At 38.7% G+C, this 72089-nt stretch overlaps 3 protein-coding genes and 1 pseudogene across 4 annotated transcripts; all 4 read right to left on the bottom strand.

Moving 5' to 3' along the window:
* Window positions 1-11547: 11547 nt before the first annotated feature.
* On the bottom strand, window positions 11548-12306 carry LOC136208076 (uncharacterized; annotated as a pseudogene).
* A 23298-nt stretch (window positions 12307-35604) lies between these two features.
* On the bottom strand, window positions 35605-39177 carry LOC136209754 (transcription termination factor MTEF18, mitochondrial-like). Of its 2 annotated transcripts, XM_066001337.1 has the most exons (3): window positions 37398-39177; window positions 37208-37276; window positions 35605-36097 (listed from the first exon to the last, which is right to left on the bottom strand). In XM_066001337.1, the coding sequence occupies exons 1-2, from the start codon at window positions 39038-39040 to the stop codon at window positions 37249-37251; spliced, it is 1671 nt and encodes a 556-aa protein (XP_065857409.1). In that variant the 5' UTR covers window positions 39041-39177; the 3' UTR covers window positions 35605-36097; window positions 37208-37248. The 2 variants fall into 2 exon arrangements, with proteins under 2 accessions (XP_065857409.1, XP_065857408.1); XM_066001336.1 differs by having other exon boundaries at window positions 37208-39176.
* A 3478-nt stretch (window positions 39178-42655) lies between these two features.
* Window positions 42656-51484, bottom strand: LOC136208234 (transcription termination factor MTEF18, mitochondrial-like). The gene is made up of 2 exons (XM_065999029.1): window positions 48208-51484; window positions 42656-42784 (listed from the first exon to the last, which is right to left on the bottom strand). The coding sequence occupies exon 1, from the start codon at window positions 51362-51364 to the stop codon at window positions 48329-48331; it is 3036 nt and encodes a 1011-aa protein (XP_065855101.1). The 5' UTR covers window positions 51365-51484; the 3' UTR covers window positions 42656-42784; window positions 48208-48328.
* An 11906-nt stretch (window positions 51485-63390) lies between these two features.
* Window positions 63391-66966, bottom strand: LOC136209795 (transcription termination factor MTEF18, mitochondrial-like). Its single transcript, XM_066001377.1, has one exon. It carries the CDS (start codon window positions 66904-66906, stop codon window positions 65233-65235), a length of 1674 nt encoding a protein of 557 aa, XP_065857449.1. The 5' UTR covers window positions 66907-66966; the 3' UTR covers window positions 63391-65232.
* Window positions 66967-72089: the final 5123 nt, after the last annotated feature.

Genomic DNA, 72089 nt, shown 5'->3' with positions numbered 1-72089 from the left:
AAAAGGGAAATACATATATATATATTTATACTTATATTACAAAATAGAATAAAAAGAGATATACAAATATTCTAAAATAGATATATATACTAAAGTTCTAAAACAAGTTGAAAAACATGTATTACATAATCATATATATATATACTAAGGATTAAAAGTCTAAAAGTTAAGAAAAAATGACTGAAATGGCATTTTTTACATTTTGGTAGATTTACCGACGGAAAATTCGTCGGTAAACAGCCTTTACTGACAGAATTGGCAAATTACAGCAGCACTCCAATATTTTCCAGATTTATTCAAAAGCCTTAAATTAAATCTAATTCAATCATTTTGGACTTCCGAACTACCAAAAATGGATCATAGTCGAAAACGGAAGTTCCTAAAACGATGTTTTTATTTTAAAACATTATTTGGAAATTTCTTTTAAATTAAAAAACTTATAATTACAACGTTTTCGACACCCGAACTACCTTTTTATCGGATCACGGTTCGTATTGGGATGTCAAAACGAGGTTTTTATTTTAAAACAAAACCGAATTTTATTTAACACGAAACGAAAATTAAATAAATATGCTAACTAAATAAAACGTGACAAAATAAATAAATGACTAAAGGAATAAAAAACTATAACATAAAAAAATAAATAGAAGGAGAGAAATAAATTAAATAAAATAAAGAGTCTAGTCCTCGGATAATACCTTTAATTCGGTATCTGACAGTCGAAGCCGATTGATTCCACGAACCGCGAGCTTCCGTTTTTTAATGAAAATTTAGTAAAAATTGAACTTAGGAAATTTGGAATTTTTGAGAAAAAAAAAATATTTTTCTCAAAAAAATCCACTCTCTCTCTAAAAATGTTTAGAGTGAGAAAGTTTTCCTCCTCCAAAAAATCCTCCTAAAAGGCCCCCCTCTTCACCTTGGGATCCGTGCCCTTATATAGGGAAACGGATCCCGGAACAATGGGCGACGCCCAAAAAAAAGTGGGCGTCGCCCATTTTGGTTGGGCGGTGTTGGGCTATCGCCCAACCTTGTTGGGCGGACGCCCAACATGAGTTGGGCGAGCGCCCAACGCGAGGTTGGGCGCCCGCGCCCAAACCTCGTCGGGCGTCCGCCCGACGCGTTGGGTGTTCGTCCGACGTGGTTGGGTGCCCGCCCGGCGACCCTCGGGGCGTGCCCCGCGCCATCGGACGCGTGCACTCCGTGGCCGCCGAGCGCGCGTTCCGCGCAGCCAGACGCTCGCACGTCGCGGCCGCCGAACGCGCGCCTCACGCTGCCAGACACGTGCGCTCAACGGCCCACGAGGGCGCGCACCGCCAGCGGTCCCAGGCATTGCTCGGACGTCGAGAGCGTGCCACTCGCGGTGCGTCCGATGGACGCCGCGCGCACGTCTCGAGCCGTCAAGCGGGCGTTCGACCATCGTCGTCCGCGTGCGGGATGCCGTTGCGTGCCCGCGCCGTGCCGTTAATTTTCTTCCGCTTATTATTCTTTATATATTTTTCAAAACTTCCGGAATCAATCGCTTCGACCGTCTCGTTTCAGGTTTTCGTCACAGGTCCTCCGACTCGGTGTCTACAATAGGCTTCCAAAGTATTTTTGGGGAGAAGCTGTTAACACAACATGCTATATTCTGAATAGGGCTCTAGTTAGACCTATACTTAAGAAAACCCCCTATGAACTTTGGAAAGGACGAAAGCCCAACATTGGATACTTTCGTGCCTTTGGCTGTAGATGTTTTATTTTAAATACCAAAGATAGCTTAGCCAAATTTGATTCAAAAGCTGATGAGGCTATCTTTCTAGGCTACTCAACAAACAGCAAAGCATACAGAGTTTTTAATAAGAGAACTCAAGTATTAGAAGAATCTATACATGTGCAATTCGATGAAACTGACCCTGTAGGAAGATACCATCCACTGATAGAAGATGAACCAAACTCAGCAACTGCTGATCAAGAACCAGCTACTGAGTCCTTCACAAAATGGCTGACCAAGAGTAAGAGTGGACCTAAAATTACTTTCACTGACCAATCTACTTCTGCAGAGAATGTTGAAACACGAGTAGAACAAGACATGAATCTACCCAAGGAGATAAGAGTCCCAAGAGGGCATTCAGAAAATGCAATTCTTGACTCAGCTGGAAATACGCTCATGATAAGGAATCAACTAAGGAAGTATCTCGGCAATGTAGCTTTCGTCTCAGTTCAGGAGCCGAAAAACTTTGCCGAAGCTGAGCATGACGAATTCTGGATGAATGCCATGCAAGAGGAACTCGACCAATTCAGGAGGAATAATGTATGGGAGCTAGTGCCACATCCAAGAAGCCAAAAGACCATTGGAACAAGATGGGTCTTCAGGAACAAGCTGGATGAACAAGGAAATGTAGTCAGAAATAAGGCAAGACTTGTAGCTCAGGGCTACAGTCAGCAAGAAGGTATTGACTATAGTGAGACCTTTGCCCCAGTGGCAAGGCTAGAAGCAATTAGGATTTTATGTGCATATGCATCTTATATGAATTTTAAACTGTTTCAAATGGATGTTAAAAGTGCATTTCTTAATGGAGTAATAAACGAGGAGGTCTATGTCAATCAGCCTCCAGGGTTTGAGGATTCTAAGTTCCCAAACCACGTTTACAAACTCAAAAAGGCTCTGTATGGTCTCAAGCAAGCACCACGTGCTTGGTATGAGAGGCTGACCAACTTCTTACTGACTAGAAATTATGTCAGAGGTCAAGCTGATACAACCTTATTCATTAAGAGAAAGGGTAAAGATACCCTGCTGGCACAAATATATGTAGATGACATCATATTTGGTGCTACTAATGAATCTATGTGCAAGGAATTTAGCAAGCAAATGCAGACTGAATTCGAAATGTCAATGATGGGAGAACTCAACTTCTTCCTTGGACTTCAAATTAAACAAGGAAAGAATGGCATATTCATCAGTCAAGCTAAATATGCCAAGGAGATATTGAAGAAATATGAACTAGAACATTGTAAGCCAATATCCACTCCTATGGGCACTGACACTGTCCTCTGTGCTGATGAGAATGGTAAGTCAGTAGACAGCAAGTTGTACCGAGGTATGATTGGCTCTTTACTTTACTTAACAGCAAGTAGGCCGGACATTCAGTTCTCAGTATGTTATTGTGCTAGATATCAGGCTAACCCTAAGGAATCCCATTACATAGCTGTAAAAAGGATCCTTAGATATTTGCAAAGCTCAGTAAATGCAGGTTTGTGGTATCCAAATACTCATGACTTTACACTCATTGGATACACTGACGCTGACTATGGACGGGACAAGCTCGAAAGAAAAAGCACCTCTGGAGGATGCCATTTCCTAGGAAGCTGTCTTGTATCTTGGTTCAGCAAGAAGCAGGCGTCAGTAGCCCTGTCCACAACTGAAGCTGAGTACATTGCTGCTGGAAGCTGTGTTGCTCAAGTCCTATGGATTAAGCAACAGCTTGAAGATTATGGTGTTCAAACAAAGACAATTGAAGTTAAATGCGACAACAAAAGTGCAATTGACCTCTCAAAGAACCCAATCCAGCACAGCAGGATGAAGCATGTCAGCATAAGACATCACTTCATCAGAGATCATGTACTCAAGGAAGAAATCAAGCTGACTTATGTACCAACCGATGAGCAGCTCGCTGATATCTTTACAAAGCCTCTAGCACGAGAGCAATTCAACATACTGAGAGAAGCCATTGGTATGTTTAATCCACTGTCTTAAATTCCTAAGTAAAAATGTGATATGATGCATGCTGAATGAATGTTAACATGCTGAGTGTTTTAAAGAGTATCTGTCAAAATCACATGCCCAGAAATAAATGCACACTGTGTGAGTTATCTCATGCCGAGTAACTAACCTCTATAACTATCCGTTGAACAAAACTGACTACTCAGAATATGAAACGTTTATATCAACAAACGCTGAGTGAAAGTAATTATTAGCATTTAATGCCACCACATGCGTAATGACACCTGTACTGCGCATGCGCCGAATACGTCTTAAAGTGTCATAAATGTCAGATTTTCTGCCGATTGGACAACCCAAGGGCAAAACCGACCAAAATTCAAATGGAAATCCAAGTTAAAAATCTATAAATAGTGGATATTAACCCACTACCTTCTCTTCATGCGCACTGAACCTTAGAAAGCTTCAGAATTTTCCTTAAGCACTTAAGAGCTTCAGAACTTCAAAAATGTCCTTAAACAAAAGTTCCTTCTGCACCAACTCCTCAGCCTTCCCAGGCCTTAGAAAAACAAGCCTCTGTTTCTACACAGGAACATGCCGAACAACCTAACCCTGTAAATCCAACAATCCACACCGAGCAAACTCAAGAAGAAAACATAGCACCCGTCAGCTCTGAACCTATCCAACCTGACCATTCCACTGAAGCTGACCCTGCTCACCAAACATCTGGACAACAAACACTTGAGCAGAACCCAACACTAACTCCAGTCCCTGACCCAGCAACCTCTTCTTTACCTGGTCAAACTGATATCTCTCTGGCCACAACAAATGTCACTGAGTCCAGTCAAAGAATCATTGACTCAGTGCAGGCCCTGATTCGCGACATTCAACACTCAACTCCTCCTGCTGCTGCCATTTCTCCAATTGAGTCTACTCAGCCTTCTCAAGTAACTCAACTTCTCAATGAAGTTAAGGAACTTAAAGATCTGCTAAGTCTTCTCCTATCTTCGCAAGCACAGCATGCTAGGCAGGATTCGATAGCTAAACTGGCTGAGATCCAGCTGACCACTGTTCAATACCTCACTACTCTATCTACCCAGATCCAGAACCTGTCAGCTGTGAATCCCAATCTCGCCACATCTTCTGAGTTAAAGATGTTGTTTGCTCAGCTTCACACTGAACAGAACAAGACAAATGCTCAGCTTGCCAACACATCTCAATGCTCAATGGAGCAACTAAGTGAAGCAGTTCGTCTACTCAACCTTCACAAAGAGGAAATGGACACCGCTCAGCTCAAACAGGATGCGCTCCTGACCACTTCCCAGAATTTTTTTGACCATGTCAGACATACGAATCTTCAGCGCGAGCACTACGACACTTCACTTCTCAAAACTTTCCATAACTCTTTTGCTGCGCTGACAGACACAATTACATGGCTGGGAAAAGGACAAGCCTATGTACTCAGTATGCTCAGTGCTGCTGACATCCGTATTAGTCCTGAGGTCCTAAGCAACGGTGCTCCTATTTTTGATGGGTTAGACGAAAGTGCTGATCGCTTGAAGACCTTCTCTGCTGAGCTATCCAGAGCTGTTCTTTTGGACTCCTTCAAGTTGCCTCCACCTGGTGTTGACAAAATGGGGGAGAAGAAAGATCAGCGAAGAACTCAAGCTAAAGGCAGTCAGCAAAAGAAGAAGAAATAGATAGCGCATTTAAACATAGTCTATACTTAGTTATTTCCTTCTTCTTATGTATGCTGACTATTCTATGTTATCTAATATAATACTTGCATTATCAATCCAACTTGTGTTACTTATCCTACCATGCTAAGTATTATGAATGCATCTTCTAAGTACAAATTAAACTTAGTAAATGAGTAGAATACCTATTAAATGCATGCTGCGTAGAAATTAATGGTTGAACCTGTCTAAACTAAACCATTGAATAAATAAATTACTCAGCGCTCTGTCATTACTTCCACTGAATACTGAGTAAAATAGAATATGTCCCATAAGCTGACCTATACCTGAAAACTGATCTTAGACTTATTCAATTAAACCTTAGAATGTTTAGAATAAAACTAAGTCAGTAGCTCAGCCCTGACGGGGGAGTTCACTTAATCAAAAAGGTCAACTATCATGGGGGAGCTCAATACTGAGTTCCTTGCTGATTAGTTTTGCCAACATCAAAATGGAGGAGTTTGTTAAAACACCTTTCCACAGAATTTTGATTTGACAAAATTAATTAAGTGAAATTAAATATTCTACAACACACTAAGTTTAAATGCTTTGATTTATTGTTACTAATGTGTTTGTTCAATGTTGAGTTTATAATTGTTATAAGACATAAAGATCATAAGGCCCAAGCCCTATATGGAAGTCAAAGCCCAAGTCAAACAAGCCCAAGATCACTCAGCCCGCGTATGTCAAAACGCTTCCGTTGAGTATTGAAACGGAGCTCACCAATGAAGGATCGAGAAGATCCACGTAGACAACTTCGGTATGAAGCTGCTGAGCTGTCTCGACAAAACGTACAAGACAGCCGCTGACCACAAAGCAACTTCCAGACCAACTATTTCCTCTGTTGGTAAAGAACAGAAGACGCAGGAAGCTGTCTGTTTGACATTACCCGATTTGGAGGAACATACTGCCACACTGACCGAAGAACAGAAGATGCTGGAATCTGATTGGCTAAGAGAACTGCTGAATAGACTGAGTGAAAGCGACATGAAGCCGTTTCCCTCCAACGGTTATTTCGAAATTCGAAATAACCAGAAGCTCTCACAGCTCTCTATAAATAGAGCATTCAGAATCCACATTCCACAGAGAACTTTGAGCAAAAGCCGTTACGCTGACCAAACGTGTACAAAAAGTTCTCCATCAAAAGCAAAGCAAATTCTTACACCACAAGCTTATTCATTTGTGTAAAAGTCTAGAGTGATTGATCCTCAATCATCTAAGGTGTTCTAGCAATTGTTGTTTAGGACAAATCTTAATCATTTCTAGGAATAGAAAGGAGAGGCTGAGTACTCGGTTTTAAGTACTCAGTGGAGAGATTAGGATTGAGTAGAAGTATAGAGGAAGGTACTCTTGTCATACTCAATTGCTGATATTGTAAAAGGTTTGAGGCTCTACCTTTAAAGAGCTCAGTAGAGGATTTGAAATCTCGGAAGTGTTCCGGGGACAGGACGTAGGCTTGGAAGAAGCCGAACCTGGATAAATCTGCTGAGTGAAGTATTTCTAAACCTTAACTCCTTATTTATATTGCTTGCTTAAAACAAACTAAAACTGACCAAGTAAAAGATGTCAAGCTGAGTTGTGCGCTGTCAACGAATTAGTTCAGGAATAGACTCCAAGTGCTATTTCCTGACCTAAGCAACGAAACTGACCTAGTCACTAGTTGACTAAGCCAGTGTCTTGTCGATTGATCAGCGCCGCTGTCATATAATCTTTTCTTAAGAAAAAGAAATTTGCCCTAATCAATTAAAAAAGGTCAAATAGTTCCTAACCCCCCCCCCCTTGGAACTATATTTGCAACCTTACAAGGGACCAACAATTAAAGTTAAAAAATTATGGATAAGCTAACCCTATATGGGCGGGAACCCCATAGTAAACATAATATCCCTGATAAAAGACCACTTCACTCTATCATAAGCTTTACTCATATCTAATTTAACCGTGCAAGCCTTATGCCGCCCTTTAGTTCTATTATGGAATGAAACAACTCAAAAGCAATGAAAACATTGTCACTTATTAACCTCCTAGGGACAAAAGCACTTTGAGACTGATGAATCGAAGACCCAAACAGCCTTTAAGCATGTTAGCAAGGGTCTTCGATACGAGATTATACACCAATTGCACAAGCTAATATGCCTAAGTTATTTAAGGCTCGACGGGCTTTCAACTTCAAGGATAAAAGTGGAAAAAGTATGATTCAAAACCTCCGGGAAGGAATCGCCTCTCAGAATCCCAATGACCAACTGAATCACATCCTCACTAACCATATCCTAGAACAACTAAAAAAACTCGACATTCCATTCACTCCCGAAGCCTTTTAACCGTCCATGCCTTTCGACGAAACCACCATCTCATCAACACAAAAAAGGCTGGGAAAGATTTTAGATTTTCTCCTCCAACAAAAGTAAATTTACTGCCTCCAAAACATTTTTTTTATCTGCTAGATTAAACGAGGAGAAGATGTCCCCTTAGAAATCCATGACAATTTACTCCATCTTATCTTTTTTATATCTCCAAATTCTTTGACTATCTTGTAATCTCCTTATCAAATTCGCCTTTCTCCTAGCATTGGCCTTTAAGCGAAAGCACTTTGTATTTCTGTCTCTTTCTCAAAGCTAGTTCACCCTTGATCTCTGCTTCCACATAATCTCAATTGTTTCTTAGAGGTCAGGCAACTATTTGGCAAGAGTGTTCATTCTACCTAGTTGGCAAGCCCTTATCGACCTCCAACAATTCCTCCTGCATAAACTTCATCTTTTTTCTCACATACCCGAATTGTTGTTTATTCCACGCCCCCAATTTGGTTTCATAGTTCTTCAACTAGGTAAAAATAAAAACTATACTAGTCAACTCCCTACACAACCATGCCTTTTTAAGTATATCTCTCCAAGTTGGCTCCCTTATTCAAACATGAACAACTTATTTATTCACTCCTACACACCCTCAATATCTAGCAACATAGGGGAATGATCTAAGGCCACTTTAACAAGGTTAAAGGGGATTGCATTTGAAAGCATCACCTTCCACTCCGTTTGACACAAAAAATCTATCCAACTTCTCCCTAAAATTATCCTTACCCCTTCCTCCCATCACATCGAATGTAAAAAAGATCACACTTATCAAGACAATTTTTGAAAGCTTTCATATTTCTGGAATCTAGATCGTCACCCCATTCCTCCTCTCTTGAATACATGATTTCATTGAAGCCACCAAAATTAAAATGTGGTAAACTCTCCATCATATGAATCTCTCTCATAAGCTCTCAAGTAAGATTATTTCATTGGGTATCAAGCCACCCATACACCTTTATCCTACTAACAACTTTAGAATTACCAATAGGTGGCAAGAATATCCTTCGATATCTCATATTCTTAAAATTTTGCAAAATTAGTTCATGTTCAATATTCATGAAAATTCTTTTCTCAATGTAACACATCAAACAAATCATCTCCATTCGGTTGCGCAAATCGATCTTAATAATGTTCATCGCATAAAAACATATTCCACTGTAGCTGCTACAACAAGTAAGACCAATGCTAACTCGATAAGTCGATGCATCAAAGGATAACTGGCGTGATATTTATTTTTCACCATCTTCTTTGCAAGCTCACCAATATCACATAGACTACCAATGCTTCATTTAATCTTACATCAGTAATGTAGTTTTTAAGTTGACAATGAAGCTCAATCAACTCAAAAGAAGAAACATCTTCCGAGTACAACCTAGTAAAATAAAGCAGTTTTTCATGATCAAAATTAGCAAAAGAATATGAAGGATTAAGACATGTTATGCACATAAGTAGCTCTGAACTTGCCTAAGTGAAACGTTTGTCTAATGCTCCGGAAATCAATAACTTCATTCAATCTTACATCAGTAGTGTAGTTTTTAAGCTGATGGTGAAGCTCAATCAACTCAAAGAAAGAAAAATATTCTGAATACAATCCAACAAAATAAAGTAGTATTTCATGATCAAAATTAGCAAAAGAATCTGAAGGATCAAGACATATTATGCACATCTTTCAAAAAATACATATTATGCACATAAGTAGCTCTGAAGTTGCCTCATTGAAACGTTTGTCTAATGCTCCGAAAATATCATCAATAACCTAGAATAAAATAGTTCATGAAATGATTAAATATGTCGTTTCTATTATTTCATTATAATTTTTATAAAATGAAGAGAAATCAAATATCTTCATAAAAGGTTTCGTACGAAAATGGTAGCGATATATCTTTTGTGCTCCATCAATAAGACGTCTAGCACGACATTGAATAACATCCTCCATATTAGATATGTGTATTTCTCATGCAATAAAAAAAATGAGTGACTTCTTTCAATAAATTATTCCAACCATCTTCCCTATATGCTTTCAAGTTAATTTTCACCACTTCAATTACACAGATATCATTTCCTAAATTTTGATCATTTACTTGTAGGAGTTGTGATAATTCATTTATCATTCTTGAAAGATTCAACATCAATTTTGTAACAAACACAAATTCAAATGTCACTATTTTTGTCAGCACATTCCCAAGCACATTCAACAGGGAAAGAATAAGAAAAATATGAGTGACTGATATAAAGAGGAGTGAGTAAGAATAGGGCTTCCTCCATTCAAATATACTTTTTTTTGGTTTGTGCATGACCAAAACGATGTCGTTTTGGACCTTCAAAGGCCAAAAAAAATTTGGCCCAAGATGGGCCAAATAATACAAACTTGAGGCAGCCCAGTTTTCGGCCGCCTCAAGTTTGATGTGCTAATTTTACACCCCAACCTTTAACATGTGGAGATAGAGGGGGCGAAAACCACCCCTAGTCAAGGTGGTTCAATGATCGGAGGGGCTTGGGCCCCTAGCTCCCCTCGGAAAACCCTAAAGAGGGGAACATGCCCCTCGTAAATATCCTATTTTTCATTCACATAATTCTTTTTTAAGGTTTGGATATGGACTAGGGGCAAGTCTATAATTTCTTCTTGTTGAAAATTGATTATTTATTAGCAAAACATGTGTTAGAAAGAAAAAGAAAAAAACTTAAAATTTTGCTCCATGATGAACTTTATTTAACAATTTTGATTCTGACTATCAATGGAAATAATAATAGTTTATTTGATTTTGTTTCTCCTGAATTTTTACAGGCTGTAATACAAATGGGCAAAATTCTGAGGATGCAACTATATATATGAAATATTTAGTATAGAATAGGAGAATTTTAAACAATTAGGATAATATATAAAATTATAAACAGGAGACATATTGAATTTGTGGATATAAATAAGCCCAAAAGCAAGGACAAGTCTAAGGTACAAATGTAAGAGATTAGATTATAGAAGTGGTGTAGGGGGCACACGACACAAAAAACATATTTGGAATAGAGATGACATTTCAACCAACTAGTTCAGTTCTATTCAGTTCCACTCCCATTTCATTTCCAACCAATTTCACTTTTTTTTTCATTTAACCATCAATTATGAACTCATTTCCAACCATACAACAACCTCATAAATCCAATATAAGCTTAAAATTATATGCAAATCCAACTCCGTGAATCAACATCTTTTATCAAGCTCGAGCAAGTGTTTTGAGATAAATGACATAAATACAAGAGAATAATCATCATCCTGTCGTATCAATCCACTAATATCGAATTAGTCGAACCGCCTTTGTGAATCATGTATCGTATTAGAATTTCCACCCCTATATTAAAACCTTCTATTTTAACTTCCACCTTAACATAAAAAAAAAGGAATATTACTAAAGATTAAAATTACAAAATTTTGTATTACCATTCCAAATGAATTTTCTTAATATGTATTTACTTTTTCATGAAAATCAACAAAATGCAAAAAGTTATCCTAGTTATCCAATCCATCAAAGAAAATAAGGAATGCAACAAGCATCATTCTCCTGCATAGGTAAAACAAAGTCGAGAAATTCTACTGTTATTCGAAACCAACTACTCCTAAACCATTCAACAAATTAAACATTAACAGTAGCACTCATGTGTCACGACTTGAATGGTCTAAGACCAACGCTATAGAAAATTTCAACTAAGCCTTGTGCTTGTCATTCGAGTCATGTCCAAATCTTCGATATCATCAAGTATGATCATTCTCACAATCATCCAAGCAATATATCCATTCTTAACAACTAAATCAACAATTATAGAAATCAATAGAGCATTTAACTAATGAAACATATGAAGCCAAAAGGTAAGCTTTGCTTCAATGACAAAGATTCATCTCATGGGCATGACACAAAACAAGCTATTCTAACAGGAATAATGAACTTCACTTGCACTCAACTACAGCTTCAGCAGCACATCTTGGCTTGTTTTTTCGCTTGCTCCCATTTTGTCAGAATCCAATTCTAATCGTCGGGCTGTCACTAGTCAGTTTTGCAACAATAAAACCATTCTCCTCTTTCACTGACTCTGTATTTGCTTTGATATGTGCAGGACTTTTCCTCTTTCTTCCATTTTCAGTAGCACCCTGAGTTTTCACATCATTGTTCGAGATGGAATCAGCATCCTTGCCACCATCTTCCTTAAATTTCGCAGCTTCTTCTTCTTAATTACCACCCTTCAATGGTTTAATTGGCCTTCCTCTTCTTCTGTATGCGGGAACTTTCTCTTCTTCACCGCTGCTAAGATCTTCCTACGAAGAAATTACGTTCTGCTTCTTCCCTCTGCCTCTCCCCATAGTCTCAAGCTTGAAACACTATCTCAGTTAACTAAAGATTCATGGAAATAGGATTAGACACATGCCTGAATCAACAATTTGCAGCATTAAAATAGACTCGTATTTATGAATCGACCATAAATTGTGGAATTTAGTTCCAATTCCAAAATGAACAAGAGAATAATGCAAATCACAACATTCACCTTTGCTATTTATGAAGGACTAAAATCAATATGATAGCAAATGATAATGAGATCAACCTTAAACTATGAGCCAAACCAAAGTGAAAAACTTCAATTAACAGGTTGAAATAGCAAGATATCACCCGAAAAACTAGGAGATTAAACAAACTGCAATACTGTGTATCTCATTTGGGTACAACTCATTCATACAAAAAAATCAACAAGAATCAGTCAATGGAAGGCTTTACTTGGTGCCTATTTGGTTCACCTCTTCATAGCTCTTCATATTTAGTGTTTGTTATTGTTGTTAATTATTTACTTTTGTTATTAGTCAGTGAAAATTAGGCGATTTTCAATCCTAAACAAACACTATTATTCTACTAGTTGGAGTGAAAAAACACAAATAGCAAAAACAAAGAGAACCAAAAGGACACTAAGATCCGTCAAGATATTGAAAGTTTTGATCCTTTTTCCTTACCTTCTTCCTAGGGGAAAAAGATATCAATGCTTTATTCCAAATGTTGAAACACCTTTCCACGTGATTTTGATTTGACAAAATTATTTAAATTATATCTCCATGATAAAAATATTCTAAATACATTAAATTCAAATGCTTTGATTTATTCATACTAATGTGTTTGTTCAATGTTGAGCTATTTCATTCATAAGACATTAAGTTAAATGGCCCAAAGGCCCACAAAAGAAAGTCAAGTCAACGAATCAAAGCCTTACGACCCAAGTAGATCAAAACGCAGTTCGTACTGAGTAAAATGCAGGCCCAGCAAAAAGAAGGATCGAGAAGCCTTCGACCAAAAGCTTCAAGACGAAGCTGCTGAGTTGAGCGACAAGAAAGTCAGGTCAGCGGCTGACCTGAATAAACTTGAAGACAAAGTATTTCTACTTTGGGAAGAGTTCAGAAGACGCAGAAAGCTGTCTGGAAGACTTTACCATAAATGTGGAGACATTCTGTTTTGTCTGACGAAAAGCTGATGAGCACTGTCGAAGACAGAAGATACAAGAATTTGATTGGCCAAGGACGCTGAGCACGTACTGAGTGAAAGCGACAGGAAGTCGTTTCCCTCCAACGGTTATTTCGAAATTCGAAATTACCGGTGCATCAAGTGTCACTATAAATAGGCCACTCAAACGCTTCATTCGATGCAGATCTTCAATCAAGTCGAAACGCTGACCAAATTGATATTCGAAGTTCTGTGAGAAAAGCAAAGCAAAATCTTACACCAATTCCAATTCTGTGTAAAAGTCTAGAGTGATCTAAATCATCTAAAGTGTCTTAGAAATTGTTGTTTAGGACAAGCAAACACTTATCATTTCTAGAAGTATAGAAAGGAGAAGCTGAGTACTCGGTCATAGTACTCAGCGGTAGAAATAGGAGTGAGTAGAGGAATAGAGGAAGGTACTCTTGTATACTCAGCTTGATATTGTAAAAGGTTTGTGCTCTACCTTTAAAGAGCTCAGTAGAGGATTCTAAAAAGCTCAGAAGGAATTCTGGGGACTGGATATAGACGGAGAGGCCGAACCAGGATACGTCTGCTGAGTAATATCTTTCTAACCCTTATCTCCTTAAATTATTGCTTGCTATAACACTGCCTAGTTAAACGCTAAAAAGAACAAAAGCTGAGTTGAGTGAACTGAGAAGCTGAGTTCAGGAATAGACTTAAGTGCTATATCCTGACCCAAGGATAGATTCAGACTTAGTCACCTGTTGACTAAGCTTGTATCTAAAACTTACTCAGTTCCACTGTGCTAAAAGACTTCGTGAAAGTCTAAGTTAAAAATTAATTGTTAGCCTTACGTGAAATTTTTTAAATAGTTTCTAACCCCCCCCCCCGTTGGAACTAATATAATCACGTTACACGGGACCAATAAGTGGTATCAGAGCCCAACAGCTCACTGAACAAGATATAACTATCTTGAGCTGGTCCCCAAAATGGCTGAGAACAACACTCGTTTCCTCCCAGGAAATCAGACAACTCAGATTCTTCCTGAGGGACTGTCCATTACTAGGCGTCCTCTGTTCTTCAAGTCTAACTACACCTTTTGGAAGAACAGAATGAAAAATTTCATTCAGGCAACAAACATGAGTGCATGGCTTTCCATAGTCCAATGCTCGTTTGTTTCTGTTGAAACTGTTGATGGACAAACGTCTGTCAAAGCTGAGGCTAAATGGTCAGAGGATGACCTCAAGAAATTGCAAAATCATGCCGCTACTATAAATATGCTTCACTGTGCGTTAGATGCTGCAGAGTACAATAAAATCTCAGGTTGCGAGTCAGCACAGGAGATATGGAAGAAGCTGGAGGTCACCTATGAAGGAACCAGTAAGGTCAAGGAATCCAAGGTGAACCAACACATGAGGCTGTACGAGTTGTTTGAGATGAATGATGGTGAAGGTATTTCTGACATGAACTCAAGGTTCACCAACATTATCAACGAACTCAAGAGGCTCGGTAAGAACTTCACCGAGGAAGAGCAAGTGAAGAAGATGCTGAGGAGTCTTCCCCAAAGCTGGCAAGCGAAGAAGACAGTCGTTGAGGAAGCCTAAGACCTAACCACCTACAAGTATGATGAGCTCATCGGATCTCTGCTGGCCCATGAGATTTCGATGAAGAACTTCGAGGTGAAAGAAAAAGCTGAGGACAAGAAGCAAAAGTCTCTTGTCATGAAAGCTGACTCCACCGATGGTGACTCATCTGATGATGAAGAAATGGCCATGTTCACAAGAAAGATGAAGAAGCTATTCCGCAAGAATGACAAGTACATCAGAAAGCCATTCAAGAAATATGACAAATACAAAGCTAAGTCAAGCGACAGCAAATACAAGAAGGAAAGCTCAACGTCTATCACATGCTTTGAATGTCATCAAATTGGCCATATCAAGTCAAGATGTCCTACTCTAAAGAAGGACAAGAAAAGTGGGAGAAAAGCAATGGTGGCCACATGGATCGATAGCGATGAATCATCCTCATCTGAAGATGAAGCCACTGAGTCAGCAAACATCTGTTTCATGGTAGATGATACTGTTGACCTCTGTCCTTCTGAGAAAGCTGACTCATTATGTGCATCTGATAATGAGGAACAACCAACTAAGGTAACAACTCTACCTTTGCTCAGAAACGAAATGATTAACGCCCTGAGTGACCTTTATACACTTGTCAAAAAGTGTAACAAGAAAGTACGAGCACTCAGTCGGTGATGTGATGAGATTGAAGAGATCAAACTCAGTGATCTCCGTCATCTTCTCCAGGACAATACTAGGCAAGATGAGAACTTACAAATCATGCATAAATATGTCACTGAGGTCCAATCAGATTCTAAGAAACTGAGAAAGGACATCACATCTATTTAGAACCAACTAAAGGTTCCAAATAAGAAGAGTTTCCATCATTACGCTGAGTACTCAGGTACTGGTCAGCGAAAATGGACTCCCTAACGAAATTTCCAATGTGACTTTTGTGGGAAGAAAGGCCACACTACTAAGGTATGTTGGCATGCTCAGCACAATGGTGCTGACCCGCCAATAAGGCGTCCATAAAGAAAGGTCCATTATGACTTCTGTGGTAAGACTGGCCACACCATCAATGTGTGCCGTCATAAAATGAAATATGATGTATCACCTGCTGTGTCTAACAAACGAGGACCCAAAAAGACTTGGGTACCTAAAGATAACTAGTTATATTGCAGGTCGACCTGAGGTGTGCGGAGAAGTCAAAGTTGTGGTACATTGACAGTGCATGCTTGATGCGCCCTCACCTAAGGTTAGATGAGAACTCACTAAGGGATAAGTGTACCCCGTCGTTATCAAGTAATAAATTTCTGGTTTAAGTCCAGGTTATCGTCCACAGGATTTATTTCTGCAAGTACCGAGCTACTCAATCTCGGATGTTATCTAGGCTTAGGGGGTTTTGAGTTGGTTTGTTTAAGTTAATCTACTCCTAGGTTGAATTATACTAATCCTAGCTAAGTTATCTAATTCTAACTAAGTTATTCTACGCCTAACTAAGTTACTCTACCCCTAATTGATCTTTCATTAATGCAATTATCCGAAGGAACATGGTATGAACGATAATAATAAAGATAGATTATCAGGTCTATTGAATAAAAAACCTAATCTGAGTCACTTGTATTCAAGGCGATTAACCCTACTTACCCTCCTGAAGTTCCTAGCGCGTGATTCCCTAAGGCCGAAACTAGGTCTAAGGTTCGGTAAATTGGCGCTTAATCAACTAAGAGGTCATCAATCTCCTAGGCTCTGACTAGGTCAGATTCAGCTCGCAATATGTGCCTACTAGATTTTGGGGCTTTTGAATGAGTTAAACCAATTGAATCAAGCGTAAGACAGAGATTAGACAAATAATCATAGAACAAAACAAGAGCTAAAGTATTATTAAAGGCGAAGATAAATGTCACAAGATACAATAAGTCAAGTTCGGCAACTGTATCGAAGAGTACAAACAAGGAAAGATAAAAGGAGATACAAAAATCCCTTTCAGGGAACCTGTTTACTCTGCAGCCGACGACTTAATCTTAAGGACGGACCTTGATAATTCCTCGAGAAAAAGCTTTGAAGGAGCTTCAATGGAAGTCGAAGAAGATGGAGAGGAATTACAAGGGGGAAGCTAAGATAATTTACAAAATTGAAAGATGTCTAAATTACATTGGAAAAACTCCATTTATAGGCGTGTCTCGGCCCTCTTTTTGACCTATTTTCGTGTCCTTATTGGTGTAGGAAGACGTGGGGTCCATCGTGGCTTCGTGGGGGCGGAATTGGTCTTTTTGACCAATTCCCGCAGGCCTGCTCGCCGAGCAGGGCGAGCTGCTCGGCGAGCAGGGCTACTGCTCGCCGAGCGTCGTCGATGTCCTTTTTCGCCCGAACTTACACCTGCGCACGTACAGAAACTCCAGATAACATTAGTCCAAAAGCTAAATTGATCCGTCAATCGTTTATTTTGAGCAAACGCTTCGTTTGGTGCGACTTTTGACGGACTAATTAGCTTCAAAAGATAACGGAATTACACTATGCATGCTATTTTGGCCATAATTGCCTAAATTAGTCATAAAACGAGCCTAAACAACGAAAAATAAATAAAACGTTTCCAATTCCTAATTAACTCACACAAAAGCATTTAAATGCGAGAAATGATCGCTTATTAGCTAAATAATGCTAAAACCCGTCCTAAAACCGTACCCAAAGATAGGGGTTTTTGACCCCTATCAAACCTCCTCGCACTTAAAACTTTACTTGTCCCCAAGTAAACTAAGAACCAAACCCGCCATCACAAGCAAGCTAGAAAACCTCCCGATTTGACTAGGTGCTTGACACAATTTCGAACATCTGTAATTACATGCATTCGGAAATACAAAGTAGAGACACGATATCCAAAAGCCGCATTTCAATTATCATAGGTCATAGTTTTAAGCAAAAGGACACATGTTCAATTTAAACGAGCTTGAGGGGATCGCTAAGTAAAACACCTCACCATAGGTAGTTCACTCATTTCACACAATTTTGGTGGCTAAAGTGTTTACTCTCGGCTTATGTTCTTGCTTAGGATTACGTTGATTTTGCACGTTCATCCGCGTTCCTCTACTATGCTATATGATTCTGATGATATCAAAAACAGCCTCTAATCGGGGTTGTAATGTGGTTAGAGGGTTAAAGGTACAACAAGGGTTTAATAGTTCTAGCGCTACAAAAACAAAGTTTAAATGGCTTTAGCAAATATGAAGTGACTGAGCTTTTTATTCATCCCTTATTATTTTCTTTTTGGGATGTTTTCTTGAGACGTCTTTGATTTTTAAGAACTGGGGAATGAAGTTCTTCCCTTTGTTCGTCTCTTTTCTTTTCTTTTTCTTTTTCTGTTTTTCTCTTTTTCTTTTTGGGATAGTGATGCTCATTCACTTCTTAGCCTTTTGGCTTGCTACTGTAATGCCATAAACAAAGATAAAGCGCTAGAAGAAAACAAAGGCTTTTATTTGAGCTTTGCAAAAGAATTTGGGTTAAGTAGCAAACCAAGTTGTGGTTTGCAAAAACAGGTTAGAACGAAAGAAAAATCTATCAACTACAAAAATATAGGCTCAAATGGGCTTCCTAGAGTGGATGAAAAAGAGAAAATAAGGTAAAGAAAAGGGTTAATTCTAATGAGGCTGATTCATCGTTTATCATCTCAAACCATTGCATGTAGGTTCAACACAGTATTAGGTGCAAAATCTGTAATCTTCCACAAGTCAAAGCATTCACACAAAAATGTCAAGAAAAAGAGCTTTTTGATGTTCGCTCTTAGGCTCAAATTCAACTCACGATTCTTTGGGTTTCAATTTTGTGTTTACTAGTTTTCCCCAAACTCAAGTTTAATGTCACATGCCTTCAATTCTTAAGTTATCTACCTAAGTAATGATTTTAGCATTTCTTCAAAAGTAGGGTCTAAATGCAAACCTTAGCTCATGCTTTTACAGATACAAGGATTGTGTCCTACACCTAAACTAGTTGTCATGCAATCTTAGATTCGGTTCTCAGCCCTCAAGGACAAATAATGAAGTTTAGATTCGAAGGAGGTTCACGGTTTTAGGTCCTAAACATGCAAAAACATAAATAAAACTCGAAAACGCTAAACTAAACTAGACACGATGCAACAAAAATTAAAAATTTATACAATTTTATACAATTTTTGTAAGTTTGTCTACCCCTCCTCCTCACACTAAAAATGTGCAATAAGTTCCAACATTTCATCACAAGTCATGAAGTACGAGTGTAAAGAGTTAGGGTGGAGAAGACAACTTACTGATCGGCCACCCATTATGTGCTTGTCTGTAGGCGCAGAACTTGTACGTCCGAATCGTTCTTGCCAAGATAAAGCTTTAGGCGGTGCCCATTTAACTTTTGGGTGGCTCCATCCCTCCCTTTGATTTCAACCATTCCGGAGGGGTGTGCGTTGATGACCGAGAATGGCCCGTGCCATCTACTTTTGAGTTTGTCTGGGAAGAATCTCAGTCGGGAGTTGTATAGTAGTACTTGGTCACCTATTTCAAAGGTTTTCTTTTGTATTTTCCTATCATGCACCCTCTTGGTTCGTTCTTTGTATAGCTTGGCATTTTCGTAAGAGTTGTACCGGAGCTCATCCAGTTTGTGCAGCTGAGTTAGTCGTAGTTCACCGACTTTGTAGTTCGTGATGTCTGCAAACCAGGGGAGAGATCGTACCGAATACAATGTTTCGTCCGGAAATACCTCTTTGATTGCCTCATGCTCTAAGGTTTGTTGATCTGACTCTAACCTGGATAGGTGGTCTGCTATTACGTTTTCCACCCCTTTTTTTGTCTCTGATCTCGATGTCAAATTCTTGGAGTAGTAAGATCCAACGGATCAGCCTAGGTTTTGCATCCTGCTTGCTCATCAGATATCTCAAGGCTGCGTCGAGGAGTTTTATAACCTCGACTTTTACCACCTCTTTCATGTTAGGGTTGAGCCGTCGTTGAGGTTGGGCGGATGGCTTGATCTCTTCCTCAAGGAAAATTCTATACGTGCAGATTTTGGGGTCGATGCCTTTGATGTCGTGGATCGACCATCCAAAGGCCCCTTTATGTTGCATCAGCACCTCCACCAATTTTTCTTCCTGTTCAATTGTTAACAAAGAAGAAATAATAATGGGTAAATCTGTGGGAGGTTGAAGAAAAACATATTTCAGATTGTTGGGCAAGGGCTTAAGCTCCAATTTTGGAGGTTCCTCTAACGAGGTTTTGGGTTTAGGTTTGATCTCACGATCAAGGTCCTCTTTTCCACCCTTAACCCAATAACATTTTTCAGGTGGGAGATCTTCAAATGGTTCATTCGAGTTTTCACATTCCTCACCACCTAGACCGAGTTCTAAAGAGACATTTCTTATGTTAAGGTCAACTTCCTCAATACACTCATCTATTAGCGCATCTACAAAGTTACAACTTTTGGAGCGTTCTTGAGGGAATTTCATAGACTCATAAACGTTAAATGTTACCTCCTCGTCCTGCACCCTTAGGACCAATTTACCTCCATGGACGTCTATCAGTGTCCTGCCGGTTGCAAGAAACGGTCTCCCAAGAAGAATGGGGACGGAGTCATCTTCTTCCATGTCGAGGACCACAAAATCGACCGGGAAGATCAGTTTGTCCACCTTCACCAATACATCTTCAACTATGCCTCTAGGCCGTGCGATCGACCTGTCCGCCAGCTGCAATGTCATGTTTGTCGGTTTAGGCTCTCCGAGTCCCAATTTCCTGAAAATTGATAAAGGCATAAGATTAATACTTGCTCCTAAATCGCATAATGCCCTATCTATGTGCATGTTGCCTATCCTACATGGGATGGTAAAGCTCCCTTGATCTTTAAGTTTGGGGGGTAATTTATGGGTGATTATGGCCGAGCATTGTTCTGTTAAGGCCACTATCTCATTTTCCCCAAACTTTTTCTTTTTCGACAACATGTCTTTAAGAAATTTTGCATAGTTTGGCATCTCCTCTAGTGCTTCCATTAATGGAATGTTTATTTCTAATCTACTAAGGATTTCCGAGAACCGAGCAAATTTCTTATCTAGGTTGGCCTTTTTCTGCTTCTGAGGGAATGGCAGTTTTGGTGTATAAGGCCTAACTACTTTTTCTACAGCTACTTCAGGAGCTGGAGTTTCAGATGCGGGACCGGGGTTGCTTACCAGTTCCGGTTCCCTACTTACCTGAGGCGACGGATACGTTTGCGATGGAGGTGCCACGAGTGTGTCCACTTCCTTGTCGCTCCTTAGGGCGATGGTGTGAATTGCCTCTTCTTGTAAGAGGAACGCCTCTTGGCATTCCCTTTCTTCTTGTCTGATTGCGGCAAGCTGGTTACTCAGGGTCCTGCATGCCTCCTCGTTGGCTGCCAGTCGGACGGATATCTCTCTTAAGAGGGTCATTATTCCTTTCGAGTACTCTGTTCGCCTGCCACAAAAATCAGAGTTAGAATGGGGACATGGAAGGGTATCCATGGGTGCCATGTAGGGCGCCGGTGGATATCGTGTATGCTCCTAATCGTAGTAGTTGTAAGTTGAGGGTTCAGAATTATACCTTTGATGATTACCCAAATAACTTACATTCTCACCTCTAGGTACGTAATAGATGATGTGGCATACCCTATCGGGGTGATTCTGGCCGCATCTCTCGCAAAATGGTGTCCTTGGTTGGTTATTATGGCTGTATGAGGCCACAAGGAAATCCATTTTTGTGTTCAGATCGTTCATGGACGGATCTAACGCTCTATTGTCCATAGTTACTGGAAGAACGATTTTTATAAGTACAAGTAATGTTACAGAATTTAAGTAATCGACCAGTATATGTATAAACAAGTATAAATGATATTAACAAAGAATATATTCACAAAGAATTCCTAAACTAACAAATCGACCTTTGGTTCGATATTGCAGAAGAAATAAATCCCCGGCAACGGCGCCAAAAGCTTGATGCGCCCTCACCTAAGGTTAGATGAGAACTCACTAAGGGATAAGTGTACCCCGTCGTTATCAAGTAATAAATTTCTGGTTTAAGTCCAAGTTATCGTCCAAAGGATTTATTTCTGCAAGTACCGAGCTACTCAATCTCGGATGTTATCTAGGCTTAGGGGGTTTTGAGTTGGTTTGTTTAAGTTAATCTACTCCTAGGTTGAATTATACTAATCCTAGCTAAGTTATCTAATTCTAACTAAGTTATTCTACGCCTAACTAAGTTACTCTACCCCTAATTGATCTTTCATTAATGCAATTATCTGAAGGAACATGGTATGAACGATAATAATAAAGATAGATTATCAGGTCTATTGAATAAAAAACCTAATCTGAGTCACTTGTATTCAAGGCGATTAACCCTACTTACCCTCCTGAAGTTCCTAGCGCGTGATTCCCTAAGGCCGAAACTAGGTCTAAGGTTCGGTAAATTGGCGCTTAATCAACTAAGAGGTCGTCAATCTCCTAGGCTCTGACTAGGTCAGATTCAACTCGCAATATGTGCCTACTAGATTTTGGGGCTTTTGAATGAGTTAAACCAATTGAATAAAGCGTAAGACAGAGATTAGACAAATAATCATAGAACAAAACAAGAGCTAAAGTATTATTAAAGGCGAAGATAAATGTCACAAGATACAATAAGTCAAGTTCGGCAACTGTATCAAAGAGTACAAACAAGGAAAGATAAAAGGAGATACAAAAATCCCTTTCAGGGAACCTGTTTACTCTGCAGCCGACGACTTAATCTTAAGGACGGACCTTGATAATTCCTCGAGAAAAAGCTTTGAAGGAGCTTCAATGGAAGTCGAAGAAGATGGAGGAGATGGAGAGGAATTACAAGGGGGAAGCTAAGATAATTTACAAAATTGAAAGATGTCTAAATTACATTGGAAAAACTCCATTTATAGGCGTGTCTCGGCCCTCTTTTTGACCTATTTTCGTGTCCTTATTGGTGTAGGAAGACGTGGGGTCCATCGTGGCTTCGTGGGGGCGGAATTGGTCTTTTTGACCAATTCCCGCAGGCCTGCTCGCCGAGCAGGGCGAGCTGCTCAGCGAGCAGGGCTACTCGCACCGAGCAGCCCCCTGCTCGCCGAGCAGGTGCCTGGTGGCCTGCTCGACGAGCAGGCTCCTGCTCGCCGAGCGTCGTCGATGTCCTTTTTCGCCCGAACTTACACCTGCGCACGTACAGAAACTCCAGATAACATTAGTCCAAAAGCTAAATTGATCCGTCAATCGTTTATTTTGAGCAAACGCTTCGTTTGGTGCGACTTTTGACGGACCAATTAGCTTCAAAAGATAACAGAATTACACTATGCATGCTATTTTGGCCATAATTGCCTAAATTAGTCATAAAACGAGCCTAAACAACGAAAAATAAATAAAACGTTTCCAATTCCTAATTAACTCACACAAAAGCATTTAAATGCGAGAAATGCTCGCTTATTAGCTAAATAATGCTAAAACCCGTCCTAAAACCGTACCCAAAGATAGGGGTTTTTGACCCCTATCAATGCTCAAGGCATATGACGGGTGATGAAACTTAGTTCATCACACTTGAGCTTAAACGAGGAGGAAATGTAAGTTTTGGAGACAACAAGAAGGGTAAGATAGTAGGGTCAGGAACCATTCGTGGTAATCCTACTATTGAGTCAATCTCCCTAGTCAGAGGACTTGAATATAACCTATTGAGCGTAGCTCAGTTATGTGATAGCGGTAGAAAGGTTATATTCGATGCCACTAGATGTAAAATACTCGAGGGGAAAACAAATGAATTGATTTTAACCGCCCCTCGCGTTGACAATGTCTTTATGCTGAATTTAGAAAAGAAATTTTTAAAAAATATATGCTTAGTGTGAAAGGAAGAAAATTCCTGGCTATGGCACAGGAGACTTGGTCATGTAAGCATGGACCTCCTGGACAAATTAGCAAGAAAGCAATTAGTTGAGGGACTGTCCGAACTTAAGTTCGAAAAGGATCAATTGTGCAATGCTTGTCAGCAAGGAAAACAAACCAAAAAATCTTTTCACAGTAAAAACATCGTCTCAACTAAGCGTCCACTAGAGTTGCTACATTTGGATCTCTTCGGACCAGTCCAGCCGCTGAGCTTGGGTGGTAGGAGATTTTCCTTGGTCATTGTAGATGACTTTTCTCGGTACACTTGGATCATCTTGCTGAGTAGAAAGGATGAAACCTTTGAGACATTTTCAACATTGGTTAGAAAACTTGAAAATGATAAAGACCTAAAACTAGCTCACATCCGAAGTGATAATGGTGGAGAATTCGAAAACCAACAGTTTGTTGAGTTCTGTGAAGCCAGCGGTATTGACCATAACTTCTCTGCTCCTAGAACTCCTCAACAGAATGGGGTAGTTGAAAGGGAGAACAGGACCCTGGTTGAAATAGCCAGGACAATGCTGAGTGAGAATAGGCTTCCAAAGTACTTTTGGGGTGAAGCTGTCAATACAGCCTGTTATATACTCAATAGGGCTCTGGTCAGACCCATATTGAAAAAGACCCCCTACGAACTTTGGAAAGGACGAAAACCCAACATTGGATACTTTCGTGCCTTTGGTCGTAAATGTTTTATCTTAAATACTAAAGACAATCTTGCTAAGTTTGATTCAAAAGCTGATGAAGCTATCTTTTTAGGCTACTCAACAAACAACAAAGCATATAGAGTTTTCAATAAACGAACTCAGGTCTTAGAAGAGTCAGTACACATTGAGTTCGATGAAACTAACCCTGCAGGGAAGGTCAGTCAACCGACTGAGGATGATCCACACTCAGCAGATGCTGACCAAAGTGGAGACGCTGAGTCACCACTTTAAGGGCTGACCAAAGGTAAAAACGACACTCAAATTATTTTCACTGACCAATCCATACCTGCAGAGATTGTTGAAACACAACCAGCTCAAGACATCACACTACCGAAAGAAATCAGAATCCCAAGAGGACATTCTGAAAGCGTCATTCTCCATGCTGTTGAGAACACCCTGATGACAAGGAATCAACTCAGAAGATACCTTAGCAATGTAGCTTTTGTCTCAGTTCTGGAACCAAAGAATTTTTCAGAAGCTGAGAATGATGAGTTCTGGATGGGTGCAATGCAAGAAGATCTTGATCAGTTTAAAAGAAATGAAGTTTGGGACTTGGTGTCAAACCCAAGAAGCCAGAAGACCATAGGAACAAGATGGGTCTTCCGCAACAAGCTGGATGAACAAGGGAATGTAGTCAGAAACAAAGCAAGACTTGTAGCTCAAGGCTACAGTCAGCAGGAAGGTATTGACTACGGTGAGACCTTCGCCCCAGTGGCAAGGCTTGAAGCAATTAGAATATTGTGCGCATATGCCAGTTTTTTGAATTTTAAATTGTTTCAAATGGATGTTAAAAGTGAATTTCTTAATGGAGTTATAAGTGAGGAAGTTTATGTTAATCAGCCTCCAGGGTTTGAGGATCCTAAATTCCCAAACCATGTTTATAAACTCAAAAAGGCTCTGTACGGTCTCAAGCAAGCACCATGTGCTTGGTATGAGAGGCTGACCAGTTTCCGGTCGACTAGAAATTATGAAAGAGGCAAATCTGATACAACCTTATTCATTAAGAGAAAGGGTAAAGACACCCTGCTGGCTCAAATATATGTTGATGACATCATTTTTGGTTCTACTAATGAATCTATGTGCAAGGAGTTTAGTAAGCAGATGCAGACTGAGTTTGAAATGTCAATAATGGGAGAACTCAACTTCTTCCTTGGACTCCAAATCAAACAAGGAAAGAATTGCATCTTCATCAGTCAAACGAAGTATGCTAAGGAGATATTGAAGAAATATGAACTTGAAAACTGTAAGCCAATATCGACCCCAATGGGCACTGACACTGTCCTCTATGCTGATGAAAATGGTAAGTCAGTAGATAGCAAATTATATCGAGGTATGATTGGCTCTTTACTTTACTTAACAGCTAGTAGACCGGACATTCAGTTCTCAGTATGTTATTGCGCTAGATATCAATCTAACCCTAAGGAATCTCACTACATAGCTGTAAAAAGAATCCTTAGATATTTGCAAGGCTCAGTGAATGCAGGTTTATGGTATCCCAACACTCATGATTTTACACTTCTCGGATACACTGACGCTGACTATGGATGAGACAAGCTGGAGCGAAAAAGCACTTCAAGAGGATGTCATTTCCTTGGAAGCTATCTTGCGTCTTGGTTCAGTAAGAAGCAGTCGTCAGTAGCCTTATCAACCACTGAAGCTGAGCACATTGCTGCTGGAAGCTGTGTTGCCCAAGTCCTTTGGATCAAACAATAGCTAAAAGATTATGGTGTTCAGACCATAATGATTGAAGTCAAATGTGACAACAAAAGTGCCATTGACTTATCAAAGAACCCAATCCAGCACAGCAGGATGAAACATGTTAGCATAAGGCATCACTTCATCAGAGACCACATACTCAAAGGTGAGATCAAGCTGACCTATGTCCCAACGGATGAACAGCTTGCTGATATCTTCACCAAGCCGCTGGCTCGTGAGCAATTCAACATACTTAGAGAAGCTATCGGTATGTTTAATCATATTCAATAAATTCTAAGTATAATTCATGCTGAGTGATTTGTTACATGCTGAACTATTATGCATGCTGAGTGCTTTTACCATACAAAGTTATAAAACTGACTTATACACTTAGCACTTGAACTGCTGAGTAACTATGTTGCTGAGTAAAGCAACTTGCACAATTAGGGTTCGCAAGCGTATTTAAGTAGCCTCTAGGATGACGTAAGCGTCATCATTAGTAAAACGATGCACCATTTCTCGCAATTAATGTTAGTAATGACTGACTATCGATGGTTCAAATTCCCACCATTCTCCCCGACCTATCAAATCAACACCTACCGGCTATAAATAGTGAAAGATTTCTCACTATTCACTTTCTATGCTTGATTTTCGCACACGAACTCTCTCTCTCTCTCTCTCAAATCTCAAACTCGTAGACAAATTCCTAAGAACTCTTCAAGAACATCATGTCTGATTCCCAAAACCTCTCCGATGATCAGTACAAAAACAACCGATCTGACATCAATCCTGGCTCTCCTCCTGAGTAGGAGTATGTCGAAACCTCAGAAGAAGAGGCTCAAACTGGTCATGGTCGGCACGACAAACCCATGGATGAAGTCAGCATCCTTGGAATTTGACCCAAGCACCGAACACTCAACTCCTTCAAAGAAGAAGAAGAAAGACAAGGGTAAGAAACCTAAGGAGAGAACCTTTCGATCTGTATTCTCGGATGTTGAAGGCCTCGATGTCATCGCTTCACGATGGTTCTCCAAGAGCTTCGTCGAAGTTGAGAAACCCTACAGTGACTGGATATCCAAGAACGGATGGACCAAACTCTTTTCTCTCAACGGCCTAACCTAACCGAGGCTTGTGACTGAGTTTTACACAAATCTATTGGTTGCTACAGCCGATGTTGATTTCATGGTCACATATGTAAACAAGAAACAAATCATCATCGACCCGTCATACTTGTCCATTCTCTTAAACCTAAAGGCGAAAGGAGCTGAATTAAGGAAAAGCAATGACTATAAACGAGTCAAGTACACAACTGAGTTCTGTAAGCCAAAAGGTCACGTTGGTGAAGTATTGTGCACCTCACTTAGTCAGCATCAAAGACACGCCCACTATCTCCTGACCAACTACTTGTTCCCAAAGGTCAATGCCACATCTTCTTCATCCAACTTCGAGCAGTGTTTCCTATGGTACATGCTGAACTACAAACCTTTAAACATGCCTATGTTTCTGATTGGAGCATTTCAACGAAGCACTGGAGCTCTTCAAATGGGATCACTCATCACCGAGATCCCCAAGGATCATCAGATCAGCTTCAAGGGTGAAGAAAGCATAGTAGGGATGGAAATCACAGTTGAAATCCTTGCTGGACTAGCACACAGCCTTCCTTTCAAATCTAAATCAAATAAAGGAAAGGAAACTGTGATAGAAGATGAAGAGGAAGTTGAGCTGCCCAGTAAAGAGAAAAAGAGAAAAGCAAACACGTCAGCTGCATAAAAAGCTCAGCCGGTAATACAAACTGCCAAGAGAATTAAAGTGGTACTGACCAAACCCTCTCCCGCTGAGTCAGCTAAGAAGCAAGCTGAGCCTGCTAAGGCTGCCCAAAAACGACCTGCCACTGTCCACGTGGTTGAGGATGAACCAGAGGACACTGAGCCACCCCTAAAGAGGAAGAAGGCTTCTAGAGTTACACCATTAAATGCAACTCCTCTGGACTTTGCTATTCTAGACGACTCCTTCTTCCTGCGAGCTTAGGAACCTGATAAAAGTGCACAAACTCCCAGCTATCAGCAAAATAAGTATGTCTCTGCTGAGAAGACTAAGAAGACTGCACCGAGCAAATCAACTACCAAAGAACCGGCTACTGAGCCTGAAACTGAATCCCCAACTGCTGACACTGAGTTACCTACAACTGTTGAGGCTGAGGACGTCCATCTTGAGTCCACAAACACAAATTCTCCTGACTAAATCCCTTCTCCAAACCTATCCAAAGAAGGGAGTGAGAAAAGGTTCAAACGGAAGTCACGCAAACCACCCGTGTTTGACATTCTGGATGAATCTCCACTACGTAACCTTATTGTCGACTTGACTGCTTTGGATTTCAACTTCTTTTCAAAACCAATTGCAAAGCCCATTTCAGTCAAGGAAAAACAAGCCTCTGTTTCTCACAGTCAGGAACATGCCGAAGCTGACGCTCCTCAAGATCAGAAGTCTGCCGACACCGCTGCTCATGCATCAACTGAGCAAGTGATCGAAGAACCTACTGTTCAATTACATGAACAAGTAAGTGAGAAAACTCCTACTCAGTAAAATCTCGAGCTGACTCCTCCACAAGTCCATACTCAGCTCCAGAATGACACTGAGCAGGTAAATAATGCTATTGCACCACTCAATCCTTCTACTGAGCAGTTAGCAAATCTGTCAGCACCTGCTGCTGATCTCCACACTGAGTCAGCCACTCCCATCGCTCAACCTTCACTCAATCAAGAGGGCACCTTCTTTCCTGGTGAGCAATCAAATGTCCAACCACCTGCTGCCAACCAGAGTTCAGTTCCTGAGAATTCATCAGCTGACCCCCTGAGCTTCCTGACTACTTCCCACTCTGGAAAAAGAATCCTACAAGCTGCTCAAGAACTGATCGCAGACATACAACGCACTCATGCCTCTGATGATGAGTGTCACTCTGCTGAGCCTACTCAACTGAGCACCATAACGCAACTTCTGACTGAACTCAAAAGTCTTAAGGAGCTTTTGTGTGTGCTAACCGATATGGTCGCTCAACAGCCAAAGCACGAGTTTGCTACAAAGATGACTAACCTTCATCTACACATGGTGCATCATATGGATACCATTGAAGGAAAGCTGAATGCCTTATCTGCCGCAACCTCCGGTGTAGCTCAGTCAGCTCAAGTAGCTCAAGTCTTCACAGAGCTGACTGCCACTAGAGACTTGGTTTCCTCTTCCTCTCAATGCACAGTAGAGCAAATCGCTGAAGCTATTCGTATGCTAAGCTTATCCAGAGAAGAGATGCAAACTGACCAGGCGAAGTCATCTGAAATCTTCTAACTCGCCAAGTCCACTTATCAGCATGTCACACATCAGTCCAATCAGCGCCATCACTATGATGTTGCACTGCTCAGGATGTATCATCAGTCCTACGCCAAAATGACGGACTCCATTACCTGGATGGGAAAGTCACTTGAGTTCATACTCAGCGTCATCAGCTCTCATATGGAGATTCCGGCATCCGACATGGCTAGTGGTATCAAAGTTTTTGATGGGCTTAAACACAGTACGAGCCAACTCCAACAGTATTCAACACTGCTAACTCGTGCTGTTGATCAAGGGAAGTTTTATGCTGCTATCCCTTAGCCTATTGATGCTGGCAAAAAGGGGGAGAAAGACAAACACCCAGCATGAACTCAAACGAAGAAACATCCTTGTTCCACTTCTGCTGTCCCTCCCAGCACTCAACCTCAGCAACAAGATACAACAAAGTCAAGTTAGCAAACCAAGCCCAAATCGAACCAAGTTTCTGTCAACATTAGGCAATAGATATTTTTAACTTGTGTATTTGCTGCTGACATGTTTCTTGCTATGTTGAGTTAAATATTATCGTATCTTCTTCTAAAACAACTGTGTTATTTGTTTATCGCTTTATGCATATCTTTTGTGTTGATCTAAATTCATGGCCTTTCTCACATATAGTCTTACTTAAACTCATTGAACACAGTAACTGAAGCTTGTGAACATAAAAAAAATTAAATCAAGTACTTGGCCTCTGAGTAAAACTACTCAGTCCCAACTGATTCACTTAGTCTACTTTGATATCTGAACTTAATCTTCCGCTTAACGTAATATCAAAACTGAGTAAAGTGAAAATGTTCCAAGCACTGACCTTACTCTGAAAACTGACCTTAGACTTACTTGATTAAACCTTAAAATGTTTAAAGTAAAACTATGTAAGTGGTTCAACCCTTACGGGGGAGTATCTTAAGAAATGAAGGTCAGCTATCATGGGGGAGCTCAACACTGAGTTCCTTATTGAATATTTTTGCCAACATCAAAATGTGGGAGTTTGTTGAAACACCTTTCCACATGATTTTGATTTGACAAAATTATTTAAATTAAATCTCCATGATAAAAATATTCTAAACACATTAAATTCAAATGCTTTGATTTATTCATACTAATGTGTTTGTTCAATGTTGAGCTATTTAATTCATAAGACATTAAGTTAAATGGCCCAAAGGCCCACAAGAGAAAGTCAAGTCAACGAATCAAAGCCTTACGACCCAAGTAGATCAAAACGCAGTTCGTACTGAGTAAAATGCAGGCCCAGCAAAAAGAAGGATCGAGAAGCCTTCGACCAAAAGCTTCAAGACGAAGCTGCTGAGTTGAGCGACAAGAAAGTCAGGTCAGCGACTGAACTGAATAAACTTGAAGACAAAGTATTTCTACTTTGGGTAAAGTTCAGAAGACGCAAAAAGCTGTCGGGAAGACTTTACCATAAATGTGGAGACATTCTGTTTTTTCTGACGAAAAGCTGCTGAGCATTGCCGAAGATAGAAGATACAAGAATTTGATTGGCCAAGGACGCTGAGCACGTACTGAGTGAAAGCGACAGGAAGCCGTTTCCCTCCAATGGTTATTTCAAAATTCGAAATTACCGGTGCATCAAGTGTCACTATAAATAGGCCACTCAAATGCTTCATTCGATGCAGATCTTCAATCAAGTCGAAACGCTGACCAAATTGATATTCGAAGTTCTGTGAGAAAAGCAAAGCAAAATCTTACACCAATTCCAATTCTGTGTAAAAGTCTAGAGTGATCTAAATCATCTAAAGTGTCTTAGAAATTGTTGTTTAGGACAAGCAAACACTTATCATTTCTAGAAGTATAGAAAGGAGAAGCTGAGTACTCGGTCATAGTACTCAGCGGTAGAAATAGGAGTGAGTAGAGGAATAGAGGAAGGCACTCTTGTATACTCAGCTTGATATTGTAAAAGGTTTGTGCTCTACCTTTAAAGAGCTCAGTAGAGGATTCTAAAAAGCTCGGAAGGAATTCCGGGGACTGGACGTAGGCGGAGAGGCCGAACCAGGATACGTCTGCTGAGTAATATCTTTCTAACCCTTATCTCCTTAAATTATTTCTTGCTATAACACTGCCTAGTTAAACGCAAAAAAGAACAGAAGCTGAGTTGAGTGAACTGAGAAGCTGAGTTCAGGAATAGACTTAAGTGCTATCTCCTGACTCAAGGATAGATTCAGACTTAGTCACCTGTTGACTAAGCTTATATCTAAAACTTACTCAGTTCCACCGTGCTAAAAGACTTCGTGAAAGTCTAAGTTAAAAATTAATTGTCAGCCTTACGTGAAATTTTTTAAATAGTTCGTAACCCCCTTTGAAACTAATATCATCACGTTACACGGGACCAACACCAAATCCTTCCTGAAAATGAGAAGGCATTAGAAAGATGAGGTCCCAAACAACTAGAATTGGGGAGAAAAAAAGTTGAACATCAAATCCCAATCCTAGATCAACCTAACTGATTCAAGAACCAGGTAAAAATGAATCAATGGTAGCTTCATCTTATCTTATGTGACAATAAAAATAACCATAAATTTCATAGTTGGTTTGTTCAGAAAAAATGGAAATAAACCCCAAATCTCAATCCTATCTGCAGCAAATGAAAGCCATTTCTCATATGATATGCTTAACAGAGAAAAACACAATACTTATAATTTTTCAGTTACTTTGTTTCATCAGCCAAACAAAGCATTGAGGCACAACATCAAAGAGGATATGCATTCGGATCAGAAACATCATATTATACATAGAAAGAAAGAAATGGAGCTTACCTCATAAGATAAATCCTTTAGTCGCATATGTATTGACAAAGAACTTAGTGATGAAAATACCAAATTTATCCAATCGATAAGCTATTGAAAACCCAAGAAAGAAGTGGGGTTTGGTTTCATTTTGTTCGTATCAAGTGTTTTTGAGCAAGTAGCAAAGAGCAATAAAAAGGGTGAAAACAATTATCTGAATGAGAATATAAAGATTGCCCCAGATCAGATGTGACATGAATCAAAAGAAGTATAACAAAAAGATTTAGAGTTTGAAGATCGCAATCGTATCGTAGATGAAATGGAAGCTGAGAGAAGTAGATACAACTGCACAAGCAAGACAAGTTAAGTTAAGGGAAGAAATATGGTGAAGGAGCGTATAAATATATTTCCTCTTTACTTCATAAGGTTTTAATATATTTTTATTTTATTTTTAAAATAGACTTTTTATTCTAACGAGTTGAAGACCCGCATAATATTATTTCATTAGTTTTATAATTGATGGTAATTTAAAATGTTATATTATTATTGTGATTTTTCTTATTATTATTTTTAACAGAAAAAACAAGTTGTAGTTTTTCTTATATATAAGGGATTCGATGAGTCAGGAAAGACAAACAAAACAACACATAACTAAAGATAAAACATAGAAACACTGTTTAAAATGTCACCTCTCCAGGCCAAAAAAATCCCACTAACCTCTTGCCATAACTCACGACTAACATTAAGAGGGAAATTTTGAAACACATGGATGTCTCCATGCATAGCTAGCCAGATTATCCGCCACTCTGTTACTTTCTCTAAAGATATGAATTCTGACATCACAACTTTTATTAATAAGCTCAGAACATGCAGGAATAAGGTTGTTACATGTACTCGAGTTACCACCTCTATTACTGCTCATAAGAAATTGCTAAATTACAATCACTCACCATAACAAGATGGTCAACGCTTAAGCTCCACACAAGCTTCAGGTCTTTATAGATAAACCACAACCTTGCTTGAATAGTTGAACAAATACTGATGTTGAGCGCGAAACCTGAAATACAGTTTCCTTCTCGATTTCAAATAACTCGCCACTCCTTGCCGACCCGGGGTTGCCTTTGCCATAACCATCCGTATTTAGCTTGAACATGTTAGCGATTGGAGGATGTCATTGCACCTGAATTTCTCGTCTAGAACCAGTGTGTATGTTCCTCTCCATATCCATCCTATAGGCGATTATGTTTTCTTCAAAACTGGTTCTAAGGAAGTTGATCATCATCTGAAGCTGCTGATCTTTCCCTTCAAACACTCTGTTGCAACGCCATTTCCAGACTCACCAAATAGTGATAGAGAACAAAATTTTCTAATTTCTGCCAAACTCCGGATGAAAAAATCATTAAGATTAAACATTACCCAATATTGCAGGTTCATCGAGTTCCAAAACTATCGCAAACTGACCGGAATAAAAGTATCCCAAATTTATTTTGCTTTTGGTCAGTCCCTCAAAATGTGAAGTGTGGTCCCCGAATGTAATTAAAACTGGAGCAAACCTCCGATTCAATAAAGTCTCACCGATGATGCTTATAGTTCCCTATTAATTTTCCATAAATCACAACCCACAAAATGTGCAGATTTTATACGGAACTTGAATATGCCAAATGCTCTTCCAATTAACATTTTGCAAATTCTCAGTACTATCCAACTGCGTAATATATGTAAAATTAACAGGGAAAAAGCCATTAGAAGACCAAGCCTAGCAAAAACTATCGTGGTTATCGATGTTATCGTCAATAAAAATGCTGTTAAGTTTCTTGGCGATATTGATGCACCTAGAGCTAACGCTCAAACACTCACTAAGAGATAAGTGTACCCCGTTGTTATCAAGTAATGAAATCTGGAAAGTCCAGAATCCCCGAGATTTATACCGCAAGTACCGGACTACTCGATTTTGGATCGTTATTTAGGTGATGGAAAATTGAATTGGGTTTGTTGTTATATTAATATAGTCTAGAGCAACTTATAAATTCCCAAGAGTGAAAATGATGTGATACGATAAAATAAATTAATAGAAATCCGGGTCCGTTACTGTGGTGACGTCAATACCTACCGTCTTTGGTAAAGACAACCAAATTAGACTCACAATATGGATCTACAAATATTGGGACTTTTGAATGGTTCAATCAATATGCTACGCAGACATTAAAGAACTCATAAACATGAAAAGTAATTTGAATAGATAATTGTATTAAAGATGAAGAAATAAAGTGTCTTATGATATAACCAATTTAGAATTCATAGAGAGATCTATAAAAGTAAACAGAAACAAGAGGGTAAGAATCTTTTTTGAAACCTGTCGACTCAAACAATCGTCTTTCTAAACTTGGAGTGGATGAGCACTTTAAGAGTTTGTGGAATTATGATGGATGTAGTTTTTTCAGGTCTTAATGACAGGATGGGAAAAGATGAATTCTCAAAGTGGAATTTTTTTATAAATAATTGTGAATACATAATAATGAAATCTGAAAATTAATTCAAAAGCTTAAACTAGTTAATAATAATTGAAAATTAATTCTTAAATCTGATAGATTAATACATATTAACTAATTAAAAACTATGAACTAATATTTTCTTTGAACTAATCTAAAAAGTAATCTCTGCAAAAAAAAAAAAAAAAAAACTAAATTCTACTTCTAAAATAAAACTAATTAATTTCTGACAACTTCTTAACTTTGAGATGGAAATCCAAGTATATAAATAAAAATAAAAATTGATCCTAAAAATCTGCCAAAATATTTAAGCAGGATTGTTATTCAAATTTGAAATTGAGACTGAATCCAATAAATCTAGTCAAAAACTCCCCTAAATCTGAACCTTAAAAATCTTCACTTTAATCTCTAAAAATCTACACATACTCTTAATATTCTAAATTACAAATTATCATTTATTTTTCGTATTTATCAAACAGTTATATCATTTAATATTTTCAACATTTATAATATTTAACACTTAAAAAATCCAATACTTATTTTTCAGCACTTGTTTTATCTAAAACACTCGAGTCAATAGAAAATTTTAAATCAATCAATAAAAAAATTATAAAGAAATTGCTTTTCCTTTTTAAAGGAGTAAAACATCTTTTTAAACTGTTGAAATCATAATTCGTTCGTTCTAATCCTTTGAAAAATAATAATCACCCACCACTGTTTTTGGATGTTCTGATCGAATACCAAAAAGTATTTTACCCAACACAAATATTTGCTTAACCAATATTTTTAAAAAATGTAATGTTTTCTGATAAACAAACGGGCCAAAGTCATTAAAAATTAAATGAGTCATAGCTACTTAATAATATCAATAAATAAATAGTGAAATTTAAAATTTTGCCATATAATATGATTATTTAAATATAATCTATAACATATTACTATACTTAATTAATAAAAAAAATGCATCAATCATATGAAGGCAATATTAATACACCAAATTTAAAAATCAATCCAAAAAAGTTTATTAATTGTCATGGAGATTGGGTGGGGATCCCAGTGGGGTGGAGAAAGAAATCTCCGTCCCCGTCCCCGCCCCATATGCCCGTCTCTAGAGAACTTTTTTCCCTCGTCTCCAACCCATTTCTTTTTTCCCTTGTCTCCAACCCATATAATAAATGGAGATTCTCCGTCACATTTGCAGCAACCCTAATTTTGTATGAGCTAGGGGTTTGTCTCTATTTGCACTATCTGAGATGGCCCTATAGTCCCATTATCTGCAACAAAGATGCTCACATTCCCTATCTGTCATCATCATCTTCTTCTTCAGATTGAGTTACAATGAATCTACGAACAATGAAATCAACTCCAAACCCACAGGATAGTGGGTTTGACAGCAACAACTCATTTCTGCAGAATGTAAAACAAAACAAAACAAAAAAAAAAAAAAATCAGATCCTTCACATCTCCTTAGGAAGCTAATACTCTGTCAACATCTTCTTGTCCGGAAATTTTACAGGGGACCGGACCGGGTCCTCCAAGGACCCCACGCAAAAAATGACATGCATCTTTTGCGCCTGTAAAAGATCCCCTTCTCGTCCCTTATCAGTAAACAAATCGTTCTCAATAATTAAAACTAGGAAGGAAATAAAATTACAAAGAAAAAACAAGTTGTTCACACTTGAGGAGAAAGATCACAAGAGAAGGGTATTCAAATTATAAAATATGCACTAATGTTGCAACAAAATAGGAAGCATGTCATTGTCTATTGCACGATTGACATATAAAAGCTATAAACATGTGTGTGTGGGTGTGACTACCATCAAACTAATGATAAACATACTCTCAGAATATCACTTGTCCCCCAAAAATTAAGAAATATAATGCCAATTGCAATAACTACACTACACCATATGTGATTGATTACTATGCGAAACGGCATATATATCAACAGGTCGATTTATCAAAGGATAACTAACATGTGTATTTCATAAATGCTCAAAAGCTGGACTGATAGCTCAATCCGATACAATATTGTAAATATCACTGTCACATACACCTAGTTAAACCAAATTTTCTATGCGTTTCTGAATGATTAGAAAAACAATTCCAAAGCACCTATATGATCTTGAAATTTTGAAAAGAACAAAAATCTCAATAAATTTGAAGTCTAGCAATGATAAACATAAAAAATGTGCCCAAAATAAAATCTCCAACACAGAGATTCATGGTCATAATGGGCTCCAAAATTTATCAAATTTATAACATAAGAAAAATGACAGTAAAATAATCAACTCTTGGGTTTGATTTATGATCCACTACAGTTTCAGTAGGTTCACAGACTACTTGAAGCATCTCCTGGTACTAGAACTTGTAATGGACAAATTTTTAAAAGCTCGTGTTAAATTGTAGAATGGGGTATTAAACTAATAGAAACATTCATTTCGGAGATTCCAAATGGTCAGGCATTAACAAAACAAACTAGGAAATCCATATATAAAAAAAGGGACTAGCACTTACTCTTACATCTCCTTTGCTCATATGATGGCATGAACGCATTACTAAGTCAAATTTCCCCAAGTGAGTTCTCTATAGAACAGGCAGAAGCAATTAAGCTATTAGTTAAGCAAAGGACAGCTACTATTCAGAATAAAAGAATTCCTTCAGCTCCTGAAACACTTCAAGGCCTCTAGGATGAAGTTTTACATACTTTCTGATAAAAAAGTTCTCTGTGCAAGCAACTACGGTGCTCAAAGAAAGTACAGCACCAAGAGTTCCTTGCTCTTTGAGCCAATTATACATTGCTACCCTAAGCTCGACTCTCTCGATCGTATACGAAAGATATGATGGAAAGACGACTAAATACGACACGGGACATCTCAAATCATTTACACAAAAATCAATCTTCATTTTGAGAACCTCCTTTTTCTGATTAAGAATTTGAGGGGATGATTTAACCATTTCTATAACATCCTTCCTATCCAAACCAGCTTGCATAATACAATCAAATCTCTCTTGGAGCTCTGCTCCTTTACCTCGGAAAACCTTTAGTGCCTTTACCATTTCTCTCGAGTTCTCTTCAAATCCCAAGTCGGTCAAAAATTTAATCTTCAGCATTTGTGATTTTTTCCTCTCTCCTAAGTTTGGCAATGGTCCAAATGTTGATCCCATCACCCAATTCTTCATCTCTTTTGGGTTCTGCATGATGACATTACGAATTCTCTTCTTTCCCACCTTCAAAGTACAAATCAATGTATTTGTTTTCTTCAATGCATATGAACCCAGCAAAAGCGAATGGGAGCAGATGATCTTCTGTATATCTACTGCCTCCATATCAATTTCATTGAGGAAAAGAAAACATCCTCTCAAATTCAGAAGAAACTTCCCAACTGGCAACTGAGGGAACTGAAGGAACATATGACATATCTGGTTCATCGAGGATCCGAATTTCAATAGAAAACCAATCAGTGATAATGTCTTTTCCCCTGAACTCTCAAAAACAATCCCCGGATGCCGGCTTAACAGCAAACTCAAGTCTTCCTCACTGTAGGCTGTGTTCCTAAGTAAGTTAAGAAGTGTATGCAACTGGCTCCAATTAATGGAGCTATTTTCAGACAAATGCTGCTCAATCCAACAGCATTGTCTTCCCCCTTTTCTCAATATCTCCATTGACTTAATGAAGTCTACATTCACATCCCCAATCAAAAGATAGGGACTACAAACAATCATTTTAGCCATAAAAGACTGCTCAAACCCTAGTTCTTCATAGGCCTTAAGTTTCAATGCCAAGACACCATACTCGTAACGAAAGACTTGTCCTGCTTGTTCATAAATCTTCCCAATCTTATTTCTTGGAATCCCATAATTACATAAAACATGATAATTTTCAAGCAGTAAATCATCATCAGTTAAAAACATCAAATCACGCTTTAGAAGAGGCTTATACTGATAAGGTACTAAACCAGAACTCTCGAAGAAAGGCTCAAATTCATTAATTGGGTGAAAACACAACAAGCGAGTTATAGATTCTCCAATATCAGAATCAGCAATACTAACCTTCTTCAGTAGCTTTCCGAGAAAATTAGGTGAGTTTCTACTAATATGCTCTGCATCAGAAAATTGTAAGCTTCTAGTGCAATGCAAGTAGTCTAAAAGCGCAGCCTGAGCTTGTTTAATGGAGGCATTAGAGATTTGGCAAGCGATATCACGATCCATGCCATCACGAACAATTCCTCTAGTCTTGTAGAACCTAGGGCTATTTGCAGATTGACAGATTATAATTTTATAGAAATCAACAGAAATGGAAGCCAATTTGAGAGTCGCAGGTGTTCGAAGTTTATGCAATAGAGTCATGGCAAGTAGTTCAATACAAAAGAATTTTAGAAGAAAAAGTATATAAATTCCACGGAAATGGAGGTTGTAGAAGGTTCCCTTTCCTGGTATTGAGTTTTCGTTCGGCTAGTTGAACTTGACGGAAAGCACCCAATTTCACAATATTTTCCTTATCAACGTTACTTTAATTTTCGGTTTTTACAAGAGATAATAAGATGCCTATTTACCAAAAATAGGATTTAAGGTTTTTGGGAAAATATTAATTTAGATTTCACTTATAAAATAATATTAATATAGGTTTAACGTTAAAAAAACATATGAATAAAGACATTGATAACGAAATATGATAAATTATTCATATTAATTCGTTAAGTTCTGATTTCTCTCTCCACGTACAATTGATAGAACTTAACAGAGTAATATGAATGACGTCTCACGTTCTATTATTGAGGTCTAAATTAGTATGTTTTTTTAAACGTTAAGATTATATTGGTGCTATTTTGTATGTGGAACCTAAATTGATACTTCTTCAAAAACCGTAAACCTATTTTGGTACCTTATCCCTTTTTATAATCAATACTTTTTGGGTTAATTACAAAATTAGCCTAATGGAGAGAATTTATATTTTTATACTCATTTAGACATGCTACTAAATTAGACTCTTTTAATATATTTTTCAAAAATACCTTTACAAACCCCTCATCATCTTCTTCAACCCATCTAAGAACGAAGAAAACAGAAATAGAAACTAATAGAATCGAAACTCGATTTCCACGCCAATCTAAGAACAACGAAGTAAACAGAAATAGAACTAAGCACAGCGAAGAAAATAGAAACTAATAGAATCGAAACTCAATTTTCATATAATCTCAACGAAGCAGGTAATTGGAAGAATTGCAATAAACGAATTGGGAATACATACAGAAATGCATAGAAACACTAAAGAAAAATTACATAGTTTTGAATGTTTAGAAGAAATTTAATGGTTCATAAATTATCAATTTGCTTTACATTTTATGATTTACGAAGCTATGTTGGGTTCTCATTTTATGATTTTTGGTTCGCGTTTTATGAAACGAGCATATGATTTTGGTTCGTATTTATGAAATGAGCAGCAAAATGCTTCTCATTTCATAAAATGCGAACCTATCAACATAGCTTCTCATTTCATGAAATGCGAACCAAAATAAAATAAATTAGATTAGTGACGTAGATAGTAGCGTAGCAAAGAAATAGATAAAAACTAACTGTGGCAACAGGATAGGAAGGGCAAACAAGGAGCTAGGGAAGAGATATCATCCACAAAGGACTAATATTAGGATGATAAATCCTAGTTCTGAAGCGAAACTGAGAATATGAATAATTTGATCAGTGTATATGCATAGTATTATATATAATATTATAATGTAACAATAAGCTTTGTGATATTACAATTGGAGGTCTGGAGGGGAAACAGATAGAGAAGCAGATTTCAATTTCGTATACACCTCCTTCATAAGGAGTGTATTGAAGGTCCTTTATCATGAAAGACCATCTTGGCTGGTCTTCATTCAAAGGACTTGCATAATAGCAAACATGAATTAACAGAAAAACAAGAAGAAGAATAATGCACAACTCCTGGGTGAAACAAAAAATGAGATACCTCGACAACTTAGGAGCCATCTGGGTAACTCCTGCCGGAGTTGGTTCAACTCCAACTGCATGCGTATGTGAAGGCGCTGAATATCGGACAACATTGTATGCTTAGGGTATACCGGTTTATGGATTTTTTTAAGTTTATGGTGTATCCAAATTGAAAAGGTTGTTCAATTTATAGTGGTTTTTAGGGTGGAAAAGTGAAAGGTCATGGAGAAGGGAAAAGGGTGGAGTATGTTGCTGTGTTAATTGCATTGTAATTGTGGTCTAATCAATGATTTCTTTTTGCATTGCAGGTAACTAGACAATTAGATAATACTTTTTGGGGAATGAAGATGAACCATTTGTATTTCACATCGAGTTGCTATTGATTTTATTCTGACTAGATTCAACAATTGAATTAAACTCTTGTGTATACAGATTATGAGTATTGTCTGTAATTAATTTCAAATCTTTGATATATATATATATAGTTTGATGTTCATTGAGTACTATTATTTCATTATTCAGGTACATACATGAATTGGCTTCTAAATAAAATCCAGAAATTTCAAATGAAATACCAAGCAAAGAAGAAAGCAAGCCAATTCGGATTAAAAAATGTCATATAAAGAACAATAGGAAGACAAATAATGAAACAAATTTGTTATCTGAAAATAAATCCCTTGACATAATTGATTAGGACCTATGTCATATGTAACACACTACAATGACATAAATCATTATGAAAACTGTCATCACAATAACCAATAAGCCAATTTCTCATAATGTTTTTGACATTTTTATTTAGTAGGCTGTCATTTAAGGGTAATATAGGTGACAGTAATAATAAATAAGTCATCATTGAAATACGCATAAGATATCAGCGTACCAATATACTGATGCCATGTGAGGTTATTTCAAATGACAGAATGCAACCGTCATCTGAAGTTCTATCAGACGGTAACGAGCCCCGTGACAATTTTATTTTCTGTTGGACGATTTTGAACCATCATTTGAAGTTCTTCTCGGCATAGTGATAGATGTTCATTGAGTATTTGTATGAATATAAATGTTGTTGATGTTGGTCTAAGTACTTGATTTGAGTAGAGTTAGCAAGGTCAGAATCAATGCATAGGTATGACAGATTAGAGTTTGTGTCCTTATGAAATGTGTATGAACTTAGTTTCGCTAGTATTATGAGCTTTTACTTCCAGCAACTGTTTTTGTGAAGTTACCCTCTTATGTTTAATACCATTAAGCTTATTTGTTTATTGTGTAAAGCGTCATTTCTACCATTAAGCCATCATTTCTACCATTAAGGTATCTTTGATACATTGGCTTTATTATCCACACTCCAATTTATGGACTTTTGTAACATCAATTAGGAGATTCAAACGCAAATATTGTAAAGCTGGAAAAATTAGGAATCATGACATTTGTTGGGTGGACTTAGCAAGACCAGAATCCATTGTTTACTTGCCAAACATAGATGTTCAATGCTTTAGATGTTATGTTTTGACTTGAATAGGTAGGAAGGAAGAATCTACAAAAAAAAAACTATATCCACAAGTTAGACAAACAAGTTAGGCCTCACACATTTGAAAATTAAAGGAAACTTAATCTTCAAGTTGTGGAACTGCTTAGTACGCTCCCTCTTGCACATCATGCCCCTATTGCATGCTCCTTGTTGGGGTTTAATGTCCTATAGACAATTGTTGTAGGATATAAACCAGTTGTAAATGAATCATTCATTATCGTTTGTTTTATAAGATATAGTATGTTAAACTATATAAAGGTCTTTATCTTTTATCAGAACTAATTAAGTTAAATAAAACAAATCTCAAGTTTATTTAAGTAATCATAAAATGTTTATACAAACATGAAATGAGACTAAACTTTATAATAAACCAATACAATTAAAACAACCCCATGTTAAGTAATATGTTTGTGGGATTAACATAGTGTTGTTGAGACTTGCACGTAATAATGTCTTCTGTTGTGAAGAGAGAGCTGGTCTCACAAGCTTCAAATATATGAAGATGTCAACAAAAAAAAAGTCTATGATTTATCCCAAATGTTTTTTTTTTGTGGATCATCTATTGCTTTCTTTGCCTCCTCCACTATCCTGTATTGACATAACCAAATCCACTGTGAATAGAGAGGAAAAGATGATAAGTTCCCTTACTACAGACTGAGGAATGATTAAGAACCAAGAAAAACAAAAGATATTTCGTAAATGCTCAATCAGATATATAACAATATGAATTGCTCAATGATTGTTATTGATATGTAATTCGTATATATGCAGAGTACAGTTTACTTTGTAGTGAAAGACTAACCCTATATTCTAGGCTAGAAATAGGGAACTAAGCTGTGTGAAATATACAGATAAGATATCATCTATAAATAAATAATATATACTCTAATACACCCCCGTAGTCGATAGGTTCGGAGACCGAACATTGAGACTGTTGTGAAAATCTTCAAAGAGCGGTGAGGGGCAGTCCTTTGGTGAAGATGTCAGCGATTTGATATCTAGAAGGACCGTGTAGGACTCAGACTTCTCCTTTAGCAACCCTTTCCCGGACAAAGTGAATGTCCATTTTCACATGTTTGGTGCGGTGGTGTTGAACTGGATTTCCTGTGAGGTAAATTGCGCTGACATTGTCACAATATACTACTGTTGATTTCTGAATTGGGCAGCCAAGCTCAAGAAGAAGATTACGTATCCAACATGTTTTAGACACTACATTTGCGACCCCATGGTATTCTGCTTCTGCACTTGAGCGAGATAGAGTGGGCTGTCGTTTGGTTGACCAAGAAACAAGATTATTGCCAAGAAATACACAATAGCCTGATGTCGATAGACGAGTGTAAAGACAACCCGCCTAGTCAGCACCAATGTAGGAAGTTAATTGACCTAGAGCAGATGAAATTAGAGTAAGACCGAGATCAAGGGTGCCTTGAATATACCTAAGAATTCGTTTGAGGGCAGCCATATGAGATGTCTTGGGATCGTGCATGAACAAACAGATCTATTGGACTGCGTATGATATGTCAGGTCTGGTGAGTGTGAGATATTGGAGAGCACCTGCCAATTTTCTGTATTCTATGGGATCGTGGTAGGCGGAGCCGGAGGTAATGCTGAGCTTCTGCTTACTGTCGACAGGAGTGGTGACTGGATTGCAGGATCCAAGTCCAGGTTTGTCAATGATTTCTGAAGCATATTTACGTTGAGATAGAAATAGAGAACCGAGTGAGTAAGTGACAGAAATCCCCAAGAAGTAGTGTAGCGGACCCAAGTCTTTCATTGCAAATTCTGATTTCAATTTTGAAAATATCGAATCTTGAAGCTTGTTAGAGGAGGTAACTAAGACAATATCATCCACGTACATGAGAATATAAGTTGTGTTTGTACTGTGTTGATAAACAAATAAGGAGTGATCAGATATGCTATTGGTGAAACCCATGAAGATGACAAATGCGGCAAATCGCTGGTACCAGGCCCTTGGGGCTTGCTTGAGTCCATACAATGATTTTTAAAGCAAGCAGACATGGTCAGGATGCTTCGAATCACGAAACCCCAATGGTTAGTGCATGTATACTGTTTCACTGAGGTCTCCGTGTAAAAAGGCATTTTTGACATCTAACTGGCGAAGATTCCAATTTCTGGAAAGAGCAATACTGAGGACAGCTCAAATAGTTGTCGACTTAACCACAGGGCTAAATGTTTCACCACAGTCAATTCCGACCAATTGTCCTGATCCATTCCGCACTAGCCGTGCTTTATATCTTTCAAATGATCCATCGAACTTGGTCTTGTGCCTGAAAATCCACCAACTACGAATAATATTAGCATTTTTTGGACGGGGTACTAGTACCCACATTTTATTTTCAATAAGAGCCTCAAACTCATCAGTCATGGTTTCTGTCCAATTTGGATCATGCAAGGGCTGGTGTTTTGGGGATAGGGGATATAGCAGGTGATGCAGAAGCGGATAGGTTAAGCATACGACGGGGTTTGTATATCCTATGTTGTGCTAGTGTGGTCATAATATGAGTGTTAGGATTAGGTAATGTGGCTATTGGTAACTCGATAGCCATGGCTGTGCGAGATGGAGAGGGTGAGGCGCGGCTGTTTGTCGAACTCGAGTTTGGTATAGCAGATGGGAGAGCAGGGGACGAGCGGGATTGGATAGACGGGGGAGACGATAGAGTCTCGTAAGATGCAAGGGACGCAGGGGAGGATGATGACCGAGAAGACACAGGGGAAGTCGACGATGCGGAAGATACGGGGGACGACGGGGAGGAGTTTGACCAGGGGGACGATGGAACTGAGGGATAAGGCAGAGACGCGGGGAATTATACTAACGTGGGGGGCGACAAGGACGACTTGCAAAGGTGGACGACAGGAGTATAAAGGAGCAGACCGTCGGCTGCTGTAGGGTGGTCAGGGATGGACCCGCGATTCGCCGGTTGTGGCGAAAAGGGATAGACAGATTCGTTAAATACGATATGTCGGGATATAACTATTTTATTTTTGGACGGATCATAGCACTTGTATCCCCTATGGTTAGTGGGATAGCCGAGAAATACACACGGGTACGAACGAGCCTCTAGCTTATGACGGGACGGAGAGGGAATAAGAGGAAAACATAAGCACCCGAAGATACGGAGATGTGAATAAGTGGGATCTTTCTGATACAGAATTTTCGTATGAGATTGATAACCCAAGATTTTGTGAGGGTAAATGTTCACAAGATAAGTGGCTAGTTCAAGGGCATGGTGCCAAAAACTAAATGGAATGGATGCATGGTTCATGACAGTTCGAATGACATTATTAATAATTCGAATTGTTCATTCTGATTTTTTCCATTTTGAGGTGATGTGTATGGACATGAGTAGCGAAATTGCATCTCGTTAGTATGACAAAATTGACGAAAAGAATTGTTATTGAATTCACCTCCATTGTCACATTGAAAAACTTTAATATCACGTTCAAATTGCGTGCGAACAAATGAACGAAAACTAAGAAACACAAAATAAACTTGAGATTTTTGGGCTAATGGAAAAGTCCATAAATAATTTGTATAATTGTCAAGAAACAGCACATAGTAACGATGACCACTGGAACTTAAACTGGGAGATATCCAAATATCGCTATGAATTAAATCAAACGACATACAAGGAAAATCGTAAGAGGACTGAAACGGTAATTTAACTTGTTTTCCATTAACACAGGAAGAGCAAACAGAAACATCATTAATCCTATTACAAGAAATCAAATTGTTATTCAGCAGGGCGTTCAAAATGGGAGGCCCTGGATGTCCTAAACGATTATGCCAAACATCAGAAGACAGTGCAGTAAAAACAGAATGAGAGGAATGGTGAGGTGAATGGACTAGATATGACTGGATATAGGTCCCTCATACTGTTACATCTCATGATACGTGTTCCCGTATGTAAATCCTTCACAGAAAAACCCAACAGATCAAATTCTACAGAAACTTGGTTACCTCTAGTAAATTGACGGACATAAATAAGATTTTTAATGAGTTGAGGAGCATGCAAAACATTGTTTAATCTTAAAGGGTGATGTTTAGTGGCTAAAGATGCATTACCAGATCCACAAATAGGCACATAATGACCATTACTGACAATAATATTTCCATTGAGGCTCGAATTAAAATAAGAAGTGAGTGTACCTTTGCGAGATGTCATGTGAGATGTGGCTCCTGTGTCCATGTGACATTGATCAGAAGGTGGTGTAATCGACATGGTGTGTATTGCTTGTGCAATATCAGTTGGTGCATACGACGGGGAGGCCATATGAAAATATGCTTGCAGTATGGGAGGGCAAGGTCAGAGAATGCCAGGTTGTGGTGGTTGTCGACCTGATGTCGGATAAGGGCAAGGTGGAGTTTCCCACGGTTGTTGCAGCGCCCACGGGTAAGAGTAGGCCCACGGCGGGAAGGTGGCTGGACGGTAACCAGGATGCATCGACGAGCGGGAGTGGTAGCGGCCTCCTCTACCGTGGTTCTGTCATCCGCCGTATCTACCACCGTGGTAGAATTGAGGTGCGCGGTGTTGCGCATGCCGCGCTGGAGGGAGTTCGACGGCTGTGCGGCGGAGTCGGTGGAAGAGGCGGTTAGGGCGACTGAGTCTGAAGACAGAATGTTTTTGCGGGCACAGGTTGTCTCTTCAAGGATTAGCATGGATCTGGCTTTGTGAAAGGGAGGGAGGGGGTCCCCATGGCGGATCTGAGTTCCAATTGTATCATAGGCATCGGTTAAACCAGATATGAGTTAGAGAACGATTTGGTCATTGGTAACAGAACAATCTACATTTGATAACTGATCGGAGAGGGATTTGAGGTGCTGACAATAAGAGGAGATATCAGAAAAATCGTCTAGTTTGGTTTTTGAGAATTCATGTTGAAGGAAGAGAGCACGAGAGTGCTTGTCGTCTGAGAATATGTCCTGTAGACGGTTCCAAGCTGTGGTTGCGGTGGAATCGGCTTCAATAACGGTGTGAAGCAGATCAATCGAAATACTGCTGTAAATCCATTAGAGGACCACAGCATCAATACGGGACCATAGTTTAGGGTTTTTGGTTTGTAGAGAGTTGGCGGAAGGGTTTGTGGGTGGGGGGAGGAATAATGTGGTCGAGGACTTGGAAGGGTTTGGGATGGAGTTTGAACAAGATGGCCCAGGTTGGGTAGTGACCTTTTTCAATGTCCAGGGTAATTTTGATGAAGGTTGAGATATTTGATACTGAGAGGGAGGGATGAGTGGTATAATTTGTTTCGTTGGTGGGTGAATCGGTGTTGGAATTTTTGGTGTTAGGGGTGTTTGTGTTTGAGGTGGCCGATGTGTTGGTCATGGCGGCGGCTTAGGGTTTCGGCGGCGATGAGGGAGGTAGGAGGAGAGAGAGAGGTCGAACGGAGAGAGAGAGAGAGAGAGGTAGACTAGGTTTTAGTCTCTAAGACCATGTAACCATATAAACTGCTCATTGATTGTTAGAGTACAGTTTACTTTGTAGTGAAAGACTAACCCTATATTTTAGGCTAAAAATAGGGAACTAAGCTGTGTAAAATATACAGATAAGATATCATCTATAAATAAATAATATATACTCTAATAAGATACAATTTTAGATATCACCGATCTACTACTTAGACCAAGTTAAACTAAGTTTTCTACAAGTTCTTGAATGATTAGAAAAACAATTGCAATGCACCTATAAGATCTTAAAATTAAACAATTTCAAAAGAACAAAAATCTCAGCACATTTGAAGTCTAGCAATTAATAATCATCCAAATACAAAAAAAAAAAAAAAAAAAAAAAAAAAAAAAAAATTGAAATCTCAATAACACAGAGATTTGTGGGTTCCAAAATTTATCATATTCCTAACATAAAGAAAATGACAGCAAGATTATCAACTCTTGAATTTGATTCATGGGGTGTTAAACTAATAGAAACATTCATTTTGGGGGATGGATGCAAAATGGTCAAGTATTTAGCTAAAATAATTAGGATATCCATATTTAAAATAAATAGATAACACTTACCTCTTACATCTCCTGAATGCATTACTAAATCAAATTTCCCTGAGTGAAAACTTTAACGCACATTCTCTATAGAACAGGCAGAAACCAAGTAAACTATTAGTTAAGGAATGGACAGCTAATGTTAAGAATAAATTTTTTCCTTCAGGTCCTGCCACACTGCAAGGCCTCTAGGATGATGTTTTACATACTTTCTAACAAATAAGTTCTCTGTGCAACCAAGTATAGTACTCAAAGATAGTACAGCACCCAAAGTTCCTTGCTCTATGAGCCAATTATGCATTGCTACCCTAAGCTTGACTCTCTGGATTGAATAAGAAAGATATGCTGGAAAGGCAGCTAAATACGACACGGGACATCTCAAATCATTTACACAAAAATCAATTTTCATTTTGAGAACTTCCTTTTTTTGATTAAGAATTTGAGGGGATATCTTAACCATTTCAATAACATCCTTCCTATCCAAACCAGCTTGCATGATACAATCGAATCTCTCTTGGAGCTCTGATCCTATACCTAGGAAAGCCTTCAGTGCCTTTCTCATTTCCTTTGAGTTCTCTTCAAATCCCAAGTCAATCAAAAATTTAATCTTCAACATTCTTTGCTTCTCTCCTAAGCTCGGCAATGGTCCTAATTTTGATCCCATCACCCAGTTCTTCATTTCGTTTGGGTTGTGCAGGATGAGGTTACGAATTCGCGCCTTTCCTACATTCAAAGAAGAAATCAAGGTATGTTTTTTCTTCAATGAGCATGAACCCAGCAAAAGCGAATGGGAGCAGATGATCTTCTGTATATCTACTGCCTCCATATCAATCTCATTGAGGAAAAGAAAACATCCCCTCAAATTCAGAAGAAACTTCCCAACTGGCAATTGAGGGAACTGAAGAAACATGTGACATATCTGTTTCATTGAGGATCCAAATTTAAATAGAAACCCAATCAGTGATAATGTCCGATCTCCTGAACTCTCAAAAATAATCCCTGGATGCTGGCTTAACAGCAGATCCAAGTCTTCCTCACCATAGCCTGTGTTCATAAATAAGTTCAGAAGTGTATGCAAGTGCTTCCAATTATAAGAACTATTTTCAGAAAAATCCTGCTCAATCCAACAGCATTGTCTTCCCCCTTTCCTCAATATCTCCATTGACTTAATGAAATCTACATTCACATCCCCAATCAAAATATAGGGACTACAAACAATCATTTTAACCATAAAATACTGCTCAAACCCTAGTTCTTCATAGGCCTTAAGTTTCAAGGCCAAGACACCATGCTCATAACGAAATACTTCTTCTGCTTCTTTATAAATCTTCTCAATCTTATTTCTCGGAATCCCATAATTACATAAAACATGATGATTCTCCAGCAGTAAACTATCACCAGTTAAAAACATCAAATCACGCGGAAGCAGAGGCTTATACTGACAAGGTCCCAAACCAGAACTCTCCAAGAAAGGCTCAAATTTTTCCTTCAGCTCCTGCCACACCTGAAGGCCTCTAGGATGATGTTTTACATACTTTCTGACAAAAAAGTTCTCTGTGCAAGCAACTACAGTGCACAAAGATAGTACAGCACCAAGAGTTCCTTGCTCTTTCAGCCAATTATTCATTGCTACCCTAAGCTTGACTCTCTCGATTGTATAAGAGAGATATGATGGAAAGGCGACTAAATACGACATGGGACATCTCAACTCATTTATAAAAAAATCAATTTTCATGTTGAGAGCCTCCTTTTTCTGACTAAGAATTTGAGGGGATTTTTTAACCATTTCAATAACATCATTCCTATCCAAACCAGCTTGCATGATACAATCAAATCTCTCTTGGAGCTCTCCTCCTTCACCTCGGAAATACTTCAGTGCCTTTTCCATCTCCTTCGAGTTCTCTTCAAATCCCAAGTCCATCAAAAATTTAACCTTCAGCATTTGTGATTTTTGCTTCTCTCCTAAGTTTCGCAATGGTTCAATTTTTAAACCGATCACCCAATTCTTCATTTCTTTTGGGTTGTTCAGGATGAGGTTACGAATTCGCTTCTTTCCTACATTCAAAGAACAAAGCAAGGTATTTGTTTTCTTCAATGAACACGAACCTAGCAGAAGCGAATGGGAACAAATGATATTCTGTTTATCTACTGCCTTCATGTCAATCTCACTGAGGAAAAGAAAACATCGCCTCAAATTCAGCAGAAACTTCCCAACTGGAAATTGAGGGAACTGAAGAAACATCTGAGATATCTGGTTCATTGAGGATCCAAATTTAAATAGAAATCCAATCAGTGATAATGTCTTTTCCCCTGAACTCTCAAAAATAATCTCGGGATGTTGGCTTAAGAGCATCCCCAAGTCTTCCTCACTATAGCCCGTTTTCCTAAATAAGTTTAGAAGTGTATGCAACTGGCTCCAATTATAAGAAGTATTTTCCGACGTATGCTGCTCAATCCAACAACATTGTCTTCCCCCTTTGCTCAATATCTCCATTGACTTAATGAAATCTACATTCATATCCCCAATCAAAATATAGGGACTACAAACAATCATTTTAACCATAAAATACTGCTCAAACCCTAGTTCTTCATAGTCCCTAAGTTTCAGTGCCAAGACACCATACTCGTAACGGAAAACTTCTTCTGCTTCTTTATAAATCTTCCCAATCTTATTTCTTGGAACCCCATAATTACATAAAACATGATAATTCTCCAGCAGTAAATCATCATCAGTTAAAAACATCAAATCACGCGGAAGAAGAGGCTTATACTGACAAGGTACTAAACCAGAACTCTCGAAGAAAGGCTCAAATTCATTAATTGGGTGAAAACGCAACCAGCGAGTTACAGAGTCTCCAATATCAGAATCAGAAATACTAACCTTCTTCAGTAGCCGCCCGAGAAAATTAGGCGAGTTTTTACTCATATGCTCTGCATCAGAAAACTGTAAGCTTCTAGTGCAATGCAAGTAGTCTAAAAGCGCAGCCTGAGCTTGTTTAATGGAGACATTAGAGATTTGGCAAGCGATATCACGATCCATGCCATCACGAACAATTGCTCTAGTCCTATAGAACCTAGGGTTATTTGGAGATTGGCAGATTATGATTTTGTAGAAATCAACAGAATTGGAAGCCCATTTGAGAGTAGAAGGTGTTCGAAGTTTATGCAATAGAGTCATGGCTACTGCTAGTACTTGAATACATAACAATTTCGGAAGAAAAAGTGAAAAACATATGAACTCCACGGGAATGGAGGTTGAAGAAGGTACCTTTTCTGGTACTTGACGGAAAGCGCCCAATTTCACAATATTTTCCTTATCAATGTTCCTTTAATTTTCAGTTTTTTATAGTTAATATTATTTTCACATATTTTTTTTTTAGAGACATTCGAATTTTATTAAACGCTCAATATATCATGAGTCTTGGTTCAGAAAGTGAATTAATCTCTGCATATTGAAACTTGTTGAAAGCTTTAGAACTTATTTAAAATTATTTATTAGTTTATGAACTTGTTTAAAAGCGATTGAATCTTATTTTTAAGAATATTGGTCTCTAATCTAACTTGTAATGGTGACATTCAATTTGAAATCCCTTCCAAAGAACAGAATTCATTTTTTAATTTAAAAAACTAATTATATCACTTTAGTTAATTTTAAAGAACTAATAGGCATAACTTTTTTAATCAATTTGATTTTATTTTATATATAATACGTGCTATTTGATTTTTATCTATTCAAAATGTTGAATTTTATTATTCTAAGTCTAAGAGGTTAACGAGGAGGGTGGAGGAAACAGGTGAGGTAGCCGCCTAGAGAGAGAAGGCTGAGCTTCTCTCTCTAGGCGGCTACCTCACCTGTTTCCTCCACCCTCCTCGTTAACCTCTTAGACTTAGAATAATAAAATTCAACATTTTGAATAGATAAAAATCAAATAGCACGTATTATATATAAAATAAAATCAAATTGATTAAAAACCTTCTCTCTAGGTTTTTCCCTAATCTTTGCCCCCCTCCTTTGCAGCCCACCACCTCTTCCTCTGTGCCGTCTCCTTCTTTCTTTCCATTCCTTGTCTCCTTTTCTCCTTTTCCAATTTTTTTTTACAACTCTAAGCTACAACAAACTAGCTAGATCTAATCGGAGGAGGGAGAAGGAAGCTTGTCTTCCTTCTTCCTCCTTCCATTTATGGTTGTTTTTTCATTTTTTTCTAGCTTTTTAGTGTTTCGTTTTCAGTTGAAAACTCATTCCTTTCTTCGGATTTTCTCCATTTGATTCGCATTCGTTAGCTATATCTCTGTCGTTTACGCTTTTTTCAGATTTAGCAAGAGCGGAAACGTGTTATTTTATTCGTAGATCTACAGCTCTACGGGGTTGCACCAGTAAAAAGGACTCAGATCCAGGTAGTCCAGTTAGTCGGAAGAAACTAAATGATGACGATTGGTTTGCGGTGGCTTTTATGTGGAGTTGGATTCGGGAGAAGTATGAGTTTTATCGTCTTATTGTTGTAGTTGTACCTTTATGGTTATTTTTGCTCTTTGTAGTCCTTTTATTTCATTTATGGATGTTATATTAGGCATTTGCCTGTACTTGTGTAAGGTTTTATCCCTTGCTATTTTCATGATGTACTCGTATTTTATCATCTAATGAAATGATTAAGCATCTTTATCAAAAAAAAAAATGTTGAATTTTATTTATGATTTATTATTTGTAACATTTGTTACTCGATTAATCCAAAATATTATTTTCATCTAACCTATTATTTGTTAATATTTTTCTCCTCAAGTATTAAAATTGTTGAAATCTCAACTAGTAATTTATCATCCATACCCATTGAGATTTCATCAATTTTGATAGATCGGATCATAAATGTTAACAAATAATTATTTAATAGGTGAGGAACAAATACCAATTGTTTGAATAGGCCAAGAGCCACGTAATGCTTCAAGTTATTTTTAAAGTGATCAAGAGTCAAATAGGTAGGTAAAACTATCTTCAACAATCTACTCTCTTTTTTTGTAATCCAATTTTTTTTTCTATTTCATCTTTGATAACTAGCGTTGAACTTCTGACCGGGTTCCTTCCCTGTGAGGGGGCGTCGTTGGGTTCGACGGGGGAAGCTCCGATGCCAAAGTCAGTATAGGAATAATGAATAAACTATACTGACAAGAGTAGGGTTTAGAGCGTGAATGTGAATGTGTACCTCAATAGCTTGTGATGCAAGCTATTTATAGTCATGTGATCGTAACTCCCAGTAACCAGAAAGTCTCCATTAATGCCTCATTAATGGTGGTTTCAGATCTCTTTTAAGCATGGTCGTTAGCTCATTAACGGATCATTAAGTGCCTTTATTGGGAATCGGCTCAATCGTTCGGCGGGCGGATTGAAGCATGATGGCGGGTCTCACGTAGGTTTGACTACGGATAGTGTGTGGCGGAATCTAGGTGATCCAATCCGCCACTCGGATGACTTGCTTGATACGCCATTGCTTCCCAGACCGTCCAAATACGCGGCCGTTTTAGTAAATATCCTTTTTGATCCCATGGATAATATCCCGATGTTATCAATCTTCAATATAGAGTCGCTATAATAACATTTTTCCAAATATATATTCAATTTATAACCTCAAAAGAATATTTTTTAACAACTAATATTTTAGTATTATTATATTTTTTTGGTAGGATTTAGTATTATTATATTAATTATTATATTTATTTATATTAATTTTATTATTAATTAAAATATATCCAAATTTAATTTTTGTCATGTTTAATCACCTAATATTTTTCATTCATTGGCAACAATTCAAACAAAAAAGGGTCGCCTTGCTAGCCGCACCTCTAACATTCCAAAATAATCTCGGGATGCGGGTCGCCTTGCTAGCCGCACCTCTAACATTCCAAACAAAAAAGTCCATCAGAAGGAAGACAACTGATCATAGGCCCAAATCCTAGAGCAGGTATTTAAAAGGTATTTATTTTGTATATTTAATAATAGTTTTAATTGATGTAGAAATTTCGAACAACTGTAGTTTTCAAAGTTTCAGATTACAAAATAATTTTTCTCTCTCTTGGCGACTCCCATGGCAAAGGAGCGTGAGGCGAGATCTAGGTCGACTTTTGGAGGAGCGGGCGGCCGATCGACGAAGGAGGCGGCGGATTGTGACGTAGCTAGGGGGCTGGCGGAGGAGGCGAGGAGATCGGCGCCTGGTTCTCCGCGTGGTAGACGGTTGCGCGCCGACCGTGTCCAAGAGAGATCGAGGGAGCGAGGTTCGGTTCCGGCGGCATTGGTTGATGGGGCGGGATTTCGTATCTCAGAGCGTGGCCAGGAGAAGGCCGTGACATCGGTGGCGCCCGGTCTGGTTGGTGTCGAAGGCGGGTTTGTGGGCGATGTTGGGTTGCCGGCTGTAGGAGAGGGAGGGCAGGAGCGGGGGGCAGGATCTTGCTTGCTCTTGGCCTGCGATGTGGCAAGCCCCGCCCCGGCTGGGGAGGGCGGCAGGCCCGCGCCTAGAGCTTCGGCTAGTGTAGGCAGCGTTGCGGTGAAGCCGGCAGTGAAGGAGGATGCCCTGGGCGAGGCCCCGACGACTGTCATGGATTCTAGGGCGATTAGGAATTTTGAGGCTCCCCCGTTGAGTGGGGCTTTGGCACAGGGGGCTGCATGCCAGAATGTCTCAGTTCCTAGTTCTAATCCCGCTTTTGTTGGTAACCCTGGAATAGGGCTGGGGAATTTATCCTGGAGAGATAAGGTGATGGGGGTGGTTGAGGAAGAACCCATGATTGAGGATGACATTATCGAGGGGGATTATGAGGGAGTTTTTTCTGACTCAGATATTGAGGATGGTGAGCAAGAGGACCCGTTGTGTCCTGTTATCCGGCTTTCATCGGAAGATAAGCAGATTCTTAGATCCAAATGGAAACTCTCCTTAATTGTCACTGTGCTTGGGAAAAGGATAAGCTTCAATTACTTTGCCTAGAGGATCCAGGCCCAATGGGCAAAGAAAGGGAAGGTTACTATCACAGACCTGGAGAATGACTATTATGTCATAAAATTTACAAGGGCAGAAGATTATAATGCAGTAGTTAATGGTGGACCTTATATCATCTCCAATCATGTTTTAGCGGTGAGGCCATGGATCCCAAATTTTAATCCGCATGATTGCTCTGTTAATAGGATCCTTACCTGGGTTAGATTCCCAGGTTTATCCATTGAATACTATAACGAAAGATTTCTGAATAAGATTGGTGGCCTGGTTGGGAAAGTTCACCACGTTGACAAAACTACCGTTGGGGCAGTAAGAGGCAAGTTTGCCAGGGTTTGTATTGACATTGATCTTGCTAAGCCTCTTCTGTCTAAATTCTCCGTTCAGAATAAGGTCTTTCATATAGAATACGAAGGTATTCACAATATCTGCTATGAATGCGGTATGTTTGGCCATACCTATGATGGCTGCCCTAAAAGAAGGAAAGTGGTTGAGGAGGTGGTGGAGCCTATCATAGGTAGAGCTGAAGCTAGCCAAGGTGAAGATAAGAACTTTGGGCCATGGATGTTGGCCAAAAGTTCGGTCCGAAGAAAGCCACGTGCTAATGCTACTCGGAATCAAGTTCCAGATATCAGCAAGGAGATGAACTCTCTCCAAATTGCTCCTGAGATCAAGGCTAGGCCTCTTGATATTAAGAGTGGTGCTAGTGTTGTCTTAGCTTCCGGTTCAGGATCTAGATTCGGAGCCCTATCTCTTGAGGATGGTCAGGATTCGGATTTACCTATTGAGCATATGGAGTTAAGTATGCCAGGCCTTGAGTCTGCTGAGCCAGCTACCATCCTTGGTGACTCTATTAATCCTCTCTTCGATCCCAAAGCCTACGCTAAGGGGAAATCCCAGATCACTGGCTCGACAGGGAAAGCAAAGCTTAATGAGGTTAGTATCCTGCATCCTCTTGTAGACCCCCTAATTGGAAAGTCTATAGGAGTTAATAAGTTACATTTGAAGAAACCTAAGGCTAACCTTAAAAAGAACCTTGGTTCTTTGGATTCTTGGGATAAAAGAGGGTCGGCTGGCACCTCTTCTAGGCTCTCAGGAGCCCCGAATAAATACCTGCTCTAGGATTTGGGCCTGTGATCAGTTGTCTTCCTTCTGATGGACTTTTTTGTTTGGAATGTTAGAGGTGCGGCTAGCAAGGCGACCCGCATCCATGTTAATGATCTTATTAAGCAATTTAATCCTTCTTGTTTTGCTCTTCTTGAAACCAAGGTTAGTGGTTCTAAAGCAGATGAGGTGGTTAAAAAGTTTAAGAATTGGAAGTGTGTCAGGTCGGAGGCGACTGGTCGAGCAGGGGGGATTTGGCTTTTTTGGAAGCTAGGTCGTGTTAATATTGATATTATTACTATTGATAATCAATTCATTCATAGTAAGGTGTGTTATCCTGGCAACAAACCTTTCTTTGTTTCCTTTGTCTATGCCGATCCGGTCTTGACTAACCGGAAGAGGCTTTGGGAGATCCTGTACTCTATTAGTACAAACATGGTGGATGCTTGGTTGGTTGCTGGTGACTTTAATGATATTGCCCTGATGAGTGATCAGAAAAGGGGGGGGGGGTAATCATTATGTCAACCGGTGCCTTAACCACAAGCAGAATATGGATCTATGCGGGCTGTCGGACCTGGGTGCGGTTGGCCACAAGTTTACTTGGAAAAGGAATAGCGTGTTTGTCCGGTTGGACAAAGTTTATACGAATGTGGCTGCGATCTATAGATTTCCCGAGGTGAACGTGCTGAATCTCCCTTTTCGTCATTCTGACCATTGTCCTATCCTCGTTAAGCTGGTTAAAGGTCATCGGCTCAAAGGGAATAGACCTTTTAGGTACCTTGTTGCTTGGGATACCCATCCTGAGTTCAGAAATTTTGTTAAAGATAATTGGCAACCTCATTCCAATGTTCTCCTTGCTGCTGAGGAGTTTAGAAGAAATGTGGTGGGATGGAATAAAAACATCTTTGGCCATATTATCCGAAGAAAAAATAAACTTTTAAGGAGAATGGAAGGCATTCAACGCTGTTTGGAGACCCGTTTTGACCACAGTCTGAATTGTCATCTTAGATCTCTCCAGAACGAGTTGGAAGCGGTGCTTAGACAGGAAGAGCTCATTTGGTTCCAGAAATCTAGAAAGGCTTGGATTAAGGACGGTGACCGAAACACCAGATTCTTCCACCTCTCTACTATTATTAGGAGGCAGAGGAACCAGATCGATGCTATTAAAGACTCCAATGGTGATTGGATTTATGAGGAGGAAGATATTCGTCGCCTTGCTCTTGATTTCTATAAAGACCTCTTTAAAGAGGATGAAGTGGATCTGGACAAAGCCCAATCCGGGATCTCCTTTCCTAGGCTGGAGGAGGATGCTATTGAAGAAGCTTTTCATCCTATCGACCAGAAAGAAATTGATCTTGCTTTCACCAGTATTGGAGCTACTAAGGCTCCAGGGATCGATGGTATTCCTGCTAGTTTCTACCATAAACACTGGGATACGGTGAAGGAAGGCGTTTACAGCTTTATTTTAGGAGTTTTCGGCGGATCCAACGATATTAGGCTGGTGAACAAAACCCTCCTGGTTCTGATCCCTAAGGTTGAAAAACCTTCCTCCTTTTTACAGATGAGGCCGATCAGTCTGTAAAATGTGTTATACAAAGTTATCACTAAGATTGTGGCTAATAGGCTCCGACGTATCCTTCCTGAGATTATTAGCCAAAATCAAGGTAGTTTTGTTCCTGGTAGGCAAATGATGGACAATGTGGTTATTGCCCAGGAGATGGTTCATTCCATGAAAATGAGGAAAGGTAAGAAAAGGATCGTGGCTCTCAAACTTGATTTGGAGAAAGCTTATGACCGTTTAAACTGGAGTTTTCTTATGGATAGCTTAAATAAAGCTGGTATACCTGAGAACTGGAGGAGATTGATTGAGGGTTGCGTTTCTTCTCATGTTTTCCAGGTTTTGATCAATGGAGATATGTCTGATGAGTTCTCTCCTTCCAGGGGTATCCGTCAAGGAGATCCTATGAGCCCCTTCCTTTTTGTGATTGCTATGGAAAGGCTGGCTCACCTAATTCAAGAGGCTGTGAGTAAGGGGATTCTCCATCCTGTGTCCATTAACAAGTTTTGCCCTCCTATTTCCCATTTGTTCTTCGCTGACGATGTGATGATCTTTGTGGAAGGGAATGAGGAGCAAGTAGGTGTGGTCATGGATATCCTTAATTGCTTTTGCGCCGCTTCTGGCCAGAAGATCAATGTTCATAAGTCTCGGATGCTTTGCTCTAAGAACATGGATAGAAGCATTTGTAAAAAACTTAGCGATCTTTCTGGCATTCCTCTTACTCACTCTTTGGGTAAGTATCTTGGGGTCCCCCTCCACAGCGACAGAGTTTCCAAAGCCTCCTTTAAAGAGACTCTGGATAAAACTAATGGGTTGTGTGCTAGTTGGAAGGCCAATTCTCTCTCCATGGCTGGCCGTCTAACCTTAATTCAGTCTGTCAACTGCGCGGCTCCCAATCATATCATGCAAGCCTGTAAATTGCCTGAGCCGGTTCTCAATGAGCTTGACAAAATCAACCGGCGTTTCCTTTGGGGAGAGTCTGGAGAGAGAAGGAAGATTCACCTTGTCCCTTTGAAGGAGATATGCCAGCCTAAAAGCAGGGGGGGTCTTGGCATTAGACAAGCTAAGGAAAACAATAAAGTTTTATTAATGAAGCTCCTCTGGAGAATGTGGCAAAACCCTTCTTCTCTTTGGGTTCGTCTGCTCTGTGGCAAGTATCGAAAGGACAAAATCTTTGGGGGCCCTAAAGAGAGAGTTGTCAATTGTTCTTTCCTTTGGAAAGGGCTCAGTGCTGTGTTTGCTGAATTCTGCTCGGGGGTTGGCCTAGAGGTGGGTAATGGTAAGTCCATTAGCTTCTGGTATGACATCTGGATCGGAGATAAACCGCTTATAGATGTTTGTAGCTCCCCCCCCCCCCTCCCGCCTAGCAATATCCGCAACTGGAGGATTGCTGATGTGGTGGACTCTGATGGGGACTGGATTTGGTCTAAGTTTGATACCTTCTTGAGCCTGGATACTCTCCTCAGAATCAGGGGAGTTAAGATTAGTAATCTTGAGGAGGACAAGGATAGGCATTATTGGGCCCTGACTAACAATGGAGCTTACTCTTGCAAATTTGCCTTTGAAGCCTTTACTCTCGACAGATCCGACCCTCTCTCGGATACTTGGAAATCCATTTGGGCTCTGAAAATCCCTTATCGAATGAGGAGCTTCCTGTGGCTGGGAGTTAAGGACAGGTTGCTTACTAATTCGGATAGACATAGACGGCATTTGGCGGATTCAGGAGCTTGCAGTAGATGCAGAGGCCATGTTGAAACCTTGTGCCATGCCCTTAGGGATTGCTCTAGAAGTAAGGAGGTATGGAAGAAAGTTCTTCCGCATCACATTCTCCCCTCCTTCTTTGCCCACTCTGAGAATGACTGGTTCTCTAATGGGGTTAATGGAAAGTTACTGGCTAACATGGAGCATGGTGACATTTTCTTTGCTATCATTTGCCACCAACTCTGGAAATGGAGGAACGAGGAGATCTTTGGTGAGAAGACTGTTTTTATTCAGAACTTACCTGAGTTCTTCTCGAATAAGCTCCTTACTATTATTGAGAGCTTCAAAGGGGACCCCCTTGCCAGGTCTACCCAAAATAAAGAGGTTCACCTTGTTGGTTGGAGCAGGCCGAAGGATGGGGTGGTGAAGTTGAATACGGATGGCTCCTGCCTCAACAATGGAAGAGTCGCGGCCGGAGGTGTTCTCAGAGACGCGGGGGTGCCTGGATGTCTGGGTTCACCCATAACCTGGGATTGGGCTCGTCATTTTCAACAGAGCTTTGGGGTATTCTCTCTAGTGTCAAGCTTGCCAGAAATCTGGGTATTAAGAGGCTTTCTGTGGAGTCTGATAATAAGGAGGCCATTAGTATGATTTCTAATAATCATGCTATTTGTCTTAATAGCCAGAACCTTATCAAAGCTATTAGAAGTCTTGGCTCCTCCTTTGAGTTCTTAGAGTTCAGCCACATCTTCAGAGAACAGAACCGGATTGCGGATCGCTTGGCGGCGGCTGGACATGAGGGGATGTTAGGTGTTACCACCCTTTCTGATCCTCCTATCCCAGGCTAGTTTGGTCTTTCTTTTCCTGTTTCTACCAAAAAAAAAAACAATTCAAATAATGGTTTCTTTAAGTAAAAATTAATAAATCAATCCTCTTTCAAAAATAAATCAATATTAATTTATGCATATGACTTATAATTTAATTAGTAATATGAGCTGACTTTGTGGAAGATAATTGAGGTTCGATTCTCACTAATGCAGGGAAAATGAGAAGCCTTAATGGTAACTAAACTTTAATTAGAATTATCTCAATAAGGATAAATGTGGTACTAAAAAAATATATACATTTTATTTTCTATTTTTATACTTTTATAATTACATATAAACTTAATCTATATAATTGTAATTTAATATTTAAATGTGAAACAAATAATAATGATAACAAAAATATGCTTTTTTTTTTATCAATAAAAGAAATTTTATAGAACATAAATCAAAATTACACAATATAAAAACACAACTAAAACCAGTAGTAAAAGCTACCAAACTTACCAAGTACTCTAGAAATAGCCACCCATAATAAATTGTAATAGTTCACTAATTGAGCATTCTTGTAGTATAATTATCGACTTATGCTAACTCTCTTATTTCTTAGGAGAGAGATTCATTATAGAAGCTTTTATCCAATAAAAGAATGCATATTACAACCATCACAAAGAGTGAATTGATTTAATTCACCTCTAACAACAACAAAAATGTTTTCTTTTTAAGGTGTGACTCCAATATCTACCTTCATTCAACTTTAGAGAAGTTTTGTACTTAGTTGCTATGGCGTTCTTCCGTTGCTTCTAATGCTTTCCCTTGAGCTAACCCTCTTGTAAGAGCTTGGACAGTTTGTGTAATATTAGACCATCTTTCACCGCTCGCTACTAGAGAGGGAAAAGAAAAGTAGCTTCACGATAATAAGTAGGAGTTAAAAATTTATATCCATTTTCATTATATTAATGCCTGAATGAAATATGTCGTGATGAATTTTTCAAGAAAAAAAAATGTCTTCTACAATGGCATTTAACAAGCGAAATTTTGAGTAAGTACTTACATAAAACTAATCATAGTCAACCTAATTATAATTTAAAACGTATAGTATACATGTTCAGTTTAAATTGCGGTGATTCCAGTAGCGTTTCCAACATTCAACAAAGATTTTGTTGCCTGCAGTATTTGTGATTGTGACAGGACTTACATAAGAAGAAGCAGGGAATGGAGGCATAGTCTGAAGATAGGAGCAGCCAGCAGGCGAAGTGCCAGAATGCACTTTTCCGGGCAGCATGTTATCGACATTGATACTGGAACCGGAACAACTGCTGCAGGCAATTGTGCTGGTACTATTTTTCCCTTATGAACATCAACAATTACAGTCTTTCCCAGCAATCAGAACCCCACAAAAGAAGATCTACATTTTTTTTAACAGATAATTCAAATTCAGGCAATAACAGTTCACTTTTATATGTCAATACACTATTGAATTTTATGGTGAAGAAACAAAACCTGTTAGCTTCAACTCTCTCCCTACACCAAAAGTTGCATTAGACTTCATAATTATTTATCAACTACGATAACTTAGAGATGAACTTTATTCCTTTTTGTTAGTAACATGTGACAACATCCCCATCGTACGAAGTTACCAAACTTAAGGGACATCATTCTAACGAGTAAGATATTGTCTAATTTTTGGTTAATACCCACAATAGATCGAAGCATTCGAACATGTATTCCAGAAGCTGAAGAAATATAACAACACGCCAAAAAGACGCACAATATTATATTCATGGCTTAGAAATTAGTTTTTTTAATCTGGCCCAATCTGTCTAGTTCCAAGATTTGACTATATGTATAATGAAATGTCATTTGACCCAATACTTTGTTTTGTGCGTCACCACCGATGAATGCTCTAAGTCTAAGGCTACTTTCAGCCTTGAAGAAAGGCTTCAACTGCCTTTTTTTTCAACCGTTAAACACCGATCAGACTTCGAGGATGACAATGATTAGAAGATTGCTATGATTCCTTCCGGCAAGAAGAAGAAATTCATTATAGTTATGAGATCTAATGCAATGACAATTTATGAAGAAAACTACATGAGCTGCAAAAAATATTAACGGCACAGAATACAAAGTTGGCTTCTTTTTACGCCCTGAAGAAGGAGTTATACTGGAAAATCGTGATGCATCTATTCTCAACAGTAAGGTGCAATTGCAGCTATGGCGTGTGACCATTTTGGTCAGATTTTACATGCAAAATGTTCTTCCCTCGGTACCAAGGGTGTTAAAAACATACTGACTTTTGAGTCGAAAGGCGTTCTCCTCGGATTAAAAATTGTTGAAAAATTGGTTAAGTCTGATTGCAATGCTAAATTTGTTGTGTTTACCACCCATAAATCACAAGAGATAGTAATCATGGATCTGTCACTGTTGGTTTACCTCAAATGTTATTTTGTGGATCATCTATGGCTTTCTTCGCCGCCTCCACTATCCTGTATGTGACATAACCAAATCCACTGTGAATAGAGAGGAAAAGTTGACAAGTTCCCTTACTACAGACAGAGGAATGATTAAGAACCAAGAAAAACAGAAGATATTTCTCATTTAAAAAGAAAGCAGGTAGCATACCGTGATCCATTTGTATCTTTATCATAAGCAAATGACCCTTCTTCAATCTCGCATTGCCTTCTGAAAAAAGTTGAGAAGCATCTCACTTGTGCTCCTTTACATCTCCTTACGAAGGAGATTCCTTATAATACTCTGTCAACCTCTTCTTGTCCCTTATCAGTAAGGAAGAATAAAAAAAAAATTGTTCTCAATAACTAAAACTAAAAAGGAAATAGAAAAAAAACAACGGCATTCACTATACACTTCGAAGAGAAAGATAACAAGAGCATAGTATTCAAATTCTAAAAGTAAGCCCTAATTTTGCAGCAGATTCACCAAGCATACCATTGTCTATGGCACGATTGACAAATACAGGCTATAAACAAACATGTATGTAACAGACCGCTATCAAATTAATGATAAACTATCACTTGTCCCCCAAAAACATTAACAAATAAGAGCATCACAATAAGTACACCATATGTGGATTACTATGCGAAACTGACAATTCTTTTTCATATCAAAAGATCGAATTATCAATCTTTCAACATGAGAGACCCCATAACATACCACACCAAAGAATGCAATGAAGACATATGTGTATTTCCTAAATGCTCAATCAGATACAATTTTGGATATCACCGATCTACTAATTAGACCAAGTTAAACTAAGTTTTCTACAAGTTCTTGAATGATTAGAAAAACAATTGCAATGCACCCTATGATGCACGGACACGCCGGATTCATCACGTATCGCGTGTCCAATACGTTTCCGATTCTTCAATTCAATTCTGGATGTATTCCGATTCTTCTATTCAATTCTGAAAACATCCGTTCATCTCCTTCAATCATCGATTGATTCTTATTCCATTGGCGAGTCAGAAACTACAAAGGACAGGGACAGGGGGAATTAATATGCCATTAATACAAAAACTCTCAAACTTCTCCATCCATCTATAAATGATTGAAGAAATAGGTTTTTACTGTTAAGGAGGAAAGCTTTTATTATGTTTAGTTAAGAGTTTTATAATTTCGTTTATATGTATTTATTTAGTTATATTACAAAAAATCATATATAAAAATATATTTTTAATATTTATAAATTTGCCCCAATATTTTTAATATTTACACGTGTCCCCCACGTATCCGTGTCCTGTGTTTTATAGAAATGGCGTTTCCCGTATCCGTGTCCGTGTCCGTGCAACATAGAATGCACCTATAGGATCTTAAAAGTTGAACAATTTCAAAAGAACAAAAATCTCAATACATTTGAAGTCTAGCAATTAATAATCATCCAAATACAAAAAAAAAAAAAAAAAAAAAGAAATCTCAATATCCATAAAAAAAAAAAAAAAAACGGCCCGGTCGCACTACGCGTCCCCGCTGAGCGAGGATCCGGGGAGGGGTCCCACCACAAGGGTGTACTGGGGGCAAGCCTTCCCCTGCCAATATCCATACAACAACAACAACAAAGCCTTAGTCCCGAAATGATTCGGGGTCGGCTAACATGAATCATCATATAAAACCGTGAAATCAAGTCGTGTCAGCAACACAAATTCGCTCCCTCCACTCCGTCCTATCCACTACCATATTTTCCTCAATTCCCAGTAAACTCGTATCACTCTCGATCACCCTCCTCCAAGTTTGCTTAGGTCTTCCCCTACCCCTCACTACTACATCCCTTTGCCACTCTTTGGTTCTCCTAACCGGCGCATCAAGCGCTCTACGTCTCACATGGCCAAACCATCTTAGTCGGTTTTCTCTCATTTTATTCTCAATAGATGTGACCCCTACTTTTGTCCTAATTATTTCATTACTCACCCGATCCTTTCTCGTATGACCACACATCCATCTCAACATACGCATCTCCGCCACCGACATCTTATGGATGTGGCAGTGTTTCACTGCCCAACACTCCGTACCATATAACAATGCTGGTCTAATTGCCGTCCGGTAGAATTTCCCCTTCAATCTATTTGGCATGCCGGGGTCACAAAGGAAACCCGTAGCACTCTTCCACTTCGACCAACCAGCTTTAATCCTATGAGCAACATCTCCATCTACTTCTCCATCCGTTTGGATAATAGATCCTAAATACCGGAAGCAATCTGAGGCCTGAACAATATCCATATTTAAAATAAATAGATAACACTTACCTCTTACATCTCCTTTGCTTATATGAATGCATTACTAAATCAAATTTCCCTAAGTGAAAACTTTAACGCACATTCTCTATAGAACAGGCAGAAACCAAGTAAACTATTAGTTAAGGAATGGACAGCTAATATTAAGAATAAATTTTTTCCTTCAGGTCCTGCCACACTGCAAGGCCTCTAGGATGATGTTTTACATACTTTCTAACAAATAAGTTCTCTGTGCAACCAAGTATAGTACTCAAAGATAGTACAGCACCCAAAGTTCCTTGCTCTATGAGCCAATTATGCATTGCTACCCTAAGCTTGACTCTCTCGATTGAATAAGAAAGATATGATGGAAAGGCAGCTAAATTCGATACGGGACATCTCAAATCATTTACACAAAAATCAATTTTCATTTTGAGAACTTCCTTTTTCTGATTAAGAATTTGAGGGGATGTCTTCACCATTTCAATAACATCCTTCCTATCCAAACCAGCTTGCATGATACAATCGAATCTCTCTTGGAGCTCTGATCCTATACCTAGGAAAGCCTTCAGTGCCTTTCTCATTTCCTTCGAGTTCTCTTCAAATCCCAAGTCAATCAAAAATTTAATCTTCGACATTCTTTGCTTCTCTCCTAAGCTCGGCAATGGTCCTAATTTTGATCCCATCACCCAGTTCTTCATTTCGTTTGGGTTGTGCAGGATGAGATTACGAATTCGCCCCTTTCCTACATGCAAAGAAGAAAGCAAGGTATGTTTTTTCTTCAATGAACATGAACCCATTAAAAGCCAATGGGAGCAGATGATCTTCTGTATATCTACTGCCTCCATATCAATCTCATTGAGGAAAAGAAAACATCCCCTCAAATTCAGAAGAAACTTCCCAACTGGCAATTGAGGGAACTGAAGAAACATGTGACATATCTGTTTCATTGAGGATCCAAATTTAAATAGAAATCCAATCAGTGATAATGTCTTTTCCCCTGAACTCTCAAAAATAATCCCGGGATGCTGGCTTAAGAGCATCCCCAAGTCTTCCTCATTATAGCCCGTTTTCCTAAATAAGTTTAGAAGTGTATGCAACTGGCTGCAATTATAAGAAGTATTTTCCGACGAATGCTGCTCAATCCAACAATATTGTCTTCCCCCTTTGCTCAATATCTCTATTGACTTAATGAAATCTACATTCACATCCCCAATCAAAATATAGGGACTACAAACAATCATTTTAACCATGAAATACTGCTCAAGCCCTAGTTCTCCATAGGCCCTAAGTTTCAATGCCAAGACACCATACTCGTAACGAAAAACTTCTTCTGCATCTTTATAAATCCTCCCAATCTTATTTCTTGGAACCCCATAATTACATAAAACATGATAATTCTCCAGCAGTAAATCATCATCAGTTAAAAACATCGAATCACGCGGAAGAAGAGGCTTATACTGACAAGGTCCTAAACCAGAACTCTCGAAGAAAGGCTCAAATTCATTAATTGGGTGAAAACGCAACCAGCGAGTTATAGAGTCTCCAATATCAGAATCAGCAATACTAACCTTCTTCAGTAGCCGCCCGAGAAAATTAGGCGAGTTTTTACTCATATGCTCTGCATCAGAAAACTCTAAGCTTCTAGTGCAATGCAAGTAGTCTAAAAGCGCAGCCTGGGCTTCTTTAATGGAGGCATAAGAGATTTGGCGAGCGATATCACGATCCATGCCATCACGAACAATTGCTCTAGTCCTATAGAACCTAGGATTATTTGGAGATTGCCAGATTATGATTCTGAGGGTAGCAGGTGTTCGAAGTTTATGCAATAAAGTCATGGCTAGTAGACTAACCCTTTGATTGGATGATAGGTTTTAAAGGGTAATTTAAGGTAAAGCAGGAAGGGTTAGTGCAAACCCTATTTGTAAGATTAAAAAATAGCAATGTTATACAAACCGGACTGGACCGGCCGGTCGAACCAAGAACCGGCCAGAAGTCCGGTCCGAACTAGTCCGGTTTGTTGACTCTTCAACAAACCGGACTGGCCCGGGGTTGAACCGGGAACCGGAAGTCAAACCGGGAACCGGTGCAATCCCGGTTTTTTGAAGATTTATTGTTAAAAAAAAATTAGAGATGTGCACAACGAAACAGAAAGCCACAAAGAAATTGTGGGAAAAAGAGAGAAATGAGAAGAGGAATAGAATAATCTTCTTCATCTCACACCAGACATGTAATAAACCCAAATGCTGCTTCTTCTTTTGTTGTGAATTTTTTTCTCTGGAAAAATTTGAAAAACTGGAAGTGAGTTAGAGATAGAGGAAGAAGGAAAGGTATGGGTGTTTTCGAGGGGTTTTGAAAAGCTAAATGACAGCTAATGGGATGGTGTTTGAAAGACATCTAAATGGCAGCTCAAGAAGACCCTTATCCTACTTCTATTTCTCTCTCTTGCTATATTAATCATTTACCCTTTATTTTGAATTACAATTTATAATACACTTAAATTCAAATGTTATTGGTTGACAATTTTTTTAAGGTGAAACTAAATAAAACAACCCTACAACTTTACCCTTAATGTCTAAAATAGTGTAATTTTATTCTTAAAATTTACAACAGAGAGCAAATTTACTCTTAATTTAAGAAATAATTGTCTTCAATCATTAATCATATAATCTACACTTCACATTTACGTTATTTTATCACTAATTAGTAATATATCACAACAATATAAATAGACGTGAATTTTTTTAACAAAAAAAATTTAAAAAATTATACTGTATATTGTACGGTTTGGACAAAAAATACAAATGTTTTGTCGAATTTAAAAATATTAATCTCAAATTCTTTTATTAAATCACCAAAAATGTGAATTTTTTTTTTTTTTTTTTTTGACCCAATTGATATGCAACTTTTGCAGAATAAAGAATGTTAGGAGTAAAATTGCACCGTGTTAGACGTTAGAGGTAAAATTGCTCTTGGTTATCAATGTTATGGATATTTTTACACCTTATCTTTTAATTATATATATTTAATATATATAAATATTATATATTTATTTATTACGTCATCCGGTCCGACCAATCCGAGCTATCCGGTCCGACCAAATGACCCGTGACCCGTATATAAATCCGGTTTGATGTCCTGTCCGGTTCTGATAACATTGAAAAATAGGAGGACAAGAGTTTTGAAGGGTTGATGAAAGGTTTTGAAGGGTTAAAAATCAATAAGTTTTTAATAGATTTTCAATCCACCAAATCGGTGGGTTTGAAAGGGTTTTGATGAATCCCAAACAACGGTAATGATAATATCCTCTCTCCCCTCTTTCTATACCCTGCCTTTAATTACCCTTCAAAACCTTTCATTCAATCAAAGTCTACATAGCAATTTTGGAAGAAAAATAATATAAACTTTGACGGAAATGGAGGTTGAAGAAGGTTCCTTTCCTCGTATTAGGTTTTCGTTCGGCTAGTTGAACTTTTCCCAATTTCACAAAATTTTCATTATCGAAGTACTTAACTTTTTGGGATTACTTTTTAAAAAAAAAATTGTTACAATTTGTCGGTTTTTATAAACATAATAGACAATAAGGGAGTTATTCTTGGAGAGACGTTAAGGAAATTCTTAAACTTCCTCTATGAGTTGGGGTTGCTTCGGATAGATTAATTTGGAATGAAAACAAGTCGGATCTGTATACGGTAAACAATGCTTACGTATTGGCTATGGAGGTTGTGGCTCCTAATGATCATCTGATTGTTACGGGTGATTGGGATAAAATCTGGATGGCAAATATTTCTTATAAAGTTAGATTTTTTGTATGGCGTCTTGTTAGAAATTGTTTGCGATTGCATTTTAATTTATGCAGGAAAAGATTACAGATTCCGGATAGGTGTGTTGTATGTGGTAATAATCTTGAAGATGCTTGACACCTATTCATTTTATATCCTTTTGCTGTTAATGCTTGGCGGGATGCGGGATTATTGTTGCTTTTGCAACCTTTGGCAGCAACGACTGATAGTTTTTTTGGTTTTATTTTTGCTGCTATGACTTGTTTATCCATATTTAGTGGGAGAAATTCCTAATGATACTTTGGAGTTTATGGAGAAGCATAAATAAAAAGTTGTGGCAGAATCTATCGGAAAGTTCAAACCAAGTTATCACTGTGGCTGCCGAGGTTCTAAAGGACTGGAGAAAGGCACGAGCTGCTGCTGCAAGGGGTGGTAATTTGTGTACAACAGCGAATTTATCAGAAGTTCAGTGGCGGAAGCCGTCTTCAGGTCTAAAATGCAACGTGGACGCTGCCTGTTTCGGGGATACCATGCAGGTTGGGCTACGTGCTGTTTTAAGAGACACGGATGAGAGATTTGTTGCAGCGAGGACCGCAATCGCTGTCGGATTACCGTCGGTGCAAGAGTGTGAGGCTTTGGCGCTATATTCTGCGTTAAAATGGGTGACGGAGGAGGGACATAGTCAGGTGGTTTTTGAGTCGGATGCAAAATCTGTGGTCGATGCTATTAATTCCAGAACTGACGATGTATCGGAATTTGGTTCGTTCATTTCCTATTGTCGTTCTTTTCTTCTTAACAACAATTACTTTGTTTGTTTTGTAAAGCGACAAGCGAACGGGGTGGCTCACTCTTTAGCGAAGTCCTCTCGTTCTTATTTTTGTCCTATGTTTTTTTAATGTTGTTCCATTTTTTTTATAATATATACTCAACATTGATTACCCGATAGAGACTTATTAAATTCATTCTTTTCAGACAAAAAAAAATATAATTGACAAATTCTAGAGGTTGTAAAAAATGGTTCCTATTGGATTTGTTGTTTTTTAACTATAGGTTGTTAAAGTGGTTCATATTGTGACCCGTAATTTAAAAACGAATTAAATGGGGTTGGGTCATAAAAATAATATCAAAGACAATTAATCCATTTAATAAATAAATAGAATAACATGTTAAATCATATTTATCTTTTTTTTTTTTTTTTGAAATGCAAATATATATTAAGAAGTTATTGAGAAGAAGTTACAAATAGAATTGGGAGGCATTGTTAGCCATTCCTCCCGAGCTAAAGAAACAATAACAGTCATAGCTAGAGTATGAGCAGCAATATTCGCCGAACGTTTAACAAATGAAGTGGAGCTATTAGTAAGCTCGTTTAATAGATAAACACAATCGCGGACTATGGCATTAAAAGGTGAAAAGACCTCTAACGGGTGAGCCATTGATTGCACCACAAGCAACGAATCTGATTCGACAAGAACATTATTTCATCCATGTTCCTTTATCCAACTAAGCGCTTCCCTAATCGATAAAGCTTCCACCAGCGTCGAGTCAGAATGAAATTCCACCATCCAGGCTGCTACGAACTCCCATTTATCATTGCACAGAACGCAACAAAAACCCGACCTAGAGACATTCTCAAAAATCACAACGTCCACACTGAGTTTTAAGAATCCAATCGGCGGAGCTAACTAAAGGGACGGTACCATGGCAGGTGCAGCAGCAGACTGACATTGACAGACCTGGGCATTCCTCCAAGCGTTGAGTGCAGAAACTGATCATTGTAATATGATGCCGGCTGCAGTAACCTTATTAAGCCAGATCACCTCGTTCCGATGAGTCCAAATCATCTAGCACACACAAGCACATAATTCAATTACCTCTTTCGGCTTACATATAATGAGCGTCCAGAACTCAAAAAAATTAGAAGCATTAACAATTAACTCCCCAATCAGGGAAGCTCTCCACACAGCTCGGGCCAAATCACAACGGCATAGAGCATGAAAAGTATCCTCCATTGTAATATTACAGAGCGGACAGATTTCCGACACTTTTTCAAATTAAACATCGTTGGAAGGCAATGAAAGATCGCCCTCCACCAAAAAAAAAATTATTTACCTTAAGAGGCACAACCATATTCCAGATACCCTTCCAATAAGGCGATGGTGATGATGAATTGAACGCACAAACTCCCTCATAATACACCGGTAACCGCTTTTCACAATATAAATCCCTTTACGCTCCTCAGCCCAATACCACCCATCCTCCACACTACGAGCACTCAACGGAATTTGTTTAATCAGCTCTTGATCCCGAAGTGTAAAAATCCCACGAATGAACTCAAAATCCCACCGCCTACCATTCAGGCAAAACAGATCCACCACTTTATCCACCTTTAGGCCCATAAATACCAACTAGGGTATTTCAGCCAACATAAAAAGGAAATAGGGCCAACCTCTCTCCAATTTTCAACATAAATTATTTACCTCGTTCTTCCATTCGCTTCTTAGTTCGTGTAGATACTGTTAGAGACATTCTATTCATTGCTAAACAAGGTTGGTTAATACATTGAAAAGATTGGACTGGTCTAGTTCATTGAAAAGATTAGAAGATCTTCAAGGACACTTTGTTTGCAACAGTAGATAAATCTTCAATAAGGTATTTACGCATAACCTATTTATGATGTAGAATAACTGTTGAAACACAATTTTCAAGAGTTATTTATTCTGACAAAAATAAATAAAGTAAGGAAATTAGATCCCCAAAAATATTCAAATTAAAAAATTAATTAAAATTGAGTTAAGCTAGGAATGTTTGTTAAATGTCTTAAACACATAAACTTTAGATCAATGTAAAATAAAAGACCTTATAAAACATAAAGGCCCAAAGACTAACTTCTAGAACCAAGAGCAAAAGAAACGGACAGCTGATATTGACCTTGTCACGTCACGCATATTCCCCAAATTGGCAACAAGTAAAAGCTATATAAGCCATGCCCCCTCAATGTCTCTTTATGCACACCTAAGATAGAAAGTTGGAAGACTGCACGTCTGCCGTTTCAGAAGCGCGGCTCAAGAAAGAAGAGCTCATCCTTCTGCAACGGAAAACTTTTGGACAAAAGAACACAGAAGTCAGAAGCTGATGTTGATAAGAGCCATTTCCCTCCAAACTGCTAGTTTGAAATTCAAATGGAACTTTTGTCCAACCTCTACTATAAATACCAAGAGATATGCTCATTGTGAAGT

The sequence above is a fragment of the Euphorbia lathyris genome, chromosome 10 (genome assembly GCF_963576675.1).
Source record: "Euphorbia lathyris chromosome 10, ddEupLath1.1, whole genome shotgun sequence".
Taxonomy (NCBI): domain Eukaryota; kingdom Viridiplantae; phylum Streptophyta; class Magnoliopsida; order Malpighiales; family Euphorbiaceae; genus Euphorbia; species Euphorbia lathyris.
This window is presented reverse-complemented; position numbering and strand designations above follow the sequence as displayed.

Excerpts from the sequence above, each read along its gene's own strand:
- LOC136209754 (XM_066001336.1), bottom strand. The coding sequence starts at position 39,040 with ATGACTCTATTGCATAAACTTCGAACACCTGCGACTCTCAAATTGGCT.
- LOC136208234 (XM_065999029.1), bottom strand. The coding sequence starts at position 51,364 with ATGACTCTATTGCATAAACTTCGAACACCTTCTACTCTCAAATGGGCT.
- LOC136209795 (XM_066001377.1), bottom strand. The coding sequence starts at position 66,906 with ATGACTTTATTGCATAAACTTCGAACACCTGCTACCCTCAGAATCATA.